Source organism: Nycticebus coucang, chromosome 16 (genome assembly GCF_027406575.1).
Source record: "Nycticebus coucang isolate mNycCou1 chromosome 16, mNycCou1.pri, whole genome shotgun sequence".
In the NCBI taxonomy this organism is placed as follows: Eukaryota; Metazoa; Chordata; class Mammalia; order Primates; family Lorisidae; genus Nycticebus; species Nycticebus coucang.
In genome coordinates, this window is record NC_069795.1 from 78,010,722 (window position 1) to 78,067,187 (window position 56,466).

At 38.6% G+C, this 56,466-nt stretch overlaps 2 protein-coding genes across 2 annotated transcripts in view; one reads left to right on the plus strand and one right to left on the minus strand.

Moving 5' to 3' along the window:
- The first annotated feature begins 784 nt into the window (after window positions 1-784).
- On the plus strand, window positions 785-29,290 carry PPP1R2 (protein phosphatase 1 regulatory inhibitor subunit 2). The gene is made up of 6 exons (XM_053565214.1): window positions 785-1,250; window positions 16,019-16,126; window positions 19,260-19,337; window positions 20,452-20,546; window positions 26,075-26,242; window positions 28,609-29,290. The coding sequence occupies exons 1-6, from the start codon at window positions 1,129-1,131 to the stop codon at window positions 28,653-28,655; spliced, it is 618 nt and encodes a 205-aa protein (XP_053421189.1). The 5' UTR covers window positions 785-1,128; the 3' UTR covers window positions 28,656-29,290.
- Window positions 29,291-51,804: 22,514 nt separating this feature from the next.
- LOC128567468 (coiled-coil domain-containing protein 169-like) overlaps window positions 51,805-56,466 on the minus strand; it is a 6,224-nt gene continuing 1,562 nt past the window's right edge. Inside the window, exons 2-3 of the mRNA XM_053564637.1 lie at window positions 52,484-52,666; window positions 51,805-52,232 (exon numbers count right to left, since the gene is read on the minus strand). Of these exons, the coding sequence (XP_053420612.1) occupies window positions 51,805-52,232; window positions 52,484-52,666 (611 nt within the window). The remainder of the gene's footprint in view (window positions 52,233-52,483; window positions 52,667-56,466) is intronic.

The following is a 56,466-nucleotide window of genomic DNA, read 5'->3' on the forward strand; positions in this document are numbered from 1 at the left end:
CCAGGTGAGGAGTGAGTTGTAGACAGGACACGGGAGGAGGAGGAGAGAAAGTGTATAGGGCCATAAAGTATCACAGGTGGTTCTAAACATCAGAAATGTACTGTCTGGGTTCTGGAGGCTTGAAGTCCCTGAGCACAGCACAGCTGGTGTGTTCCCTCCCGGGGATCTCTCCTGCCTCTGGGAGCCCAGGTGTTGGAGGAGGGGGGGTGTTCGTTGTCTTGCAGATGCATCGCCCCATCTTCCATCTCACGTGACTTTCTCCCTGTTGGTCTTCACATGCTGTGGATGGGCTTTGTGGCTGTGATGGTCACTTCCTCTATCAGCTTTTCCAGGGGCAAAAAGAAGTTACACTATCCCAACACAGACAGACATTCTATGATTTCATAGAAGTCAATATTCTGTGATTTCATAATCACTCCAATGCTGACATTCCATGATTTTATCATAAGGAGTTAAGTTTTCTTAGGCTGGTTAAATGAAAAGAGGAGACGTTGTTTCTCTGAAAATCAGCTAACATCTTCGGGGAGGGGCGTCACCTCGGAGCCTCAGTTTGCTTATCTATAAAATAGAAATAGCAATACGGCTTCACAAAGTGGAGGGAGTGAAGGTGCCTGAGAGAGGTATAAGCCTGCACAGAAGCAAACCCGCAACGCATCTCAAGGGTCTCCGAAAAGCTCCTAGACTTCCTCTCCCGCGCCTGGGAGGGGCGAGCACAGCGACCGAGCCGGAGGGGGCGGGGCGAGGAGGTTAGCTTTGTTCTCCCCCCGCCCAGCCCCGCCCCGCCCAGCCCCCACACTAGATATCGCGAGAGGGCGGGCCGGGTTGGCTTTGGCGTCGGCGTCTCTCCCGCGCTGTGGCGCTAGGCCGGTGTTTCTCCGCGAGTCACGGAGAAAGTGCTTGCAGCAAGGGCGCGCGAAGGGCCGCCAGCCGCGCGGCGTTGCCTCTGGCGTCGGGGTCGTTGTGTCGTGACAACGACGCCGGTAGCCGTTTCCGAGACAGCAAGTGCGGTCGCTTTAGCCCCAGGCGGGCTCCGCGGCTGCCTGGCGGGTGTCTACGACCGCCCGACGCTTCTCTTCGCGGACCCCACGCCAAGCAGCGACCCTGAGCCGACAGCCCGAGCGCCCGGCAATGGCGGCCTCGACGGCCTCGCACCGGCCCATCAAGGGGATCCTGAAGAACAAGACCTCTACGACTTCCTCTGCGGTGGCGTCGGCCGAACAGCCCCGCGGGAGTGTAGACGAGGAGCTGAGGTGAGAGCTGGGAGGGACAGCCTGGGCAGCCCCTCCTTCCCGGCCAGCGGCCTCGCGCTGCCGCTGTTGCCGACCCGACCCCGACCGCGGGCCGGCTCGGCTGCGAGGATGCGGCTCCGGCGCCGCTCGGGTCTCCTCCTCCTGCTCCGACTAGCCGCGGGGTGGAGTGATGTTAAAGAAGGCAGGACCAGTGACGTTTACCGTGTTTCCTTTTTTTTAAAGTATATGTGCATCTATAACGTTTAAACAAACGTGATCTTTGAACTTCCTGTAATTGGGAACGTTGAAGAATCAAATTGAAGCTTCACAGCTCTGTTATGCTTTTATTATCTTAACCTCCTCTTGAGGTTATCTAAAATTCTTCGATATTTAAAGTGTTATTTTCTTGCCTTGGAAACCTTTTAACATTTAGGCTCAAGATAATAAGCTCCCATTAGCATTGTGCCACACTCGTAATTCCTGGTTTGTCGCTCTTTCTGTACTAAGAAAACGAAAATTTTCTAAGTCCTTCATCTCTATTTGATGGAAAGCTATCTATTTCTAATGATTTTTGCATGTGCACCTCAAGTTTTGCATGTTTCCTAGTTTTTGTGTTTAAAGACCTGTCTAAGCGGGCGGCGCCTGTGGCTCAGTCCGTAAGGCGCCGGCCCCATATACTGAGGGTGGTGGGTTCAAACCCGGCCCCAGCTGAACTGCAACAAAAAAATAGCCGGGCGTTGTGGCGGGCACCTGTAGTCCCAGCTACTCGGGAGGCTGAGGCAAGAGAATCGCTTAAGCCCAGGAGTTGGAGGTTGTGTGATGCCATGGCATTCTACAGAGGGCCATAAAGTGAGACTCTGTCTCTACAAAAAAAAAAAAAAAAAAAAAAGACCTGTTTAAGCTCAAAACAGTTCAGAGAGGATCAGCTTAATGCCCCAGTGATATTTTAGTTGCTCTTGCATACTCTTCAAGTACACATGTTACAAAGATGTTGACCTGAAGCGTTGTGTGTAATAGTAATAGTTGGAAGCAACCCAAAGTCCATTAGTAAGAACTGATGAAATATTAATTATGGTACATTTGTATAAATGGAATAATATACCAGTCTTTAAAAAAGAATGAGATAGGCACTTAGCACAGAATAAGATATCCAAGATGCAGTACTCAGTGAAAATAGCAGTGCAGTATCTGTAATATAAAATATACTGCTGGGTTACAAGTGTAAGCGGTCTTGAGTGTTATAATAAAAATGTAAGGTAGTGATTCTCAACCTTCCTAATGTCGCAGCCCTTTAAAACAGTTCCTGTAGGTCACAACCCACAGGTTGAGGACCGCTGATGTAAGGACTCGACATTCTGGAAATAAGGCTTCAGAAAAGTTATTGAAATCTGTAGTCATGTTCGTGAAATCTTAGAATAGTGGAACTAGGGCATTCCTGTATAAAAAGTCTAATTTAGGATTGTGAAAGGAGTTACTGCTTAGTAGTGATAAATTTATAGAGACTCTTGTTACCTTGAAGAAAAGGTAAGTAGGATCACAACTTAGAATCATGGCCTTGGGGTTGGAAAGGACCTTAGTTTTGTCTAGCAACTCTTCCATGCTGGTGCTCTTAGATCTTACATTCCCTCACGTGTAATTTTCCAACCTCTATTTGGGATAAGCAGCTGTAAGGAGCTGGGGGGTTCGAGAGGTTTCATGGTTGTGGGTCATGGAATTAGAAAAGAGAATCTCACCAGAACATATTCTGTAGCAGGAAGACCAAGATAATAAAAGGTAAATAAATTAACTATAGAAGGCCGTAGTGTAACTGCAGGTTTTTCAGCAGCAGGAATAATGCCACACTGGCATTGTTAAGCTATTCTCCAGAGTGAGCTGTTTTTTGTCCAGATACCAGGTAGCTTAAACTTTTTCCCTGTCTTTCTGTGCTTGATTTCTATTTATTCTCAACTTTGATCTGCTATAATGGCCCCATTCTATGGGTTGGCTTCTATCTCTCTGTAATTGGCTGGGTTTACATTCAGGTCTTTTCTGCAACAACAGCCACACTACCTCAACTATAGGGCTGCTTCTACTGGAGGACATGCTGGCAAGGCAGATTCACTTAAAAAGGACTTATGCAAGGTAGGTAACTGAGTTGGCTAGTTAGAGGGCTATATCTTCAGAGGAAGCTATCAAGCACTACTTCATTGAGGCTCATGATGTTTAGTTTCAAGTCATAAAAGGGATGGGCTTTCTCTTGATCATTGTTAATACGAATGTAAAGCAAAGACACTAATGCTGTTAGGAATACTGTATTGTTTTCATCTGTTTTCTATTGCTTATAACAGAATACCTGAAACTGGGTGATTTATAAGAAACAACAAAATTTACTTCTTACAGTTCTAGAGGCTGGGAAAACCAAGGTCAAGGAAGTATGTCTGGTGAGTGTCTCTTTTTTGGCAGGGACTTTTATAGAGTCCCAAGGCAGCAAAGGGCATCACACAGTAAGAGGGATGAGCATAATAGGTCAGGTTTCTCCCTCTCTTATAAAGCCACCAGTTCCACTCTTATGACTCATTAATCCATAGATGGATAATCTATTCATGAGAGCAAAGCCCTCGTGACCCAATCACCTTTTAAATGCTCCACCTTTCAGCACTGCCACATTGGGGATCAAGTTTCAACATGAGTTTCACAGGGGACAAACATTCAAACCAGAAAAAAAAAAACACATAGAGGTGGCACCAGTAGCTCAGAGGGTAGGGCGCTGGCCATATATGCTGAGGCTGGCAGTTTGAACCCAGCCTGGGCCAGCTAAAACACCAATGACAATTGCAACAACAACAACAAAAAATAGTTGGGCATTATGATGGGCGCCTGTAGTCCCAGCTATTTGGGAGGCTGAGGCAAGAGAATCGCTTAAGCCCAAGAATTTTAGGTTGCTGTGAGTTGTGATGCCACTGCACTCTACCCAGTGTGACAGCTTGAGACTGTCTCAAAAAAAATATACATTATTACTTGTGTCACAGCTCATACAAATAATAGTGAAGTTAATTATAAAGAAGATTTGAACAGAAACAGTAAAACTGGTTGGCCCACCATAGCCATGGATTTTTCATCCAAAGATTCATCCAACCATAGCTCAAAAACACTTAATAAAAATAATAATATAGCACTTTTTATAAATATGGTAATTTTTTTGGTTCATTGATACCAAATTTATTTCATTCCAACAAGAGAATTGAAAATAATAATAAAACTTAATTTTCCTTGTTATTAATTTTAAACTTTTTTTCTTAGTGGTATTAAACACCGTGTGCATTAGTCAAAGGTTGTCGAAAGAAACAGAATGGACAGATACACAGGACTATCCAGAAAGTATCCAGGCGTATGCATCTCTGTGTTTCATGATGTTTGGCTGGCTGTTTTCTGGACATGGGCAGCCCTTAAATGTAATATTTTTTAAAAATATAGTATAACAGCTATTTCCATAACATTTACATTGTATTAGGTATTATGAATAATCTAGAGAGGAGTTAAAGAATACAGAAAGATGCGTAGGTTATATGTAAATACTATACCATTTTATGTAAGAGACTTGAGCACTGCATATTTTTGTATCCAAGGGGGATCCTGGAACCAATTCTCCAGAGAGATAAGGGACAACTAGCTGAACACATTTGAAATAAGCTTTTTGTAATGTGTCATTTTGATTTAATTGCAACTAGTATTCCCTCTTTTGTATAACAAAAAAAAAAACCTGAAAATAAATAGCTCTTGAAATTATATTACGCTTAGAATTCAGAACCTTACATAGGTAGTGCAGTGGTCTAACTTGAAATGTCGGAACACAGTATAAAGCAGAAGAATTTCATGTTAATGTGAAAATGACAAAGGATCTAAGTTGATTGTCATTTCAGTTAAAATGTCCTATAAAGTCCCAACAGACAATGAATTAATGAGTACTGAACCCTTCATTCCTAAGGGAAGTGTGGGGTTAGATTCCTACAAGCCTCTAATTGCAAAATTTTCATCACCCGATAAATATATAACCTTGTTTTCTGTGTGTTTCTATCAAAAGACACCTTACTTAATATACAGGGTAGCCATAAAGTTCCTAAGCAGTATAAATAGTTGTAACTATTTAAATTGCCCATGAACTTTATGGCCATTCTGTATATTGTTGGTTTGTTAACACTGAATCTTGTGGCCAATAGCACTATGACTCCTACATGAAGGAAGTTTATCTAATAAGTATTTTCTCCATAAGACACATCACAGTCTTCTTGCACTTGGGGACACTAGATAGCACTTCACACTTCAGGGAGCTTTACATGTGAATTCATCAACAAAAATTCAAAATAGACATTGAAAAGGACACCTTTTTATGATATGTGAGCTGAAACAAGAAGGCAGAACCACCTGTTTGACCTGAGCCAGAAACATGATGCCTCAACTGGGAATAAGTGCAGGTTTTCCCCTGCACTGCAGATGTCTGTGAGTGATAGGTAATGTGCCTCAAATTTTGGTTTGAGGATTACCAATTTTAGCAAGTAGGTGAACTTGCTGATAGTGAGGATGAGCCCTATCTTCTGTCGGTGCTTTTTCATGTAAAACATAGTGGGATAGTACCAAGGAATTTTTTTAAGGTAAAAAATTCAGACACACTTCATTTATGTATATACTACTATCCTTAGGTAATTCTCAAGACGCGGTATACTTCTAAAGTAAGGTTCTGTATAGCTATAGTCTATTTTTTAAATCCAGTTCTTGTGAGAACTAATCAACCATCATTATGGGGAAGTTTGGTTTTTAAATGACTCAGTTCTGTTATTTTCGTATTCTTGTACTTTGTATTAGTGGTTTCTTCAGGTATCACTATTTGAGAGTTAGTTAAATTAAAACTGTATGGAATTCATAAATCCACATTGTAATTAGGTATAGACAAATCTCAGTACCTTGCAATACGCTATTAAACTAGTTTCAACACCAGTATCATCTCCTGTGATTGTGGAATTCTCATTCTTCTTTCAGGACCCTTTCAATGTAGTACACAACTTATGAAGGTCTAATGTAACAGACAAGAGTACATAAGTGTATTTCATTGAAAACAAGACACTGTTGATTCTAAGATGTACCACCAGGAAAAAAAAAACACTGCCAATTATGATTATAAGATGCCATCCATTTTAATATACAGTAGAACCTCCGTAGTTGGCCACCTCCCTACATTGACTACCACCTAACGTTGACCTAATTTTTATAGACCAATATGCACCACATATGCTCAATGGAAATTCCTCTCTTTCAGAGATCTAAAAATGTGCATTTGGAATTATTGACAATATATTAAATGTCATTAAAGCCTACCTGTGGGAAGTATTATAGCTTAGTGGTAAATCTGGAGCCAGACTGCCTGGGTTCAGATCCTGTCTGCCACTTATTAGCAAACTTTATTAGCTGTGATTTTTCTATGAGTTTTATTCATTATATTTGTGCCTGGCTACTTTTTCTATTTTTAATAGAGATATGGTGTTGCCTGCCTGTCGTCTTAGCTTCTAGGGAGGCTGAGGCAAGAGCATCTCTTGAGCCCAAGAGTTTGAGGTCACTGTGAACTATGATGACACCATGGCACGCTATCCAGGGTGAGGAAGTGAGACATCTGTTTACATGGCAGATCTGCTGTGATGGTGAAGGCACCTGCTGGTTTCAGTTTTCCCCCTTCCTCTTCGGTGACTAGTTTTCTTAAAGCCTAAATCTGGTCCTTAAAAAGACACCACTTCTCACTTTCACTTTGTTAGCTCATACAGTGCCATCTTAAAGACCTACTCCTACTTGTTACTTGTAACTGGCTCATTTGATAATTTGGCTGTGCTTGAAGTGGGAAGCAGAATTTTGCCTCAAGGTGTTTAAATTGCACATTTCAATAAGTGGTTCTTTAAATGAAGATTCAATTTACATAGATTAACAAAATATAAGACTTTGAAACCTGACATTACTCAACAAAGTAACATTTAACAATGAAAGCAATTACAAGCAAGCAAAAAGTAACTTTTGGAAGTGAACTATTTTCCTCAGTGAGCCTTTGACCATAATATTCCGCTTCCCTTTATAGGCAGAAAAAGACAAAGTTACAGTGTGCCTGTATCTTAAATTGTTACCAGTGGAAATTGTTAATCTAAATGCAATTTTATTCAAATCAAATTTGCCTACATATTGTCTAAGACTACTATGAAATTTCAATTGAACAGTGCCCCTACGTGTGTCTGTAGAGATACTCACCCCGGGAAGGTCAAACAGTTCTTGTTGGTACTGGGATTAAACTCAGATTCAGTCCTTCTGTGCTATTCCACAACTAATGTTCATTCTACCAAAACTTAAGAAATGCCAATTTTCACATCCATTGTCTTCTGGTAACTTCTGCTTTACTTTCTACCTAAAAATTCCTAGCAACTTTTTGGTACCCGTTGTTTTATACCCTTATTTAAATGTTTATTATTGCAAGATATTGTTATCCTTCATGAATCTGAGTGATTCTGTAAGATTTCTTTTTCTCTTAGTGTTACGTTGAGCAAATTTTGAGGCTTCTATTTACAGTGGGAAGTAAACTAAACCCTAAAAGGACTGGGAAAAACTGGGGTTCTGTGTACTGTGGTTTTTGTATATAAATCTAAAGAACTCATTTATGGGAAGGTTTGCAATAGATAGACAAAGGATATAAATGTCATTCAGACAAGAAAAGTATAATAAGCATTTTTCATATTTTTTATTAAGTAATGAACAAAAAACCCACACAAAACAGCTTTTAAATACTATTTTATATCTGCTGAGGTGGAAAACACACACAAATACCCTATCTTAACATGTTTTGGTAATTATTTGGGCCATTACAAATTGTCCTCTTTAAAAAACAAAGGCCATGTGGCAACATGGAGTGAACTATTAAAGTTCTTAATAAATTTAATATATGTATATTTTTAAGAGGTTCTTGCTCTGATGCCTAGGCTGGAGAGCAGTGGCATGGTCATAGCTCACTGCAGACTTGTATTTCTGAGCTGCGATGATCTTCCACCTCAGGCTCCTGGGTAACTAGGATTACAAGTATACACTACCATGCCTGGCTAATTTTTTAAAAGCCCAGGCTGTTTCCAAATTCCTGAACTCAAGTGATCCTCCTACCTTGGTTTCCGAAAGCACTAGGATTTTTTTAGAGTGCCAGGGTCAATTTCATAGCTCACAGCAACCTCAAACTCTTGGGTTCAGTTCAAGCACTCCTCTTGCCTCAGCCTCCCAAGTAGCTGGGACTACACCCGGGTATTTTTGGGGATGGGGGTGGGGGGTATCTCACTCTGGCTGGTCTCAGACTCCTGAGGTCAAGCAATTGACCTACCTTGGTCTCCCAGAGTGCTGGGATTACAGGTGTGAGCCACCACACTGGGCCCTGAAGCACTAGGATTCTGCTAGTACTTTCTACCTAAAAATTCCTAGTAACTTTTTGGTATCCATTGTTTTATACCCTTATTAAAATGCTTATTATTGCAAGATACTGTTTTCTTTCTTGAATCTGAGTGATTCTGTAAGATTTCTTTTTCTCTTATAGTACATTTTGATTCACACTTGTACTAGCAGAGTTATCATATTTTATTCTTAATTTTAAGAAAATATAATTTCGATTTGTGTTCTGTAGTTCTTTTTCCTTTATTATTATCTTGCAAAAAAGATTTACAAATATGCAACCAGTCATTAATGTGTTTATTTTTAAAATATTTTATTGCAATACACATATGTAAAAATATTAAATGTATAGTGTAAGAAAATATTACAAAGCAAATAACCACATAGCCATCATCTTTGTCAGGGAGTATTTCTGTCACCTCAGAAATGTGGCTTACCCTTGCCAATCAGTGTCCTCCTTCCCCCTAATAGAAACTACTATCCTGATTTGTGGTAATCCCTGCAGCATGCATCCCTATACACTTTAGTTTTGCCTGCTTATGAACTTTATGTAAATGGAGATGTGTTAGTTTTCTTTTACAATATTTTTAATTGGAAATGTTTATTGGGGGGACATTTATTTAGATGAGTATAATGGATCTTCCTTTGATTATTAATTGGATTGTGTTCACAAAATTAATCTACTCTTAAAACTCAAATCTGTTTTTTTCATTACCTACTAATGAGAAGCTTCTTTATCATTTCTGCTATACATCTTTAGAAGTATTTCTCTTTTCACTGTGCATTTCCTTACATTGAATATGGCCATGATCACACCTATGGTGCATCTTACAAGGGTACATGTGAAATTTACTAAATGTAGAATACAAATGTCTTAGCACAATAATTAAGAAAATGTCGTGAAGGCTATGTTAACCTATTTGATGAAAATATTTCAAATTGTATATAAAACCAGCACATTGTACCCCATGATTGCATTAATGTACACAGCTATGATTTAATTTTAAAATAAAATTTTTAAAGCTGGAAAAAAAAGAATATGGCCATAAGAAGACCTAGTAATTTACTTTCTAAGTTTATAGAAATTTTTAAGTAATAGAACTGAGACAAAATAAAATTTCTGAAACTATAGTTTTAGACAAACGGAAATGCTTTTTAGAAATAGTCTGTGGCATATCTTAAATATTTCAAAATCATTTAAATGTTGAGTCTTACAGGGCAAAGGTGGAAGGCATTCAGTACAAAAGCAATTTAAACTTTTCAGAATGCCATGTCTGAACTGAATCCCTACAGTGCTAAGTGAGATCTTGTTTCATATTCTTCACCCAAACCTTTTGATTTTAAAATCATAAAAGGCTAGTCCAAAGGTAGTGAGTTATCTCAATTGATTGTTCATAGTCACAGATTGAATGTCTTGTTCTACTCTTTCTCCCTTCTCACTACTGCATTTGACTAGTAAAGTTTTTTTTAATTAAAAGTAAATAAAACAATTTAAAAATAAAAGTAAAAAAATAAATAAAATCATAAAAACTCTTTATATTTGTGTAGCGCTTTTATAATTTGGTTTCACAGACATTTCAGTTGATTCAACAGCCCTAAATCATAAGAAGGATTGTTATTAAATTCCATTTTATAATTTCTTATTTTTTTTTTTTTCAGTACACAGCACACTTAGAGTTAGTTTTATTACTGTTCTTGGTGTTACATTTATTGCAATCACTAACTTACACACTGTAATGTTTAAAGGTCGTGTGCCAGCACCCCTTAATTTGTGTTATGGGCTCTATTTCCTCTGAGTCCTGCACGTTTTTTTTTTTATTTTCTCTATACATACACATGTGTTTATTTGGTTTCCACTTTCTGCCTTCACAAAATTAGAAAGGCTTAAAATTTAATAACAATAACAATGTTTAAGATAAGGACTAGAAACAAAAACCTCGTAAAGAACAAAGATAAATACATTTAGAAAAGAAATCAGATTGCTGCAATGAAATATTAAGCAATAATAATAATGCAAAAAAAGTAACATTCACATTGTCAGATTAGAGTATGTCCATCATAGAATGCTTTGACTCTGAGGTTCGGTATGGAGTAATCAGTTAACTTATTTTTTTTCCAAAAGTCTCAGAAAATAGACAACTAATATTTATAAATAAAAATAAAAGATAATTTCGGTGGTGCCTATGGCTCAAAGGAGTAGGGTGCTGGCCACATATGCTGGAGGTGGCAGGTTCAAACCCAGCCCCAGCCAAAAACTGCAAAAAAAAAAAAAAAGATAATTTCAAAAAATAGATCATGCCAATTTTATAGACAATAGAAAAAGAAGAAATACTTCAAAATCAATCTACTTCATCTGGATACACCTGATATTAAAATTAGAAAAAATACATTATTATAAAGAGAAATTACAAACATATTTCACTTATAAATGAGGATGCAGTATCCTAAACAACATATTAACAAGGTGAATTAAAAATTAATGTTTAAGTAATAGACTTTGGTCAAAATTAAATCCAATTTATGTGAGAATTATTCACTATTTTCTTTTCTTTTTGTTTTTTTTTTTCCTTTTACTTTCCCTCACCCCCTCCCTCCTTCTCTCTCTGTCTGTTCTCCACTTCCCCCATGCCCCACTGTGTCATTAATTGTCATCATATCAAAGTTCAATACATAGGATTCATGCTTCTCCATTCCTGTGATGCTTCACCAAGAATAATGTGTTCCATCTCCATCCAGGTTAATAGAAATGCTGCAAAATCTCCATTTTTTTTAATGGCTGAATAGTATTCCATGATATACATATACCACAGCTTGCCAGTCCATTGGTAGTGTATAGTTGGCCCTTGAATAACACAGAGGTTGGGGGCACTGACACCCCACTCCCATACCCAGAAGTCAAAAATCCACTACAACTTTTGGCTCCCCAGGACTTTACTAATAGCCTACTGTTGATTGGAAACTTCACTTACAACATAAATAGTTCATTAACACATATTTTGTATGGTATATGTATTATAAACTGTATTCTTACATAAAGTAAGCTAGAGAAAATAAATCATAAAGCAGAGAAAGTGTTTACTATTCATTAAATGGAAGTGGATCATCCTAAAGGTCTTCATCCTTGTCTTCACATTGAGTAAGCTGAGGAGGGGTTAGTCTTGCTGGCTCAGGGATGATAGAAGAGATGGCTGGAGAAGCAAACATACAGGGTGTAACTTCATGGAAATGCATCATTATTTCTGCATGACTTTTGTGTTTTCATTTTCTCTAAAAGTTTTTCTATATGGTACCAGTCCATCTTCCATCATTTGCTTTTGTTTTAGTGCCTATACCATAGAAGGGGCTATGTTGTCAGAGAAAGCAAAAGCAGTCTTGAATACAGAAACCTGCCAGATTGTTTAATGTCAATTTGATTTTTGGTGCTGCTGCTTCTGCATCTTCTTCCCCATTGTCTGGCACTGGCTGGGAATCTCCAACAAGTTATATGTTAATTCCTCTGGCATGATGGCTGTTAGCTCTTGAATTTCTCCAAGATCCATATCATGAAGCTCTTCACCTCTCCAGCCCCCCCTCACTTTCTTTTTTTTTTTTTTTTGCCACAGTCCATTTTATGATTTCCTTGATTGGCTCTGTCATAAATCTGTGAAGTCATGCATGACATGTGGACAGTTTTCTCCAGCAGTAATTTGTTGTTTGGGGATTGTTCTCTTTCATAGCTTTTTCTACAACAATGTCATCTTCAGTGGTGTAATCCTTCCAGACTCTCATGATGTTCTCTCTGCTGGGATTCTCTTCCATAGCACTAACAATTCTTTCCATAGAATAATATATATAATGAGCCATAAAGAGCGTTATGACTGTCTGACTTAGAGGCGAAATTAGAGGGGTTGTGTTTGGAGGCAGGTAGACTACTTTGATGCCTTTAGTGATGAACTCACGGGGTTCTTGGCGGCCAGATACTTGATATCAAAGAACTTTAAAAGGGAACCATTTACTGGCAAGGTACTAATTCCTGACTTCAGAGACAAAGCATTGTTGGAACCAATCCAGAGAAAGAGTTCTTGTCCAGGCCTTCTTGTTATACAATCAGAATACTGGCACCTGTTCTCTTTTCACTTCAAGGCTCAGGAGCTAGCAGCTTTATAGACAGTCCTGATCATAAAGCCTACTACAGTTGCAGAAAACTGTAGAATTAACTAACCTGTCCCTTCCTACCTTAAATACTGGTGCTCACTTCTCTTCCTTACTCCTTAATAAATATGCTTTATTTATTAATGACATTTCTCTCCCAGAATGGAGCACTTTTGTGTGCATTAAAAACCTGTTGAGATAGGTATTCATCTCAATGATTTTCTTTTTTTTAGAGAGAGTCTCATTTTGTCACCCTTGGTAGAGTGCGGTGTCATCAAAGCTCACAGCAACCTCAAACTCGTCTCAAGTGATGGTCTCGCCTTAGCCTCCAGAGCAGCTGTGACTACAGGCGCCTGCCACAGTGCTCAGCTATTTTTAGAGACAGGATCTGGTTCTTGCTCAGGCTGGTCTCAAATCTGTGAGCTCAGGTAATCCACGTGCCTTGGCCTCCCAGAGTGCTAGGAATACAGGCATGAGCTCCTACTCCTGGCCTCAAGTGATTTTCTTAATGGCATCTGGGAACCTGTCTGCTGCCTCTGAGTCAGCAGAAGCTACGTTTTTTTAAGCCAAACCTATTTCAAAATTATCAAAGCATTCTGTGCTGGCATAAATTTTTCAGCTTTAGTTCCTTAATCTTCCTTTGCTTTAAGTTACCAGATAATCACTTTTTCCTCAAATCATTGGAATCTATAGCTCTGCCTTTCTTGTAGCAGACCTGCACTCACATAAAAGCTTCATTTTCAACACAAAATAGGTATTTCTCTAAATGGAAGGTTTTTGTGCCTGCTGGCCTGTTGGTGTAGTTGTATCAACATCTTCATGAATCCCTTTTTTTCAATGGTCCTTACACTGGAAATCAATATTGTTCAAAGCAAAGTTTGTTTAGTCAGTCAAATCAAATGACTTTTTTCAAATGCTAATCACATTTTAATTTGATTAGTTGAAAATTCAGATGAATTGAGTGGACATCCATATGAGTTCCATTCTGAAGGAACAACAAAGCATTTCTTTAAACAAGAAGTGTTGTTTCTCTGCTTAAAAATAATGACTTCTATATCTTATTTTGTAACTTCTTATAAGCTTTTAAGATTTTGAGTATTTCATGGTGAAAAGACTTTAGGCAACTTCTGACATTGTTTTTTTTAGAGGGGATAGGAGTTGTAGTGTCAGTCACCTGTGGATGTCTGTCTGGGCCTACCTTGCCTCTTGAGAAAATGAAGGGTAGGTAAGATTTATAAAGAATATGTAGTCTGGAGTGTTCAGTTTGCAGTGGAGTATTATTCTTTATAAAAGGAAATGCAAACACATGCTACAACATGTGGTTCAACAAGGGTCAGCATGGGTGAACCTTGAAGACATTATGCTAAGTGAAATAAGCCAAATTACAGAAAGAGAAATACCGTATGATTTCACTTATGTTAGGTACATAGAGTAGTCTAATTCATAGAAACAGGAAGTAGAATCTCCGGACGTTGGGTGGTTGCTTGGATTTGGTGGGTAGAGGGAAGAAGGGGAGTTAGAGTTTAATAGATAACAGAGTTTCAGTTGGGAAAGATGAAAAAGTTCTGGAGATGGATGATGGTGATGGTTGCACAGCAGTGGGAATGTGTTTAATGCCACTGAATTGTATCCCTCTTTTTTTTTTTTTTTTTCAGTTTTTGGCCGGGGCTGGGTTTGAACCCGCCACCTCTTGCATAAGGGGCCGATGCCCTACCTCTTTGAGCCACAGGTGCTGCCCCCGAATTGTACACTTAAAAATGGTTTAAGTGCTTGCTTCAGCAGCACTATACCAAAAGAATTTGGAAAAGGTTAGCAAAAAAAAAATTTTAAATGGTATACTTTATGTTATGTATATTTTACCACAATGAAAGAAGAAGGGGAAAAATGGCCTGTTCTGAAGTGGGGACACTGGGTACTTTAAGGAAGAAAGCAAGAGAACATAAAATCAAACGTAGCTTCCAGGAATGAGCATGTATAATTTTTATACTCACCAAACCATTTTGAAAGCATGGAGAAAGGAACATGATAGTAACATGGAAGTACGTCATTTTTTAAGGGCATATTAGGATCTGGGAAATTGAAGATACCTACAGTAAAACCTGACCAAACCAAATGCAAAAAGGTTGATTTGAATCAGTGGAACATTTATATTGATTCTTTTCAAAGCAATTTGATTTTCAAGTACATAACAAAGTCACAAACTGCACATGTAACAAAATAATGTTGGCTTGTAGAGAGCTCTTTGAAGTCCTTTTTAATGAATAGATAATTGGTAATCAGATGTTTAATTATTTAACACTTAAGTAGTTGTGTGTATACTTTGTTGAATGGATTTTAATTGATATTCCTAAATTACTTATGAAGCGTTTCTATTTTCGAGTAAATCTGAGTATACCATTTCTTGGTTTTTCTAGATCCAAAAATCAGTTTTTATTTTACTTGCAGTCCAATTATTTAGTGTTATCTGAGTTTAACGAAACTTTCTCTGTAGTTTTATCTTCTGAATATTTATGTTCTGCATGTTATGGATATCTCTGAAGAAATTGTGCCAAGGAAATATTTCTGTTATTTATTTTTATCCTTCCTATACACTTATCCTGTATTTTGCGTGTTTTCTTTGTTTTGTTTTTTGGCTGGGGCTGGGTTTGAACCCGCCACCTCTGGTATATGGGGCTGGCGCCCTACTCCTTTGAGCCACAGGTGCCGCCTGTTTTTGTTTTGTTTTGTTTTGTTTTTTAATCAGTTGCCAGTATTATGATCAGAAATTCTTAATTCTGCAGACATCAGGGAATGTGTAGATTTTGATTATAGTTATTCTATAGACTGTATGAAGACTAAGCATGCCAAAGAATGTAATAGTATTTTGAAGGCCTGCGGTAGATTCTGAATACTATGTGTTTAACATGTGGGTACTAAATGTTATATAAAATATTTACCAACATTTTATTGTAATTACTTAATGGCTTTTACTCTGAGTCAATTTCTGTTCCAAGGAAGTATATATGAAAATAGAGGTTAATAGGGCGGTGCCTGTGGCTCAAAGGAGTAGGGTGCCAGCCCCATATACTGGAGGTGGTGGGTTCAAACCCAGCCCCAGCCAAAAACTGCAAAAAAAAAAAAAGTTAATAAATAGAAGTTGAAATACGAGATTTGAGTGTGAATTTTAAATGTGCAGGTTTATCTTTTACTGCATTGGGAAAAACATTTTTTCTTTTTAATTTTAGTAAAAAATCCCAGAAGTGGGATGAAATGAACATCCTGGCAACATATCATCCAGCAGACAAAGACTATGGGTTAATGAAAATAGATGAACCAAGCACTCCCTACCACAGGTAATGTTACATGGACATCATTCCTGTTGTGACTTGTTTCCATTTTGCATTTGATACGAGCTTCTGGATGAGAGCTATTTTGAGTTTGTGTTTTATTTTATATTTGTTACTGGAGCAGTAGTCAGTAACCTAACTGCATTTTTTTTTTTTAGTAATAGTATAAATAATATGTAACTTAAAATTATAGAATCCATTTCATACATTATAATTGTATTAGTAAACATTTATTTATTGTACTTCAGTGGTCACTAGCTACTAATAATGCACAGAGATTTGTGAGTTTTGCCTTCGTTAAAAGGAAGATAGGAATTGGGCTCATTTGTTTCCCAAGTAGAAATTAGGGGCTTACTCCCTCTCTTTGCAAAAAATGATAACTGCATGGATGATAACTTTTTTAACTCATCATTAGTATTAATTCATGTTCTTATTTTTGAACTTATGTAATATTGTATTTCAGATAATTACATTGTCATTTTTTTTTTGGCAGTTTCACATCTCAGAATTTTTTTTTTTTATTTTTTTTAGAGATGGAGTTTCACTTTGTTGCCCTTGGTAGAGTGCAGTAGCATCACAGCTCACAGCAACCTCCAGCTCTTGGGCTTAGGCGATTCTCTTGCCTTAGTCTCCCAAGTAGCTGGGACTACAGGCGCCCACCACAATACCTGGCTATTTTTTGGTGCGGTTTGGCCGGGGCCAGGTTTAAACCCACCACCCTCAGTATATGGAGCCTGCACTCTGCTCACTGAGTCACAGGCGCTGCCCAACACATCTCAGAATTTTTTTAAATGAATTGTGAAATGACATTGTATAGCAAAAACCAGTATAAAGACAAGAACAGTGCACCAGTAAGCATTATAAGAAGTTGGAGATTCTAACTAAGTAGAAATACCTAATTAAGATTAGTCCATAGCTTGTGTTGAATAAAGATTTCCAGGTCTAAAATATTTTGTCATTGAAATAAGACATCAATCCAGAAGGTACCATTAAAATAGGGTTAAGAAGTACTGTATTTTAAATCAATGGATGAAAACTTCGGAAGATAATTTGAGATAACATGATACTAACAAAAACAGTAAAAATAAGAATATATATGAAGATGTTAAAGATTGTGACAAGGGTAGAAAGAAATAAATCAAATAGGAGGTACAGATACTATAACCCAATACTAATGAATTTTTAGTTAAGAAATAGACTTTATTGGCTGGGCAAGGTGGCTCACGCCTGTAATCCTAGCACTATGGGAGGTCCGAGGCAGGTCGCAATTGCCTGCTGTTAGGAGTTCCAGACCAGCCTGAGCTAGAGCAAGACCCCATCTTTACTAAAAACAGAAAAACTAGCTAGGTGTTTTGGCAAGTGCCTGTAGTCCCAGCTACTTGGGAAGCTGAGGCAGAAAGATTGCTTGAGCCTAGGAATTTGAGCCATGGCACTCTACCCAGTGAAACTCTGTCTCAAACAACAAACAAATAATAAAAGTTAAAAAAAAAAAAAGACTTTATGAAGAAACTTATATTCTTGTTTTCTCCTAATTATAAGTACATACTTTGAAACATGTCTTTCTTTCTGTTCTTCCTTTTCTTTCTTGCCTTTCTCTCTCTCTCTTTTTTTTTTTAAGAGACAATTCTCCATATGTTGGCCATGCTAGAGTACCATGGCTATTCATAGGCACAGTGATGGTGTACCACAGCCCTCAAACCCCTGAGCTAAAACGATCCTCCCACCTCAGCCTCCTGAGTAGCTAGAGCTATGGCCATATGCCCCTGTACCCAGCTTCTAAAATATTTCTTAAAACCTTTTCTGCACCACAGTCTAAAGTCAGGGATTTGTTCCTTTTCAATGAATGTAGTGGCCATCCCTCACTTACTTCCATTCCTCACTTGCTTGTGGCAGTTGGCATGATTTTAAAAAATAGTTGTGGCCCTATTTTTTGACTGTTTATATTTAAAATATAATATCAATGGTAGATATTTACTGGAAAGTTATTTTGTCCTTAAGAAATTGAGACTGTATGTACAGATATAATTGCTCAGCTTTTATCAATTCCTTTCATGGCTTTTTTTTTTTTTTTATTTGACAGTATCTGTTGCCCAGTCTAGAGTGCAATGGCATCATCATAGCTCACTATAACCTTGAATTCCTGGGCTCAAGCAATCCTCCTACCTCAGGCTCCTGAGTAACTGGGCCTATAGACTTGCACCACCAAGTCCAGCTAATTTTTATATTTTTTTATAGAGACAGTGTCTCACTACTGCTCAGGCTGGTCTTGAGCTCCTGCCCTCAGCTTCCCAAAATGCAAAGATTACAGATGTGAGTCGCCACACCCCACCAGAAGATGCTTTTTATAGATAGGTCATATTTTACTACTTAATCTCATACTATAATTATACAAAAAGGTATTCTTTTTATATGCAAATACAAGCATACAATTCATCTATAAATTTTATAACATAAATAGAATTTCCTATAGGACAATTCCATAAATTGACAATTGTTTATTTTACCCTACTCAATTAAATCCAACAATGTAGATGAGTTTATTTCAACTTCCCTTGGAAAAAAGAGCGTAATCTAAACTATTTTTTTCAGATGATCAAATTTTCCATATAGTTGTCCCTTAATGTCCATGGGGAATTGGTTCCAAAACCTTGGAAATTCACAGACACTAAAATCCCTGATACAGAAAGACTTTGTATTTGCATATAACCTATGCATATCCCCCATGAATACTTTAAGTCATCTCTATATTACTTATAATAATACAATGTAAATGCTGTGTAAATAGTTGTTATACTCTATTGTTTGGAATAGTGACACGAAAAAAGTCTGTCCATGTTCAGTACAGCTGCAGTTTTTATTTTCAATTTTTAGTCCATGGAGAATTCATGGATATGGAAGACAGATTATCGTTATGGTTATATATTTTTTAATCAGTTGGAGTCTTTTCTTGGTTGGTACTATGCTTTTAAATATTTGTATTGAATAGAAACTATTTAAAGTTAAACCTCAAAGATGATGACAGAGCTATAAATATATTGATGTTTTAAAATAAGGTTGATAGAATTATATTTTTCTACCTGGTTCTTCTTGTTGAAAGATTACATCTCATGTATTAATTACAATGTGCTTCTCATCCTAGTATGATAGGTGATGATGAAGATGCGCATAGTGATCCAGAGACCACTGAACCTGTGACACCAGATATCTTAGCTAAGAAGTAAGTACTGATGACTAGAAAGCATTTTCACTTGTGCTGTTTTTAGCTGTACAGAGTAAAAGCCATTTTACATTGCATTACTCATATAAGTATAAATAAGCAAAAGGCTAGATTTTTCATAGCAACTTTTTCCAATCTTATTTCTTGATTATGGTCAAGGTATGCAGGTAGCAGGAAGATTAGGGTATCTGAACCTGGGATACTAAAGTATGTCTTCCCTGAGGTTTTTTTTTTTTTTTTTGCAGTTTTTGGTCAGGGCTGGGTTTGAACCCACCACCTCCGGTATATGGGGCCAGTGTCCTACTCCTTGAGCCACAGGCACCGCCCTTCCCTGTGGGTTTTTTAAAATGCCCTGCCATGGCTCAGCACCCGTTGCTCAGTAGTTAGTGCACTGGCCACATACACTGAGGCAGGCAGGTTCGAACCTGGCCTGGGCCTTCGAAACAATGATAACTGCAACAAAAAAATAGCTGGGCATTGTGGTGGGTACCTGTAGTCCCGGCTACTTGGGAGGCTGCGGCAAGAGAATCACTTAAGCCCAAGAGTTTGAGTTTGCTGTGAGCTGTGATGCCACAGCACTCTATCTACCACGGGTGACAGAGTGAGACTCTGTCCCAAAAAAATAAATACATAAATAAATAAAAATAAAATGCCCTGCCACTTGTGTTTTTTTGTTTGTTTTCTTTTGGTGTTTTTTTGGTTGCAGTTGTCATTGAGGTTTAGTTGGCCAGGGCTGGGTTCGAACCCGCCACCCTCAGTGTATGTGGCTAGTGCCATAATCACTGTGCTGTGGATGCCGAGCCAGCCACTTGTGTTTTAAAGATAGAAGTTGGGGTGGGGGGGAGAAGATAGGAGTGAGAAAGGCAAAAATTAGTAAATTCATGAAATAAAAGCTTTCTTCCTTTGCTGTTATTGATTTTAGCACCCGTTCTGCTATTCTTGTTGCTTATTGATTTCTACATCCATTTCTATTTTTTTGCTTTTTATTTTCCTCATCAGGTTAGCATATTAATGATGTTTAAATGTTTACTTATGAGGCTTAAAAGTTGAATAAGACTCTTAAATAATACAAGAATAACAAGTGTTAATTTATTTGTAAATGGTTGTTGAATAGATTAGCTGCTGCTGAAGGCGCCGAGCTGAAGTATCGGGTTCGGGAACAAGAAAGCAGTGGAGAGGAGGATAGTGACCTGTCACCTGAAGAGCAAGGTAGTTTGTTTCCTCTATTGCTTACAGCATGATGATGATAATTTTTGGTAAAATAAGTCCATTATTTAGAAGATTAGCATATGGTTTTCTTTTTGGGAAAGTGTAGGATAGGAAAATAGAAAGCAATGTTTTCATAATTCAGGTGCTACTTGTATGCTTTCTATTCTGTTAAGTATGTTAAATGGTATGCATCATCTTTAAATATAACTCAACTAGATTTAGCTTTTGGTTGTTGGTTACATCTACAACCCTGACCCCCATATTATGTAGGGGTAGGCAAACAAGACTCAGGCAAAGAGTCAAGGGTTTGACTCAGACATAAGACCAGGGGGGAATGTTATGCCCCAACTCCATCTTGCTGGGGGCTTTCAACACCCCCCTTTAAGACAGGAAGCTCAGCTGAAAGAGTTTTGTAATAACTGCAAAACCCCAACTTCCCCTTGTAAAAATTCCCCTTACAGGTGTTGGCTCTTGTCAAACTCGCCTTGCATTAAGGACTCCCCTCCCCTACTGAAAGCCCCTTACAAAAGGTTTCCACCCCCTGCTTCTAGGGGTCAAGAGACTTTGAGGCGTGAGCCCACTCTTGGCCTGGCTGATCAATAAAGGACCCTTGCTTAATTTGGACTCAGTGTGCTGGTGTTTCTCTCTTCCACTAGGTTCAGGTATGACAAGGCAATAGTAAGACCTTGTCTAAAAATAAATAAATAAAAGTAGTTGTAACTATTCCTTTCATTGTACTTTTTAGTGCCTAGTACAGAATAGATGCTTAGTATATACTTAGTAAATCCGTGCTTTTAACTGTGCACAGTGGGTCACACTTACAATCCCAGCAACTCAGGAGGCTGAAAGGCAGAAGGATCACTTTAGCCTAAGAGTTTCAGGCTGCAGGCTAGAATTGTGCCACTGCACTCCAGCCTAGGCAGCAGAGTGAGACTCTATCTCTTTTAAAAATAGTTAATGCTTTTAGAGTCACAGATGGGTGGTCTTTAAGCTGTGAGAGCTAATTTCCTAGTTGCTTGTGCTCTTTGTGTTGTTAAGGCAGTGAACCTCGTGAACCAAGATGGTCAAACACAGAGTAACAGTCTTTATTAGGTCCTATCAAACTAAAAGAGCAATAGTGTCATGGGAAGGTGATCAAGACAGCCTTCCTAACAGGGATGGAAGAGGCCCTTGTAGCCCATTTAGCACAAAACACAGTTAAGGCATTGCTGCCTACCAGTGATTTCTGTTTTCACAAGTAACAGCGATTACCTATAAAGGTGGGGAGAAAAGGAATGTATTTTATCTTGTTGCTTTTTATACTTTTTGAACTATGAGAATGTATAATCTTCTCAAGAATTTAAAAATTTTGTATATGTTCAACTCTCTGTAAGTAAAAACCAACCCTTTGTATGGGAGGAAAGATGCAAGAAAAACATACACAGTCACAAAAAAGAACATGGAGTGGAAGTATACTTGAAGCAGGTAGTGTGGGGACTACCTGCACTGTAAAGACATTGAGAAACTTTAAAACTATACTAAAACTCCAAATATTTTCCAGTTAACTGTCAGGATCTTTGTCATGTGTCACTGCTAAGATATAATTTACTACTCTTTCCTTCCATCTTTAGAATAGAGCCTGTTCAACAGAACTGTTATGGTCTGAACCTGTTATTTGTATTAAGAGAAACATTTGGCATGTAGCATAGTCTCAGGTTGTATCTCTTCTACTCTCAGGGACTTGACTTTTCCAAAAATATGCCCCCAAGAAGTCCTTGAAAAGTATTTCATGTACACATTTGTTTTTGTTTGTTTCCTCATTACCCTCCAGAAACATATGATCTGTTGAGAATAGGGAATTTATTATTAATGGGTATTGGTATTTCTCAGTAAGGTACTGTTCCTCAAGTTGTAGTTTCATGAGCTAGCTGGCAGGGGGAGCTGTTTGGTTATAATTAATTTCGCTTCCACTGGTAGAGTTACTGAATTACATAGGCATTCTTTACTTTACAGTTACCTGTCTGAAAAATTGTCATTTCTGGACAGCAGAGAGTCTTAGAAAAAAAATTCTTGTAACTTATAGCTTAACAATTAAGATTAATTGACTGTGGGATCACACAAACCTAATTATGCTCTGGGTATGCCGCTCAACTAATTTGCTTGATTTCTCTGAGCCTCAGTTTCCTCGTTTCTAAATTGGAAGTTATAATAATTTTATAACTTATTTTAGAATTGTTGGTGACTGTTAAATGAGATGAAGCATTTAAAGTATTTAGCACTGATCCTGGTATATTTTTAGTACTTGGTAAACATTAACTTTTAGTAATTTAAAATAATTAGGGTAGTCTCCATAAAAAGTAAAAGTAGGTACAAAAGAATAATTCACTTGTCTAGTTCCTGTGGATAGTTTACCATTATTAGATCTGAGCCTGAAATCTAAATGTTCTTGTACTCTTTGCATTATGTTGCTCTGCCTTATAAGGATTACAAATAAAGTGAATATAAATAAAGAAGATTGAGAACATTTATCTAGCAGCTTTCTATGAAATGAACACTGTGCATATTTTAAGTGATACTATTGGTTATTCCAAAATTAGATATATTTATAACAATCAAAACTAAGCTCAACATATTAGAATTAGAAATAATTTTAGTATTATTTCTACATAATAATACTACTACTAATAATAGTCTACAGAAATATAATTCACAAAAGAGAAAAACTGTAGTATCAATTCCTAAGAATAAGAATGTGAAAACAACATCATAGCACCTGTATTTCCTTTCAGATCAACAGATCTTAAAAAGAATGACAATTCAGGCGGCACCTGTGGCTCAAGGGGTAGGGCGCCGGTCCCATATGCCGGAGGTGGTGGGTTCAAACCCAGCCTGGCCAAAAAAAAAAAAAAAACTTCACTAATTGCAATAAAAAAGAATGACAATTCTCTTTTAGTGTGAATGTGGAAAAATAGATTACTTATGCAGTAACATTGTTAGGTATGAAAATTGGTGATTCTGGAGGGTAGTTTCTTGAAATTTTTTTTTTTTTTTTTTTTTTGTAGAGACAGAGTCTCACTGTACCGCCCTCGGGTAGAGTGCCGTGGCGTCACACGGCTCACAGCAACCTCTAACTCTTGGGCTTACGCGATTCTCTTGCCTCAGCCTCCCGAGCAGCTGGGACTACAGGCGCCCACCACAATGCCCGGCTATTTTTTGGTTTCAGTTTGGCCGGGGCTGGGTTTGAACCCACCACCCTCGGCATATGGGGCTGGCACCCTACTCACTGAGCCACAGGCGCCACCATTCTTGAAATATTTTTGTCCAAGTCCTCAATATACATCTACACATAATTATAAAAGTATACATTCCAACTTATTATTTATTCATAAATATTGGTTGTTACTTATGGAATGGTAGTGAGAACTTAAACAACTCTGGTTTATGTTTTAAAAATTGAATAATTGCACAAAAAACATATGTAACACCATTTAAAACATTGAAAATACACACAGAAAAGGGAAGATCAGAAATCTTTGCGAATAGGGAATTAGATTATAACTCCATACCCTGTAGCCATTAAAAAATCTGCTATTTATGTGGGAGAATGTTTACTTTAAGTTCATATACTTTACTGTCTGAACTGGGTCATTATACCCCGGTTTCTTTTCAGCTCATAATAGGCTTTTCCCTTTTAAGCTGTCATTTTTATAGTTGTGTGAAGCAACAGGCATAAACTGAAACTGCCTGGGCAAACTGGATATATGATCATCCTAATAATACAGAAGTGGAAAGAAAAACAGCCAGTACACAATATACAAACAGTTTTAGAAAAACATCTTATAGTTATAAAATATTGTTAATGCTAGTTTCTGAGGGAAGTAAGAGTGATTTTCTTTTAAATTTCTATTGTGAACATATGTTACTTTGTAATGAAAATAGGTATTGCCTTAGGAAATTTACCTACTGTAGTGGAGACAAGTACAACCGTTATTTTTTGTTATTTTTTAGTATTGCTCTTATAGCATTTGAATACTTGGAAGACATCACTAAAAAATTGAGTCATGAGGATTTGATCTTTTTACTGGTCCCCCCCTGCCCTCCAATTTCATGTCTCCTCCAAGAATGAAAAATAATTATAAAGATATCTTGGGCGGCGCCTGTGGCTCAGTCGGTAGTCAGTAAGGCGCCGGCCCCATATACCGAGCCTGGCGGGTTCAATCCCGGCCCCAGCCGAACTGCAACAAAAAAATAGCCGGGCGTTGTGGCGGGCGCCTGTAGTCCCAGCTACTCGGGAGGCTGAGGCAGGAGAATCACTTAAGCCCAGGAGTTGGAGGTTGCTGTGAGCTGTGTTGATGCCATGGCACTCTACCGAAGGCCATAAAGTGAAACTCTGTCTCCACAAAAAAAAAAAAACTATAAAGATATCTGGTAAGATTGTGGTTATTTGAACCAAATATTTTATAGGGTGATCCTGTAGATGTCAGTCTCTCCCTATTCAAATAGAGGATGAAGAGTGGTTGATGAGTAGTGACTTGAACTTTAAAAAAAAAAAAAAATCAGTGTAGATGATAAAAACTTGAGAGAATTAGAGGACATTAAGAAAGTACTTTGAATCGCCTTATTGAGAGATGTCTGCTTTTGTGACATTAAGATATTTTAAAGAAACTTTAATAAATCAATAGTGAATGAATTTTAATGCTCTTCATTGACAAAATAAACCACTGGCAATTTTATATTGACCCTTCATTATTCATTCTTTTGATTTACTGGTCGAAGAAATTTTAAAATCCTGTAATTATTTATTCATAAACAGTTGCTTTTTAAAGGGCTGTCTATTAAATGCAATCAGTTGTATTGAATTGCTGCCAGCTTTGTTTCCGTGGTGTAGACTATAAGTGAGAGAATAATCTGGAATCTCTTCACCATTCCTTTATAAAAAGTTTTTCTTAAAAAGTTACTCTAAGAATGAGGTTATGTTTTTAGCCAACAATGTTTTAAATCATTGCAGTTTCTTAACAGGTAATAAGGACTTTTTCTTAATTATAAAAGTAGAAAATATGAAAACGTTCAAACTATCCCATAGTTCCTTGACCCAGAATTAACCATTGTTAATTGTTGAGTCTTACTTCCTGTGCGTGGGTATGTGTACAGGCTTTGTACATGATACATACAGTATATGGTACTGTTGCTTCCTTTATTTTTTTTCCCATTCAACTCTTTCTAGATAATTTTCCCATAGCTTTCAATTTTCTTCACAAATATAACTTCTAATGGCTCTATCTTATTCCTTTGAGATATACTTAAAGCATTTAAAACAGAGGTTAACAAGCTTTTCCTGTAAAGCGCCAGATGGTAAATAATTTAGATTTTATAGGCCCAGTGATCTCTGTTGCAAACTCCTCTACTCTGCCAGTGAGCACAAAAGCAGCCTTAAGAAAGGCAAAAAACACATAAGTATGATTATGTTTCAGTAAAACTTTATTTGTAAAACAAGCATGGATCAATTCTTGAGATAAAACTTACTAAACTGGCTTTTTTGTATCTTATAGAAAAAAAGCGACAATTTGAAATGAAAAGGAAGCTTCACTACAATGAAGGACTGAATATTAAATTAGCTAGACAGTTAATTTCAAAAGACCTACATGATGATGAGGAAGATGACGAAATGTTAGAGACTGCAGATGGAGAAAGCATGAATACGGAAGAATCAAGTCAAGGTTAGATGTTTTGAAAATACCACTGAAACTTTTGTGATCCTCTATATCTAAAATAATATACTTTATTTTGCCTTAAACTTGTGAAAAACTTAAGAAAATTTTGCTGAGATTCATTTTATTATTATGAAATATGTTTTCACAATGTCAATCCCAGTGGCCAATTTCAGAATAATAAAGTTTTTTATGCCCAAATTTGATTTAAGACCATATGTTTCATTATATGGCTTTTTTTGTTTGTTTGTTTGTTTTAGTGACAGTCTCTCACTTTATCACCCTTGGTAGAGAGCTTGGCGTCACAGCTCACAGCAACCTCTAACTCCTAGGCTTAGGCAATTCTCTTGCCTCAGCTTCCCGAGTAGCTAGGACTATAGGCACCCACCAGAATGCCTGGCTATTTTTTTTTTTGTTGTTGCAGTTTGGTCAGGGCTAGGTTAGAACGTGCCCTACTCACTGAGCCGCAGGCGCCGTCCCATTATATGGCTTTTTGAAATGGTTTTCTTGGCTGGATGTTTGTCTTCAGATTAAGCTATATATTTTTTTAATGTTTCAAGTCAGGTTATATTTCATTTGTAATGACAATCTAAATTAAAGGTTAAAACCTTTTTAAAAAATATAATGTGGAAGATATGTTTTGACATCCCTCTAGATAAAAGGATGTCATGTCTTTCCAATGTTGATTCTTTTCACTATTGGATTGACAAATAATTGGATTGATTTTTTTTTTTTTTTAAGTCTTGGAGAACCAGCCTCTATAGCCTAGCAACTCTTGGCTAGGTCAAGATCAATCATAAGAAATAGATTTTATTTATTTATTTTTGGTAAACTGTTACTCTGGTGTTGAATGAAGGTGAAGGTGAATGAAGATGAATCTCCTGTACTACTAATGAAGTGAGGTTTTTGCCCATTATTTATTCTTTGTACTTGCATTACTGGTGCTTTCCTTTGTGATGTCTAGTATGGTTAAGTCTCAGGAAGGAAGGTAAACAATTACTATAATACTGTTCTGGTGAGCATAGTTTGAAATATGTATCAATAGTTCCATGATATACCCTGATGAGTCACTGTCTTGTTGTATCAGGATTACAGTATTTTTATTACTCTATGTTGTGCTTTAGCCTTAGTCTGTTTCATACTGGATTTCATTTCCATTGTATGCACCATACTCTATTTAGCTTATATTTAACTTGAATAAACTTCATCTTAAGTAGTAATTCTTACACGTCTCTCTTCCTTTTTTTAAATTTGTTATTTTTAGATTATCTATCTCCTAATTGCCATGGGGTCTTTGTTTCTCATTTTCCCTATATCTTGATAGTTTTTTGTTGTAGTCAAATAAATATATCTTAGTTATAACTTCTCATAAATTTTGACTCCATTTTCAGTATCAACTCTTAAGTGACTGTACTAAGGTGCTAGGAATATCCCTCATTTGCCACTAGAAATTTGTATCAACACCACTGTGCCAAAGATTAAATAAAGGGGCTTTTTTTAAAAAAACATAGATTTTTGAAAAATAACTCTGGCATTTTGTCCATCTTTGGTTAAGACATTAAATTTTACACATTTAGTACATAAATTATATTTTTTGTAAGATTTAGGGAAATAAGTTCATTACTTTATTTGTCCCTTACCCATTGGGGGCTCTTAAACACATCTTACCAGCTTTTAAAATCTCTAGGCCAGGTACAATGGCTTATGCCTGTAATACCAGCACTTGGGAGGCTGAGCTCACAGGTTCGAGACCAACCTGAGTCAGAGTGAGACCCTGTCTCTAAAAAATAGCCAGGCATTGTGGCGGGCACCTGGAGTCCCAGCTACTTGGGAGACTGAGGCAAAAAAATTGCTTAAGCCCAAGAGTTTGAGCTGTGACACCATGGCACTCTACTGAGGGCCACAAAGTGAGATTCTGTCTTTCAAATAAATAAATAAAATAAATAAATAATAAATAAAAATCTCCAGGTTGCTTTTTTGAGCATTGGCAATCTCCTCCTTCCTCTATTCCCACCTGTTTTATTGGAGAAACATGGCATGTTTAGACCTTGAGGTAATATTTTATAGTTTTGAAGTAATAAATATAAATCTTTATAACTTCAAGATACTTGAGTTGTAATAAACTTAACTTTCCTCTTGTGATTTATTCAGTCTGAAACTTGTTTGTCCTATCACTGAATAGACACTTCTGTTCTGTTCTGTAGAATATTTTAGTCTTTACAGTATCAGTCTTACTCAGCCTACATGAAATATGCCTTATTTGTTTTCGATATTTTTGTATTTGTTTATCATCTATGCCATTGTAAGGAAACTTTAGCCAATGTTGGCAATATGCAACAAATTATGTTGACTTTGTTTTTCTTTTGTCTTTGCAGGATCTACTACAAGCGACCAACAGCAAAACAAATCACAAAGTTCATAGAAAATATTTGTTTAATACTGTAATTGTTTGTTAGACCCTGTTAGTATAATGCACTACTCTTGTTCTCCACAATTCATGACTTAAGTACCAAAATGCATACCAGTTATTGTATATTGCCAAGAATTAAATGATAACCATAGACTGAATAGACTGAAAATGCCTAATTGCTACATATATTCTTGTGCCTAGTACTTCACCACAAATACAGTGTAACATCATCAGTCCAAAATTGTATTACTTTTGTAAGAACACTGGTTAATTTTATAAGATATATAGCTTTTTATGCTTTAGAGTTAAACAGTATTTTGGGGGGGGACTAATTTATTTTCATCACTTCTAGATATGGTAGCTCTTATAAAAAATTTCTTGGGTTTTGTTTCGTTTTTAATCAGAAGCCCATTGGAACAACAGGATTTATAGGCTGATAAATGTTCAGGCTGGGAAGTATTTTATCATCTGTCTTCAACTTGATTTATCTGTTTAATTGAAAAGAATTATAAGAGTTGACTGTTGCATTTTCTGACCCTACTACCTTAAAAATCCCTATTGAGTTTCTTTGTGTTTGCAAGGAAAACATTGAACTTTTTCTCATCACAACTACCTTTTTTTCACAAATAAATTATCAGGTTAAACTTGCACTAACGTCTGCTCTGATTGTTTTTTGGGGGTTTTTTTGGTACATCGGGCAGACTCCAGATCAGTTTTTTTTTAATAAATATAGTTGTAATGTAGCTATCCAAGCGCTCCCTGTATGTACCTGGCTTAACCTCCTGCTTTTGTTTTCTATTCCTTTCCACAGATACGCACATAAAATTCTTTACCTCTTAAAGGATCATAAAGATTGTCATGACATGAGGAACTCTCTTTCTGTCACATATATTCTATCATTTGCTGCAATAATGAAATTCTTAATTTGACCATCAATGCCTATTAGTTCTTCTAAAATGTGAAGAAAATAGATTGAGTAGCAGTAGTACTGTAGATAGGAAACACAGTTCAGTTGCGGAATTTCTATACCTCTCATTTATAGCTTGCTAATAAAATTGTTATTGGTTTGACTTCAATATACTTTAGAAAACAACTAACTGAGGTTTTTTGCATGATGAGAGAATTATGTGTAACCAGTAATGATTGTTTACAGAAGTAAGCCTGAACATTTTTTAATTTAAAAACTTTAGTGTCTGCTTTAAAAGAATACAATAATGTTATATTATGACAAATGTACTTTATTCTTCTAACACAGTAAGAATTATTTGGATTTTTTTCCTGGAATGAAGTGCAGGAAAGTCCTGTGTATTTTGGTTAAGTGACGGTTTCGTTTCTAGTCAATTATTTGTATCTGAAATTTTTGTTGGTACCAAAAGAATCTGTTATATGAACAGACTTTTAAAAGAAGTTGTGTGTATTATATAATAGGAAAAGGCTTTTATTGAATAGTTTATCTTCCACTTGTAAGTTTATGGAAGTATTAGTATGTCTAAATAAAAAGTAGGAGAATTCTTTGCTGTTAGAAGAATGTGCTTATTATTTTGAATGGTTTTTCTTTTAATGGGATCTAATCAAAGTACCTCTGAACTACAGGTGCAGTATTCTAACTAAACATTTTGTCTAGTAATACCACTGATTTATAAACAGTGTTTATATCTGTATTCGGAGTTTAGAATAATGGGTTATTTTATCTATTTAAACCTGCTTGGGAGGGATGAGGGGATCAAGTGTGGTACGTGTGTGCACATATGTTTATGTACCCAGACCTTTGTTTTGGGTTTTCTCATTTTGATATCTTTAAAAGTATCCACATACTCTTTATTCATAGAAGTAGCTGTTGTACAGTGAAGGAAAGGTAAGACTTTTTAGCAACTGATTCTTTTGCTGATAGTTTTCTACAAACTATTTCTTTCTTTTTTTTTTTTAGAGACAGAGTCTCACTTTGTCGCCCTCAGTAGAGTGCTGTGGCGTCACAGCTCACAGCAACCTCCAGCTCTTTGGCTTAGGCGATTCTCTTGCTTCAGCCTCCTGAGTAGCTGGGACTATAGGCAGCCACCACAACGCCCAGCTATTTTCATTTTTTTATTATTTTTTGTTATTATTGTTGTAGTCTGGCTAGGGCCAGGTTTGAACCTATCACCCTCGGTATGTAGGGCCAGCACCCTACAAACTATTTCTTGAAGCTTAAATCACAAACAGACTCTCATTTCTGGTTTCAGAAAGTAGACAGTTGTCTTAGAGGAGTAAGACATGCCAAATAGTACGTTCAGAGGGTTTTAGATAGTCAAATGCAACCAAGTAAAAATATTTTCATCTAGTCCTGGGTTTCTAATTGACGTGATATTAAACTCAAAAAAATGGACTTTTTGAGTTAAGTTAGATTTTCCTTTGGAGAAAGTTGTCTGTGAATGTTCTGTTCTAGCCAATGTAAATATAATTTCAGCTTTTTACTGCTGAACTATTGTGTCATTTCATCTGTTCATTCGTCAGTCTAAAATTCTGCAGAGATGACTCTTTAAAATCTGAGACATAATAGTATAAATGCATTGTTAAAATAAGAGTTATCTAGACTTTCATTTTATTAACATTTTTCTCTTTAAATTAGTATACACTATACATATTGTAATAAAAACAGTAATATGACAAATGGCCTGTGTGTGGATTTTATTTTCTTGCTCCTCAGCTATCTCAAGACTATAACCAATTGACCAGGTATTCTGGATACCAGGAGTGGATCTTGGATGATGTTGCGGCAGGGTAGTTAGTTTAGTAGAAATGATAACAAGAGCCAGCATTTATTGAGAGCCTATTATTTGCTTTGACCAGCATTGTGCTAGGTTCCTTACATGTAATCCTGAAAACAACCACACAAAGCAGGCATTCTTATCTGTACTTTGTGAGGAAAATGCTCATGGCCAAGTTATTTTCAGTTTTACATACATGCTAAATGAGAGGATCAAGCCTAGAACTAACTAAATTTTCTGGTCTTTGTTTTTTGGGGTGTAGAAAATTCATTTTAGAAATTGCATGTTACAAATAAACTTTTTGGAGTATTTGGCCAGGTGGAGTGGCTCATGCCTATAATCCTAGCACTCTGATAGGCTAAGGCAGGAGGATCCCTTGAGTTCAGGAGTTCTAGACCAGCTTGAGTAAGAGTGAGACCCTGTCTCTACCAAAAATAGAAAAATTAGCTGGGCATCATGGTGGATGCTTATAGTCCCAGCTACTTGGAAGGCTGAGGAAGGAAGATCATTTGAACCCAGGAATTTGAGGTTGCTGTAAGCTAGGCTGGTACCATGGCACTCTAGCCTGGGCAACAGAATGAGACTCTGTCTCCAAAAAAGAAAAAACAACTTTTTGGAGTATTAGTAAATACCTTATGCTTTAGGAGTAACATTTTTCAGGGCTTTTGTATGAGTTATTTTTTTTAATCTGAAAAATCAAAACTTTTTTTGCAGTTTGTGTGCCGTTTAGGAAAAGTGTCTCTCAAAAGCACAAATAGTGGTATCAGATACCACGAAAAGTATGCATGGACCGTTTTGTTATTAATCAGTTTTCACCTGTGTTTGTGTATATAATTTGATACCCAAGATTATTCTTAGTCTTCCAATGTACAACATAGGAAAAAAAAAAAGATTGAACACCTTGCTTATACTTTCTTCTCCCCACTGGGAAACATGTAGTAATACACATCATCATATTAAAAGGTCTGAGAAGTCCTGGTTAGAGGAGCTTATTTAAAACTTAGTGCAACATTTTTTTCAAACGTTTCACCGTAACCCCCACCATGTCCATCAAATAACATCTCAAGTAGAGCATGAGGATAGGGTTTTCTAATACGTGAAAGTTGAACTTCTTCCTAAAAAGGGAAGAGAATGGTAGCAATGACTACACAGTATTTACAAATCATGTATAATATTCCAAACGTAAAACTTTAATTTTTGAAAACTTATGGAAGGAACTAAAATCTGTGTCTAAGACAGATGAGGTTGTAGTTGTGGTTGGTTACGAGCTGCGGTGGTTTAATACTGATTAAATATTGAGCAAGTTTAAACTTGCTCCATGAGCGGTTTTCCCAAACGTCTTATACTGGCCATCACCTTTTGCATAGCTAGTTGCCGAGAGCCAACCGGCTGCGCATTAGGAAGACGGAAGAGCAGACAAGCGTCTCTGGTCTGTGGCTCACACCCCTAAGCTTTGGTTAGTTGCCCCAGCAATGTGTTTTTGCTTTTTGGTTCCCATACTTTTAAATTTGGATTTGACTCATCTAGTTTTTTTATCTGAGGAATTATTTGGGGGAGGTAATGCTGAGAGTAGAAAAGTGAGGGTGGATTTGGCAGGTATTTAGTCATGATTTTATCTCAACTGCCCAACCTGAAATTTTGGGGGGTGTAAACGTGCCAAGTGTTCTGCACTTCAGTTCTATTGCCAATGGGAATTGTAAGAAGAGATTGGAAGAGAACTACTATTTGTTGTTCCTCTTTGTCCAATTTTTTTTTTTTGATCGATGACAGGTTTGACTAGAAATAGAGGATTGTGCAGTCTCTGATGTTTTGTATCTTAATACTTCACTGTGTAGGCAAAGGAGATTGTAGTAGGTTTGCAATATGCCTTGTTCTAATAAAATAATTCAATCTGAAAAAGTGTTACCAATAATAGAGCTTATGAGCATAAGAAGTCTAATCATTTAGTGAAGCTCCCTGGTCTCGGAAATATCCCTTATGTAAGCAATTAAGACAGAATACTATATTTTCTTTTCATCTTCTATGGGAAAGAAAGACTCCCAATTGAAAAATAAGCACTTTCTCTATTGTAGGGCTAAATTAGAAAATATGAACATAAAATTCTTTCCTTGCTTTTTTTTTTTTTTTGGAGACAGAGTCTCACTTTGTTGCCCTGGGTAGAGGGCCATGGTGTCTCATGTCTGGGAGGCAGAGGCAGAGGCAGATGGATTGTGGATTGCTTGAGCTCAGAAGTTCAAGACCAGCCTGAGCAAAGGTGACATCTCCTCTCTAAAAAAAAACTAGCCAGGTTTTGTGGCAGGTGCCTGAGGCAAGAACCCAAGAGTTTGAGGTTGCCTTCCAGACGTGAGCCACAGGCACCCAGCCTCTTTCCCTACCGTTAAAGATTGTTAGGCTTAGATGTGCGTACAGAGCACCATAAGAGCACTCTTTGGGGAAACAAGGAAGAAGTACGCTTACGCTCACCCTCTCCAGCCATTCTGAGGCTTTTCTGATAGATGAAACTGAGAGGAATGTGCTAATTATAATTAGCAAGACATTGCTGCTTGGCAGAATTTTATATGAATTCCCTTAAAACCGAATTAAGATCTAATACCTACCACAAAATTGTTACTAAGCAAAATTGTTCCCACAAAAATCAGAAATGTCAAATGATTTTCTTAATACCAAAGCATAATACAAATGGTGAATTTTAGAAGTTGGCGCATATTTGTAGATTGTTGCCAATTAAGCTGCTGTTTTAATAGTCCCTAAATCAGTTTATTAAGGGACAAGGGGTTATAGAAGAAAGAGCTGATTCAGAACCACAACATGGAGTTGCACTCTAGCTTGAAACTATCTCAGGAAGTGTGCTGTGGTTCAGTGCTAACTCTGAAAAGTGAATTGGTCCTCAATTTCCCAAGTAGGAGTGTCTGAGATTTTCACAATAAATCACAAAGTATATAAATCCAATCTAAAGGGATCTAATAAAAGCAACCCTGAGGTGAAAGGTGTGTGTGTGTGGGGGGGGGGGGGGTTCAGATTACAAAGTGAATTGAACCCAGACTAGTATACTCTTATGATACAAAGCTTTAAGCATTATTCTTTAGGCCTAGAGTTATCTGGAATTTTATGAATTGGATGAAGAGACACTGATCTGTGTAACATCAAATGGGAAAGATGTTTTTTTTTTTTTTTGAGAACATTATTAAACATTTATTCTGCACCAAATATCTGCCCTGGAATTTTGCTGGCCAATCAACATAAAAAGGTAAGTAAAGGATGATTCTTAGAACAAAGGTATACAATTGCTGTGATAAAAAATAAACATCTTACACATATCACAAACACCATGTCTGAAATTGAGCTCTTTATTTTTCCTCCAAACTAGTCTTTTTTTTAGTACTTTTAAATATTTTTTAGTACTTTTAAATTTCGGATTAATATGAGGATACAAGCTGCCACATACACCAAGGCTGGCGGGTTCAAACCCAGCCCAGGCCTGCTAAACAACGACAACTGTAACCAAAAAATAACTGGGCGTTGTGGTGGGTACCTGTAGTCCTAGCTACTTGGGCGGCTGAGGCGAGAGAATCGCTTAAGCCCAAGAGTTTGAGGTTGCTGTGAGCTGTGAAGCCACCATACTCTACCAAGGGTAACAAGTGAGACTTTGTCTCAAAAAAACAAAACAAAACATGAGGATACAAATGTTTAGGTTACACTGTTTTCATTTCTAAGGTAAAGTTCCATTTGTAATTGGATCCTTCACCCAGGGTCGTGCTGAATACCATCACATTATGCACATTAGGTGAGATCCAATCACTCTCCAAATTCATCTTTTTTTTTTTTTTTTTTGCAGTTTTTTTGGCTGGGGCTGGGTTTGAACCCACCACCTCTGGCATATGGGGCTGGTGCCCTACTCCTTTGAGCCACAGGCTGCCCAAAACATATAATTTTTATTTGTTAATTAAATTAAAACGAAAAGGCACATTTTAGGCCAGGCATGGTGGCTCACACCTGGAACCCTAGCACTCTGGGAGGCCAAGGCGGGTGAATTGTCTGAGCTCACAGGTTTGAGACCAGCCTGAGCAAGAGTGAGACTCCATCTCTAAAAATAGACAGGCGTTGTGGTGGGCGCCTATAGTCCCAGCTACTTGGGAGGGACTCAGCGTCTGAGGCAAGAGAATCACTTGAGCCCAAGAGTTTGAGGTTGCTGTGAGCTAAATGCCATAGCACTCTACCCAGGGTGACAAAAGAGTCTGTCTCAAAAAAAAGGCACATTTTACTCTTCTTTTAGATATCTTCTAGATTCACTATGTAAATGCAAGTGAGTAAAAATGTGATAATATTTCAAATATTTTAAATGATGAAAAGATCCATTTACTGGATTTACCTATAGTCAGAGGGTGTGGATAGACCCATTTGGAATGCATCTTGAACATTTCAGATCCTCTAAATGTAGCACATGAATTAATTCATTTAATCCCCCCAACAATAGAGCTAACATGACAAAGACTTCACTCTGTTGAGGGTCAACTAGATCATTAGTGTCCTTGGTGAGAATTACTTCACTGGCTTTGAGGGTGGAAGCCACATTGCAGGGGGCTGAGGAATGAGTGGAAGATTTGGAGATGGATAGTGCATGTGTAGGCAGCTTGTTCAAGAAGTTTAGGCCGGGCACAATGGCTCACACCTGAAATCCTGGCACTTCGGGAGGCCAAGCTGGGAAGATCACCCAAGGCCAGGCTTTTCATACAACCCTGAGCAACAAAACAAGATCCCATCTCTATATCTCTATAAAAAAAATAGAAAAATTAGCTGGGTGTGGTGGTACAAGCCTCTGGTCCAGCTATTTGGGAAGTTGAGGCAGGAAGATCTCTTGAGCCCTGGGATTTGAGGTTGTAGTGAGTTATGATGATGCCACTATACTCCAGCTTGGGCAGCAATGGAGACCCTGTCTCGGAAAAAAAAAAAGAAAAGAAAAGAAAAAAATGGTTATACAAGCAAAGATGAAAATTGAATGAACAAGGTAGGGCAAGGATTTGTATGCTTATAATTATATATTAGAAATTATTTATTATAGACTTAGGAAATGGGAAGAGAAGGTTCATCTCTTGTATATAAGGTACAAGGGTGGACATTACAAGATAATTTTTAAAAATTAATCATTAGCAATAACAGTTTGGAAAAAGACCTATAAAAGTACCTAATTAATCATCCTTCCTGTTCTTGGAAGAAGCTACTTCTTTAGCTGTGCATATTAAACCATATATGGAACATTTTTAAAGTATCTCATTATGGCATCTTCTCAGCCTGTTTTTTCTTAATGCAATGCCTACAACACATTATTGCTTTCTATAGTGTGGGTTTATGAGGTCTACATTAATATTTTCCTTTATTTTCATGTCATTTGCCTTCAGAAGATCATCTATTTTTAAACCATTAATTAGTCTCTAAGCAGATGGCACAGCTAAAATCTCTTTCAGAGTCAGAGACTTTGGTATTAAGTTAGAACTCTAAACTTTAGGGTTCTTTGTTAACACATCTTATTAACAAAAGTTATTGCATCCAAATATTAGTTATTATTCAAATTAAAATATCTACTGATGGCCAAAAAAAGGCTGTTGAAAAAAATATTTTAAATTACCACCCCTTCTTTTTCGTTCAGTGAAATTTTGGACAGTAAAATGGCAGGCCTTACCAAAAGGGGATATTCCAACGCCCCATAATAAACCACTTGTGCACACAGCTAGACAGCTCAGAGCTAATTTTGGAACTCAGCAGTCAAAGCAAAATTTTTCAAAAAGATAGCTGAGAAAAAGCAGGTCTTAAGTTTACAGTCCTTTGTTTAGACTCAATGTGTGCAAAACTAGACTCAACTCCTCACCAAAACAGGCCATAATTGTGATGGAGTATTTTCCTGTCACCCATGCTGTGCACAAAGTCATCTTTTATGTTCCCCTTGCCATCACCCCCACAACTTATGTCACTAAACTGTCAATATTAATGTCTTTTCTAGCTTCTCTGTAACTATTCCCGTTCTGATCCTTTATTACCTTCCCCCAATTAGTCTCATTTTTTTCAGTCCCTCCTCTGTCACCCTGGCTAATCTATACCCATCCTGTTCCTGAGTGATATCCATTTATTTATTTACTTATGTATTTATTTGAGACAAAGCTTCACTTTGTTACCCTCAGTAGAGTGCTGTTGCATCATAGCTCATAGCAACCCAACTCTTGCGCTGAAGCAATCCATTTGCCTCAGCCTCCCAAGTAGCTGGGACTATAAGTGCCTGGCACTATACCCAGCTAGTTATTCTTTTTTATTTTGTTAAGCAAGCTGGGGCAGGGTTTGAACCTGCCATCCCTGGTACACAGGGCCAGTGCTCTAATCACTGAGTACAGGTGCCCAGCTCTAGCTATTTTTTTTCTATTTTTAGTAGAGAGCTATTTTTAGCTAGTCTGAAGCTCCTGAGCTCTTGAAAGCTAGTCTGAAACTCCTGAGCTCAAGTAATCCACCTGCCTCACCTCAAGTGCTAGGATTACAGGGGTAATTATGCTCAACTTGATAATTTTTAAAACAAATGTAATCATATGGCTGGGCATGATGGTTCATGCCTGTAATCTCAGCACTCTAGGAGGCCGGGGCAGGCGGTTCACCTGAGCTCACAAGTTCGAGACCAGCCTGAGCTGGAGCAAGACCCATCTCTAAAAATAGCTGGATGTTGTGGCAGGCACCTGTAGTCCCAGCTACTTGGGAGGCTGAGGCAAAAGAATCACTTGAGCCCAGGAGTCTGAGGTTGCTGTGAGCTATGACACCACAGCACTCTACTGAGGGTGACAAAAGTGAGACTCTGTCTCAGGAAACAAAACAAAAAATAAAAAACCACAAATGTAATCCATATATGAAAATATTCCTGGTTTTAAAAGCCCAGGCTCCCTGTATGTCACAGGATAAAGTCTAAACTCCTTTTTCCCTGCGGTGCTTCGTGCTCAGGTCCTGGCCCTCCTTCTCGTGCATATTTCTTTCTCCCTTCTGTATGTCCCCCGGGGTTTAGGTGAAGCGCAGCTGTTTTTTTCCCTCTAACACAGCACTTGGCTTTCTTACTTTTTCTTTTCTCTCACCAGCAACTCTCCAACATTCTGGTCCTTTCAGTCTTTTAATTCAAATTCTACCTCCAACATTAAGCTTTTTAAATGTGGTTTTTCCCTTCGAGTCTATTACATTGCACTCACTTCTGCGTCACGTTCTGCCCTGCGTCATGATTCTTTGTATACCTGTCTTCTCTTCACCTGAACTAACCACAGCTTTCTTATGTTTTCTATCATGTAGGAATGTACATGACGAATGTTTAATTATTCTTGAGTCTTGGGGTACATTAACTGGTGAAGCATTAATATGTGATTCCAGTCTGTACTGATGGAGCCCTGTTGTCAACCTATGTATCTGGATGTGAGGAGGCCAAGAAGAAAGATTACATAGACTGCAGTGCCTTGGACATTTTTCTCCATGGGATGTAAAAAAATATTCCAGCTACATTGCTCTTCCTTTCTTTTTAGATCTGGGCACCAAGCAATTTTGTTGGATTGCTAAAGTATACAAGGTTGTAAGATACATGTAGATTCTAACAGATCAGATTTGGCTACCCCGGAAACTTCTGTCCAGTTTACTTTGAATTGAGTTTACCCACCATGTTACAGAGTCTTACAATGTTCAAAGGCGATAGAGACATGTGCTACATTAGTGATACTTGGTCCTTGCTCAAGGAGAACCGAGGCTGGGCTCAGTGGCTCACCCCTGTAATCCTAGCACTCTGGGAGTCCCAGGCCGGTAGATTGCCTAAGCTCAGGAGTTCAAGACCAGCCTGAGCAAGAATGAAACTCCGTCTCTATTAAAAATAGAAAAACTAGTCAGGTATAGTGGTGGGCACGTATTCCCAGCTACTTGGGAGGCTGAGGCAAGAGGATTCCCTGAGCCCAAGAGTTGGAGGTTGCTATAAACTATGATGCCACGGCACTCTACCAGGGCAGTGAAGTGAAACACTGTCTCAAAAAAGGAGAATTGCGGTAGGTTTGGTTTGAACAGCTAGCTGTCTGTTTCCAAATGCTGGTTAGCAGGGAAACACAATGGTATTTTATTTTTCAGGGACACTGTGGGTCCATGGAGATGAAAACGTTAATTTGAGCAGATGTGTCTTTTACACAGGAAAAGGTGTCAGAACACTGTGCCATCACCAAAAATAATTCCTTGAAAACATTGCATGCCTGAATTTAGAAAGGTTAAAAATAAAATAAAAATGTTTTTACATATTTTTCAAATGCTGGTGAAGTATGCTTTATATGAGGACTGTTTCAGGGTACTTATTCATTATTATCAGGATAGTTTCTTGCATAAACCAAATGACAAAAATCCCTGCCAAGTTTTCATAAATTCCCAGGGATTTTTCACCTGCGTCTTTCCTTTCAAGCTATTTATTGATATGGGAAGGTTTGTTTAACCACATGTTGTTATCCACAGGCATCTTAATTCAGTTTTGAAGAGAATTTTGGGCTTCTATTCCAAGAGAACAAATTCAGAAAGGTAGGTGACTAGGTCGCTGGTTGGCAGCTGGGTTTTGAATAGCTTTGCTCTTAATCTGTTTTGCTTTAATTACTCTAATAATTGCATTAGTCTAATTTTCTTCTTACATTCAAATAGCAACAGACGATTTTACTAAATACTGTGAAAATAAGGGAGAACTTATGAAAATATGAAACAGAGTGAGTTTGTGGCTGTGGAATCACACTACAGTGTTAAAAACAGAAGATGCCTTTTTATTGTACAAAGTGGGCAAAGTAGCATGACCATGCTGCTACCTATACTAGGTTTTACTGGGACTGAAACAATTTTGCCTGAAAATTAGCAAATACACTTGGCATTTTGTATCTGTGTGTTACACATCCATAGATTCAACCAACCTCAGGAAAAGTATTTGAAAAATAAATTGCGTCTACTGAACATTCACAGACTTTTTTGTTCCTTGTCATTATTCCCTAAACAATATATTATAATAACTATTTAATAGTATTATATCATATTAGTTATCATAAGTAATTTAGAGATGATTTAAAGTATATGAGAGGATGTGTGTGGTTTATATGCAAATATAGCATTGTGAAATTTAATTTAATTTAATTTAATTTTTATTTATTTATTCATTTTTTTGAGACAGGCTCACTTTGTCGCTCTTGTAGAGTGCTGTGCTGGCACAGCTCACAGCAACCTCAAACTCTTGGGCTTAAGCGATTCTCTTGCCTCAGCCTCCCAAGTAGCTGGGACTACAGGTGTCGCCCACAACACCTGGTTATTTTTAGAGACGGGATCTCACTCTGGTATTTTCTTTTCTTTTATTTCATTTTGACAGAATCTTCATCTGTCACCCTGGGTAGAGTGCTGTTGCGTCATAGCTCACAGCAACCTCAAACTCCTGAGCTCATGTTGCCTCAGCCTGCCGTGTAGCATGCACCATTATGCCCCATTCGTTTTTATATTTTTAGTAGAGACAGGGTCTTGCTCTTGCTCAGGCTGGAAATTTTATATGAGAGACTTGAGCACCCACAAATTTTTGTGTCTAAGGAAGCTCCCAGAACCAATCACTCCCCCAGAGATGCTGAGGAACAGCTGTACAATAAAAGCTCATTTCCAAGGTGCTTCCAAGAGGCATTAGTGCACAGGAGATGCTAGCCCAGGGCCTGTGCTCTTGTGTGTCCAACACTGCCACACAAGTCCATGTTAAGGCTTCTTTCACCAACTATTTGTGTTGTCCTTTGTGTCCTTTTGTTTCCATTATCTGCTTACCACATGCATAATAAAACCCAAGTTCTCTACGATGGGCTGCAAGGCTGTGCATGATCTGGCCCTGCCTGAAGCTCCAGCATCATCCACCACTCTTCCCCCTTGCTCACTCCTTCCTTTTTTCAAATATCTCAAGGTCATTCCCCCCTCAGGAACTTAAAATATTCTGCTCCCTCTGCCTGGATTGTCCTTCCCCAAGGTTAGTGTCTCACTTGCTCTCTCGTTGTATTATTTAAGTTTCTGTCCAATGTTGCCTCTTCCTTGATCTATAACCCCCACCCTGTTTTATTTTTCCTTTATTCTTTCTTTCTTTTTTTTTTTTTTAGACAGAGAGATACAGTCTCACTATGTTATCCAGGCTGGTCTCAAACTCCTGGGCTCAAGCAATCCTCCCATCTCAGCCTCCTAAGTGGCGGAGATTATAGACAATAGCCACCACACCTGGCTTGTTTTATTTTTCTTTGTAGCGTTTCTCCCTCTCGAAATTGTCTATTTATTCGTTCTTGTTCTTGCCAGTCTTCTCTTCACTGGAATGAAAGTTCCATGGGGGGCGAGGACTTAGGCTGTTTTGTTCCTGGCATGACTCTGGTGCCTAGACAGTGCTGGACACATGGTAGATGCTATGTATTTATGGAATGAATAGATTTACTTTCTCCCAGAGTCTATGAGGGAAGTAAGGCAGAAATAGTATCCCTTTATAACTGAGCAGGTCTCAAAAAAATAAAATAAATACCTCAAGGGTATTGGCTATTAAGTGGTTGGGAGTGAAGTGAGACTAAAACCTCTCCCTCCTCACTCTCAAGTCCAGGCGTTTTTCACTGCACCATCAGGGTCTGTCTGACGTCATCTGTTTTTCTCTGCTTTGCCTCCAGTGTGGTTCTAAAACATTTCTGAAATTACTGCCTGCTTCCCTCATGACGGGAACCAAACCACAGCTAAGATTGGCTATATAGTTTGAGAATTCTTTTGTTTTTTCCTAACATGACTTCTGTATGGCTAAAACTTTGAAGTATTGACAAATCTATTTCCTTTTCTCCATCCTCCATTCCATACACAATCAAGACATTTAGCTAAATCCAAATGTTTGTTTAATTTGAGTAAATTAACTCATTTACTCAATACAGAGTTAAATCCTGGCTCTTCCATTTACTGATCTAAGACATTTCATCTCTCTGGGCCTTGGTTGCCTCATTCAGTGAGTGGGGATAATAATAGTATTTACCTCATAAGGCTGATTAAATAAGATTATGTAAAGTGCCTGACACAGAACAATGGCTCAGTAAGTAGTAGCTATGAACTGTATCACTGTGTTCTGTGTACTCATAGACACGAGGACACAGCAATTAACAAACCTGAGTTGGGGGCTTCTGCAGAACTCTCTAATAGAGAAGGTAGTTAAATAAGTACAATACATGTCAAGAATATAAGAGGGTGAGGGGTCAGCCTTGGAGCTATTCTTGACCCCTCTTCTCTCACACCCACCTCCAATCCATCAGCAAAATGTGTTGGCTCTATCTTTACAAAAACTTCAGAATGTGGTCACTTGTTACTGCTAGCACCCCGGTCCAGGCTTTGGGCAACTCTCACCTGGATTACTCCTATAGTCTCCTGACTGGCCTTTCCCCCCGTTTCCACCTTGTCCCCGATGGTTTATTCCCCCACAGAACAGCCAAGGGTGGTCCTAATGTTAAGTCAGGGGCTGATATGGTGGCTCATGCCTGTAACCCTTGCACTCTGGGACACCAAGGTGGGTAGATTGGCTAAGCTCACGAGTTCGAGTCCTGCCTGAGCAAGAGTGAGACCCCTGTCTTTAAAAATAGCCAGGCATGTTGTAGGCACCTGTAGTCCCAGCTACATGGGAGGCTGAGGCAAGAGAATTGCTTGAGTAAAGAGTTAGAGGTTGCTGTGAGCTATGATGCCATGGCACTCTACTGAGGGTGACAAACTAAGACTCTGTCTCAAAAAAAAAATTAAAAATAAAATATTAAGTCTGGTTTGAGTCAAGTAATGGTGGCTCGTGCCTGTAATCCCAGCACTTTGGGAAGCCAAGGCAGGAGGATCACTGGAGCAGAGTTTGAGACCAGATGGAGCAAGAGCAAGATACTGTCTCTACTAAAAAGCAAAACAGAAAAATTAGCCAGGTGGGGCTGGACATGGTGGCTCAAACCTGTAAACTATGAGGGTTACAGAGTGGGACTCGTTGAAAAGAAAGAAAAGAAAAGAAAAGAAAGAAGGAAGGAAGGAAGAAAGAAAAGAAAGAAAAGAAAAGAAAAGAAAAGAAAAATTAGCTAAGTGTTGTGAGGCTCCTGTAGTCCCAGCTACTGGGGAGGCTGCAGCAGAAGGACCACTTGAACCCACTGCTTGAACCCAGGAGTTTGAGGTTGCTGTGAGCTAGGCTGACACCATGGCACTCTAGCCTGAGCAACAGAGGGAGACTCTGTCTCAGAAAAAAAAAAAATCATAATAATAAATAAAATGTAAGTCAGATCATATCACTTGCTGTAGGAAAAGTAAGACCTCCACTCCTAACATCAAAGATGTCCTTGTCCTAATCCCTAGAGCCTATGAATACATTATCTCATATGGTCAAAGAACTTTTCAGATGTGATTAAGGACTTGGAGATGGGGAGATAATTCTGGATTTTCCAGGTAGGCTCACTCTAATGACATAAATTCTTTTTTTTTTTTTTTTTCTTTTTGAAACAGAAACTGTCACCCTGGATAGAATGTTGTGGCATCATAGCTCACAGCAACCTCCAACTCTTGGGCTCAAGAGATCCCATCGCCTTAGTCTCCTGAGTAGCTGGGATTATAGGCATGAGCCAGCGTGCTGGGCTGTGACAAATTCTTTTTTTTTTTTTTTATTGAGACAAAGTCTCACTTTGTTGCCCTCGGTAGAATGCTGTAGCCTCACAGCAACCTCAAACTCTTGGGCTCAAGCAATCCTCTTGTCTCAGTCTCCCAAGTAGCTGGGACTACAGGTGCCCACTGTAACGCCCAGCTATTTTTAGAGACAAGGTCACAGGCTGGTCTCAAACCTGTGAGTTCAGGCAATCCACCCACCTCGACCTCCCAGAGTGCTGGGATTACAGACATAAGCCACTGTGCCCAGCCTCTGACATGAATTCTTAAAAGTGGATACCCACCTGCCAGGGTCCCTGGACACCACGCCTACATTCCCTCGGGCTGTGTCAGTGAATAAAGTATTATATCTTTTTTTTTAAAAAAAGTGGATACTCTTTCCTGAGAATGGTCAGAGTGAAATGAGACTACAGAAGAATGGTCAGAGATGAAATGTTGCTGGCTTAGAGGATGGAGGAAGGAGCCCTAGAAGCTGGAAAAAGCCTCCAGAAGGAATGCAGCCCTGCCAACATATTGATTTTATCCCGGCGAGATAACTTCTGACCTCCAGAGCTGTAAGACAATAAATTTGTATTGCTTTAAGCCATTAAATGTGTGGCAATTTGTTACAGCAGGAATAGAGAATTAACACATCACTCTCCTGCTCAGACCACTCCAGAGCTCCCCAGCTCACCAGGGTAAAAGACAAATGTGCCCTGTGAGGCCCTGAGCCATCTGTGCCCCGGTTCCTTGCTGACTCCTCTTTCTCCTGGTTCCCCTGCGCACTCTGCTTCAGCCACACTGGCCTCCTTGCAGTTCGTGGAATGTTCCAAACACTCCTGCCATTCAGTGTCTTTTCACGGGCTGTTCTCTCTTTCTGGATGTTTCCTCCGCCAGAAATCCCCATGGCTGTCCCGTATTTCCTTCGGTGTCTGCTGGGATGCCATCTCCTCCATGAGGCCACCTCCAACCTCCCAATATAAAATTGGCTCAAGCCCCTTGTCCTGCGGTGCACCCAGTCCACCTAATCCTGCTTTATTTTCCTCATTAGCACTTATCATCACCTGACATATTTAATTGTTTATTCTCTCTCCACCCCCTCCCCCTACTCTGGAAAATATGGAAAATGTGAGCTCGTGAGGGCAGGGACTTTGTCTCCTTGGCTAATACATCTCCTTGCGTGGGGTAAGTGCTCATCAATAATTTATTAAATAAATTGACCAGATGAAAGACAGAGGGAGGGGAAACAAAGGCGAGAGTGCTATGGGAAGACAGAGAGGACATCTCAGGTCGTATAGGAAAATGAGGGAAGACCTAAGGTAAAGCCTAAAGGGGAGAAAGCAAATAAATCAAGAGGTGACACCTTTTATACCTAGAGAACAGCAGTGTGTGGTCACGTACATGGCCAGAAGGCCAGAGCATACAGGGGCAGCACGCAGAGGCTTGGAACTATCTTAAGCAGTGGGACTCACTGTTAATTGCTGAGAGGAATTCTGGCCAAGAGTGCTAACTCTAGAGCTAGACCGGTGCCTGAGTTCAAATTCTGCCGCTGCCTCTCACTAGCTGTGTGTCTTTGGGCCAGTTACTTGTCATCTCTGTAAGACGAGTAGGGTTAACGTGAGGAATAAGTGAGTGAAACGTAAGTATTAGAAGGCCTGCTGCCCTATGAGCATGGCGTGAATGGTAGCTATTAGTATATGAGTAGCAACTGGGATGCTTGAGTTCTATGGAAAGGATTTCCTTGATAGGACTTGTATTCTAAGAGGCTTGCTCTGGGCCAGGCGCTGTGGCTCATGCCTGCAATCCTAGCACTCTGGGAGGCTCAGGTGGGTGAATTGCTTGAGCGCAAGAGTTCAAGACCAGCCTGAGCAAGAATGAGACCCTGTCTCTTCAAAAATAGAACAACTAGTCAGGTATAGCAGTGGGCGCCTATAGTCCTAGCTACTCAGGAGGCTGAGGCAAGAGGATTGCTTGAGCCCTAGAGTTTGAGGTTGCTGTGAGCTATGATGATGCCATGGCACTCTACTCAGGGTAAGAGAGTAAAATTCTGTGTCAAAAAAAATAAATATGTATATAAAACCAGCACATTGTACCTCATGATTGCATTATTATGCCCAGCTATGATTTAATAAAATAAACAAATAAAAATAATAAGTAAAGATAAAAGGCTTTATATGGCTATAGTGTAGAGAATGATGAGCAGGAAAATAATCATCTTCTGAAAATGACTTGACAAGAACTATGTGACCTTTTTTTTTTTTTTTTTTTGCAGTTTTTTGTTCGGGGCTGGGTTTGAACCGGCCACCTCCGGCATCTGGGGCCGGCGCCCTACCTTTTTGAGCCACAGACGCCTCCGAATGACCATTTTTTATTAAGAGTGATGATTATTCTTTTGAGAAATGTTTAGTACATAGGGAATACATACAGAGGGCCTCTAAAAAGTGTATACACATTTTGAGAAAGGAAAAACTATTAAAATGGTAATACTCAATATACAAGTTTGAGCAATCAAGTTAGAGAACTCATCATAGACAAAACGTTGCCTGCCTCTTCGCTGAATACCACTATGGTCTCCTTTGAGGTACTCTCCTTGGGAAGCACCGATGCCAGAACCTCGTCCGACCTTCAAAGTACTTTTTCTAGGATGACTTCACGAACTTGATTGTCAAACCTCATACGACGACAGCTCTGATGGACATTCAAGAAAAAGAGTTCCAAAATTGCTTTGAAGGGTGGATTAGGCATTGGTGTCGATGCGTAGTTTAGCAAGGAAGGGGAGTACTTGGAAAGTGACTAGAGGGATATTCAGCGATGAGATGTGCCGCATTTTTTCTAGAATGAATTTGAGAACTCAGTTGTCCATGTATACCAATAACATCTGTTATCTTGTATCTCTTGTAATTGCAGAAGTCAAATGTGACTCAAGTATTCCAATTTTAATACAGTTTCTCCTTTCTTAAACTGTGCATATAGTTTGGAGGCACCCTCTATATTTGGGACAATCTGAATCTATGCTCTCTCTGGTTTCAAAAAAAAAAAAAAAACTAAATTTTCTTTTTTTTTTTTTTGGTAGAGACAGAGTTTCACTTTATGGCCCTCGGTAGAGTGCCGTGGCCTCACACAGCTCACAGCAACCTCCAACTCCTGGGCTTAAGCAATTCTCTTGCCTCAGCCTCCCGAGTAGCTGGGACTACCGGCGCCCGCCACAACGCCCGGCTATTTAACTAAATTTTTTTTAACTAAAAGTTTTTTAACTAAAACACTTTTTTTTCTTTTTTTTAACCACATAGTTAAAAGTGACTTATATGGTTCAACATGGAATGGTACAGGAGTTTTTACTTATGAATATGGTGCTTTGAAAGCTGCAGGTTTAGTGGGTCACTGACCAAGTTAATGGGTCAAAGAGCTTTAAAAAAATAAAAATAGAAAACAGAGCAGAGCATTTGAAAATGATAAGTAATGTATCATGACATTTTTGTTTCATTTACACATATATATATATATTTATCCTCACACACTCACTGGTCACCAGGTAAAATGTACTTCTGAGCAAGGACCTGGTTTCACAAGTTTGAATAACACGACTTGAGGGGACCTGCTCTAATTCTTGTTCTGTGAGCTAGCTGTGTCACCAGGGTTGCGTCCTTTCCAGACCTGCTGACGTTCTTATGGCTCTGTGCAATTATGACTCTAAATGTAGGAAAGCCTCCCTGTTTGGGTGTGTGGTGAATGACTTGCTATGACCTATAGTGAGTTAAGAGGCAAAACCCATCCATTCCTCAAGGGACAGCCCCTGAGGAAGCAGTTGGCAAAGCATGAGCCATAGCACAACAGCTGCGGGAGGCTGATTCCAGATCCCAGAGTACCTTGTGTTTGCAAGTTCAGGAGTGGGAGGAAGGATGGGGAGGTGTGAATTGCTTATCTCCATAGTGCCACCCACCTCTGCTGCCTTCGAGACAGTCCCATCAACAAGCTGCCAACAGCTCAATGGCAATGCCCCTGCCTACCCTGGCCTACCTTTCAGCTGGCTGTTATGAATCAGCTGAGGAGGAAAGTAAAGGCAAAGGATTTGAGGTCTCCACAAGCCTGGTGGTCATCTCTACTGAGCTGCTTTGTCAGATGGTTGCCTGGCAGGTCAGCTGCTCCATGGGTGGAGGGAAGGGTTGACTCTGCCTAATTGCACTCATGAAGCAATTAGCTAATGCCAGCGCTTCTACACACTCCCTCTGTCAGTGGCAGCATGCTGTTGGCACTAGCCCACCTATTAGTTTTGCTCTAAAAAAATCTGATTCTCCAAGAAAAGTTAAGAGTGCCAGGAGATAGAACTGTGGAAAACCAGAGCAGTGGTAGCTGGGACCAGGACAGTCATACAATTCTGTGTTTTGAATTCAGCTATGCTCTGATCAGTCACGCAAAAATCCCAAGGCACTCCCAGAACTGCACTGGCGGCACAAAGGCTCAAGGGTGGGGCAGGTAACTCCTTGCACTTCTGGACTCTGCCATTTCTCTAAGAGCGTATTCTTCACCCTGACTATTTTTCCTGACTTGAAACATCGTCCTTCCTGTTGCATTCTCAGAACACGCACACCTGGTATTGTGAATGTGTAGTTTTGGACTGGTAACATTTTGGCAACCATTTGTTTTGTGCTTCACCCCCCCAAAGAAAGTCACAATTGAATATAAACTTATACAAGACTATTGGTAATGTCAGCATCAGAATGTTTTAGAAGTGTGTTAAAAATCTGGTGATTTTTAAAAGACTTCTTATGAAAGTCACAATAGTGGCTGGGCACAGTGGTTCATGCTTGTAATCCTAGTCTCTGTGAAGCCTATGTGGGTGAATTGCTGGAGCTCAGGAGTTCAATACCAGCCTGAGCAAGAGTTAGACTCAGTCTCTAAAAATAGCTGGGCATTGTGGCAGGCTCCTGTAATCCTAGCACTCTGGGAGGCTGAGTCAGGTGGATTGCCTCAGCTCACAAGTTCCAGACCGGCCTGAGCAAGAGCCAGACCTCGTTTCCAAAAGTAGCTGGGCATTGTGGTGGGTGCCTGTAGTCATAGTTACTCGGGAGGCTGAGGCAAGAGGATCACTTGAGCCCAAGAGTTGGAAGTTGCTGTAAGCTATGACACCCCAGCACTCAACTAAGGACAACTCTTAAAGTGATACTCTGCCCCAACACCCCCCCCAAAGAAAGTCACAATTGAATATAAACTTATACTATAATGTAGGACAGTATGTTCAAAAGGACTAATAAGTACACTTTTTAAAAACAACAATAACAAGCTACCTTGTCAGTATGCAAGATTAAGGATTGAGACGTCGATAAACCATATTTAGCGATAGTTTGGGGGGAGCTAGCATCTTATCTTTCATAGTAAGGAACACATTTGGCTCTATTCCTATTGTTGATAAAATTAAAGAAATGCTTTACTAGCCAAGGAAGTCAACAGCCTGGTTTTATTTATCAGTACCAATTTCATCACATGAAGGAAGAAGAGGAGGAAGACAAATTTACTTCTTTTGCCTTATATAATACTTCCCTAGCTCCTCCACCAAGAATCTAGAGGCAATTAAAGGGAAAAGATAGACATCCAAAAGAAAAGCAGTAAATGTTCATGCTGGAGGTGGGGGGTGCCCTTAGGCAGTTAAGGAGAGAAGCATGAAGTCCAAGACCAGGCACCCCCGGCATCATCAGCAGAGGTGGGAGAGGGACCTACCCTCTACCCTTCACGGCACACCCCTTTATACCACAAGCATGCACATGGGTTTTGTTGTTGTTTTTTTTTGAGACAGTGTCTCACTCTGTCGCTCTGGGTAGAATGCTTTTTTTTCCCCCGAGGCAACAAAAGGTTATTTATTCAAAATCAGAAGCTTAGAAGTATCAAGATTAATATTAGAACACAGAACTCAGAGTCACTCATTTCAGTTCTTCATACTATCATCCCACCAACTTTATATTATCCCATCACTCTGTTTAACAGAGGTCGTTCCTGACATCTGAAATGTATCCCAACGTAGTTCCTGTAGAACTAACACTTCAGTATGATACAGTCCCTGTGCTAAGGTGCTCAATATTCCATAACAGTGAATTGAGATAACTTAAGTTTTTAAATTTTTATTTCTGAGACAGAGTCTTGCTCTGTCACCCTGGGTAGGGTGCAGTAAGGTCATGATAGCTCACTGCAACCTCAAACTCCTGGTCTCAAGAGATCCTTCTGCCTCAACCTCCCAAGTAGCTAGGACTACAGGTGGCTGCCACAGTGCCCGGCTACTTTTTCTATTTTTAGTAGAGATAAGGTCTCACATTTGCTCAGGCTTTGTCTCAAACTCCTAAACTCAAGCAATCCTCTTGCTTTGGTCTCCTAGAGTGTTTGGATTACAGGCATGAGCCACCATGCCTGGCCTAAATTAACTTTAAATGTTCCTTAGTCCAGTTCCCACTCTACATGAAAGAAACAAACTTGTTTCATTGATAATTATTATTAATTTTCTTATGATGCTAAGATGGTATAAGGCATAAAAATTTAATATTTGTCCAGTAATATGAGTCAAGGTACCTAATTACCTGTAGTTAGCTTAAAACAGAAGAAATTATTTCCCATTAGTTAAAATGTAGAAATTTACTTTACATTTCTCTACATTACATTTTAAAGTCATCTAAAAGACTTTTTTGGCTATATGAAATTTATGTGTTCTTCCCTAAAGAAAGCAAACATCTAGCAAGGTAATTATAGAAATGCATTTGGTCGTCATTTCTGATGATACTGAATAGAACTTAGGTTTAGAGCCAGATATAATGTAAAAATACCATTAGCCAGAAACTAGATTACCTCTGAGTGATTTCTGCAAACATAAAGTCCAATAATTTTACTTGTTAACATGGGTAAGTTCTTTGTATGTTCCAGACCTAGGAAAGATTTTAAAAAATCACCTAAATGGCAAAAACAGTCTAAACATGATTAGGAGAATTCCATAAATTTTACAAATGTCTAAAAAGCACCCTTCTCTTATCTTCATTCTATCTCCACTTCTGGACTTGAGTATTAGAACCCTTGGAAAGTTTGATCCAAAGATCTAGTACATCACCACAAATTAATATGCATCATGAAATGACTTAAGTCACCATGTACTACATGAGAGGAACTTGTGATTAAATAAGTATTTGTTTTCTAGAATGGTAAGAAACCCTAGAAATTGTGTGGTTTGCCTCAGTCATTTTATAGGTATAAGAAATAAAGATGAGGTGAAGGGACTTGCCCTAGATGTCCAAAGTTCAGGGCAGAGTGGGGACTCTAAACAGCTTATTCATGAATGAGGATTGTTTCCATAATTCAAATCAAAATTTAAAACGCATTTGATTTATGTCTTTCTTTAAACATAGGGTGTAAAAAACTGAGCATGCTATAGCTTAAAATAGCAAAAAGTTTTTATGAACTCACGTTTTTAGCTAACAGCCCACTAAAAACCATAGCAATGTTACTATCAGAGCACAGCATGGATATATTATTAAAAGCAAGCATAATGATGTGAACCTTCAGGTCACCCAGGATATTTTTAAAATCACAAGCAGTTCTATTAGATATTTTCGGGTCACTAGGGAAAATTACATGCAGTCAAAGGAAAAAACTTCTGGAAAAGCATCTAAAAATAAGCTTGGCTTTTCTTTCTTATCTATTTCATTCCTTGAAAACTGTGTTGATCATTAATTTCAAAAGATGGATATTATAGACGAAAAAAAGGAAGAAATAGAAATCCACCAGTTCTGAAATCATGGATGGAGTTTTGGAAGATGGTTTGATTTTGTCATCTTTTCTACTGGCTCTTTCTTGCCATTTGCCATCTTCTGATCGACTGGATTATGCCTTCCCGTCTTCACTAGATTCTCTTTCATTCTAGGCAGTTGATCCTTCTGTTGCCTTGTAGAAACCTGATGTGAGCCAGAGACCTGAGACATTTCATTTAGGAAGGGACGATGTTCGTTGTTGGTCTTGTGGTAAGCCTTTGATTCTTGTTCCAGCCTAAGTGCGTAGTCTTTCACTTGATTTTCAAGACTCCTTTTTTCTTTTTTGAGCTGTTTAAGCAATGTATTTAAGGATTCCACTGTCATTTGTTCATAGACACGAATAGAAGATAGTCTATCTGAAGGATTTCCACAGATTTTTGCCATTTTCTCTTTGAGAGAAACAATTTGCTTTTCTTTTTTTTTTTGTAGAGACAGAGTCTCACTTTATGGCCCTCGGTAGAGTGCCGTGGCCTCACACAGCTCACAGCAACCTCCAACTCCTGGGCTTCAGCGATTCTCTTGCCTCAGCCTCCCAAGCTGGGACTACAGGCGCCCGCCACAACGCCCAGCTATTTTTTGGTTGCAGTTTGGCCGGGGCCGGGTTTGAACCTGCCACCCTCGATATATGGGGCCCGTGCCTTACCGACTGAGCCACAGGCGCCACCCCCAATTTGCTTTTCTACTTGTTCGTTCAATTCAAGTTGTTTCTCATAATGGGTCTTCCATTCACCACCTTCACTGTCATTATTCAGTTTGGCTTCCATTTCTGCTATCTTGTGTGTCATTTCAAGCCTGGAGAGTTGTACTTCATCCAGGGAGAAGTGACAGAGCGAGATCGCCTCCAATCCTGTGCATCGGTTTCCCCTGGCTAGTGGCTCACTCAGGCAGCAGACACAGGGCCTAGAATGCTTTGTAGCTCACAGCAACCTCAAACTCTTGGGCTCAAGTAATCCTCCCACCTCAGCTTCCCAAATAGCTGGGACTACAGGTGCCTGCAACAATGCCCAGTCCTACTTAAAAGTTTTAAAATCATAAACAGCTAGGACACCCGCCACATACACTGGGGTTGGCAGGTTCAAACTTGGCCTGGGCCTGCCAAAAAACAATGACAACTACAACAAAAAAATAGCAGGGTATTGTGGCGGGCCACCTATAGTCCCAGCTACTTGGGAGGCTGAGGCAAGAGAATCGTTTAAGCCCAAGAGTTTGATGTTGCTGTGAGCTGCGATGCCACAGCACTCTACCGAGGGCGACATAGTGAGATTCTGTCTCAAAAAAAAAAAAAAAAAAAAAAAATCATAAACAATAGCAAAAATAAAGCCTTGATTCATTCTCTTCATTTTCATCTTTGGAAATATTAAAATTTTTTTCAAATAGTATAAGTAAAGAAAATAAGGTATGTGTTTTGATGCTTACTAAAAGGAAACACCAAGGTGTTCTTATGATATTGGGAGATATCTAAGGATATACTAAGGACAACAAAGTGATACTCTGTCCCAACCCCCACAAAAGAAAGTCACAATTGTAATATAAATTTGTACTATAATGTAGGACAGTATGTTCATGTGGGTGTGAGGACCCACATGCTGACATGTAAGCACTTTCAAAGTCACAAATATAGCATGAAAGTGAGGCTTCCTCAGAAGGGCAGGTTCACTGGCTAACAGGTAACAGGAATCGAAATTAAGCTGTATCATTTCCTCTTGGAACTCAAGAAAATGTCTTTCCTGACAAACTGGTATGAGCTCTTTCCTTAGTCAATTAAAACAGTATCTCAGTACATTTAAATTTTTCCTTTGTCTGAAAACAAAAAACAAGCCTAGGTTCTTGTCATCACTTTTTACCCTCTTCTCATAGACATTTTTTTAACCTTTCATTTTTAACTGTTACTTTATTTTTTTTTAATTCAGGAGATACACTGGATATAATCTCTTATAATAAAGTAAATAAAGTTTAAAACTCTTTAGGGTTCACAATTCTTGGAATCATGGGTCGGCAAATTATTTTCAAACGCATTTTTTTGGTCTGATTATAAAAGTAATCTACATGCTTACCAAAAAGAGGAGAGACAGCATGAAAGAATAAAGCAAAATTAATAATCGCTACTAACACTGGATTTATTTTCTACTCATTTTTGTTTTTGGAATAACATATACTATCTGGTCTTCTACTGTATGGATATACTATAATTTTATTTAACCAATCTATTAGTAAAAATTTAGGCTATATCCTTTTTTCTCTAGAAACATTACAGTGAACACGAAAATACATCTATTATTTATGCTATGCTTTTCTGAGGACAAATTCAAAAGATACATGTATATAAAAATTTAACGCATATTGCTAAATTGTCCTTCAGAAAAGTTTCATATTGCTACCAATAGTGTGTAAGACTCTCTGTCTGCACAATTCACTGATACTTAATTTTTCCTTGTTTATACATATTTCCTGTTTCTTTTTTGAAGGTAATTTATCTTCTCACAAACCAGGGCTTTCAGAACTGTGTAGCAGAGCAGGCCATGCCTTTTTAGAAAAAAGTGTTTCCTTACGTGTTGTGTGTGTCAGAGGGAAGGCTATAGGGCTTGGATTTGCCCACTTCTCTTAACAAGAAGAAAAGCTCCTGTCTGGCAGGGATCGTAGTCATTTATTAAATATTAAATATTAATTGGAACTAATTATTTGCCAGGCCCTGTGCCTCGTGATCAGGATATAGTGGTGAGCAAAATGGTCAGAACCTGCTCTTCAGGGATTACTATATTCTAATAATTATTTCTAAGGCATTAGTCTTGTCTATCTTTACCACGTGATGGGGAAGAAAAGGTGCCTCTTTCTAACTTCTGTGTGTTTGATTTCTGAATTCAATGATTTCTGTTCATTTGCATTTCTCCCACTTTTTAATATGATGCCTGTTGGTCTTGTCCATCTTTTTTTTTTTATTTGCAAGGGTTAAATGCATTAATCCACTGCCACTGTGGCAGACACCAGTCCCCCTCTTTTTCCTTGCTAACAGAGCCTGGCTTTTGTTCAGGCATTGAGTGACCATGGTAAGTGCAGTTGGACTCAGTGCCTGGAGTTTTATGAGAAACCGGAAACAGTGCTCTGAGCCCTGGCACTGGCACTGAATCCTTGTGTGAGCCCGTAAGTGCACAGGGCCTCTACTTCTCTTGCTGGGCCTGCATTTCCTCACCTGAGGGAATAAAGGCACTAGACAATGTTTTTAGGTTCCCTCTAGCTCAGGTGGTCTATGGTATTAGGAATTTAAGAGTACAGAAACATTATTCTTAGTAAAGCATCACTAGAATGGAGAAACAAGAATCCTATACACTTAATTCTGATAAGAGGACAATTAAGGTCCTCATACACAGGAGGGGGTGGGGGATGGGAAAGAGGCAAGAGCTGAGAAAGGGAAAGAGGGAAGGGGTTGGAGGGACAAGGGGTATGGTACACCTTTTGGGGGCAGGATGCAATTATAAGAGGGTCCTTCTATAACAAAAGCAATCAGTGTAATCTGGTCCTGTGTACCCTCAATGTATGCCCAACAATAAAAAAGAAAAAAGAAAAAAAGGGTATAGAAACAAATCCAACAATATTTATGGAATGTTTGCAGTGCAAGGAACTATGCTAGTCATTGAGTATACAGAGAAAAATAAGACACTGCCCCTATTATTAAAGAATTCATGATCTTCTAAGAGAAATAAATGTGTAAATGAACAAAAAGTAACCTACTAGAATGGACTTTCTAGTGCATAGAACTGGAACAATTAGTTACCAAGACATTTTAAAAAGTTATCTTTCAGCCAGGCACAGTGGTTCACATCTGTAATCCTAGCACTCTGGGAGGCTGAGGCGGGTGGATTGTTTGAGCTCACAGGTTCCAGACCAGCCTGAGCCAGAGTGAGACCTCATCTCTAAAAATAGCTGGTCACTGTGGCAGGCACCTGTAGTCACAGCTACTTGGGAGACTGAGGCAAGAGAATTGCTTGAGCCCAAGAGTTTGAGGTTGCTGTGAGCTATGATGCCATGGCACTCTACCAAGGACAACAAAGTGAGACTCTGTCTCTACAAAAAAAAAAAAAAAAGTTACCTTTCTTATGCCATTCACAAAAATTTGTTCCATGTGATTTTTGAAGACATCTGAGAGGAACAAAATTTTTAGAGGGACATATGAAAAAATGTCTTCATAAATTCAGGGTATAGCAGATGGCACCCATGGCTCAGTGGGTAGGGCTCTGGCCACATACACCCGGGCTGGCGGGTATGAACTCAGCCCAGGCCAGCTAAACAGCAATGACAACTGCACCAAAAAAACAGCCGGGCATTGTGGCAGGTGCCTATAGTCCAAGCTACTTGAGAGGCTGAGGCAAGAGAATTGCTTAAGCCCTAGAGTTTGAGGTTGCTGTGAGCTGTGATGCCACAGCACTCTACTGAGGGTCTGTCTCAAAAAAAAAAAAATTTCAGGGTATAAAAGAATTCCTTCACACACAAGCAGAAATTATTTAAAAATGATAGATTTGACTCTATAAAAATTAGTTCTATATCAAAAGTCATCATAAAAAAGAATATCTACAACTTGGGGAAAGAGATACATGTGACACATAGACAAAATACTGATATCTAGAACATATAAAGATGTTCTGCAAATAAAGA

Bases quoted from the DNA above. Each gene is read 5' to 3' on its own strand.
- PPP1R2 (XM_053565214.1), top strand. From the start codon at position 1,129: ATGGCGGCCTCGACGGCCTCGCACCGGCCCATCAAGGGGATCCTGAAG. The intron at 1,251-16,018 runs GTGAGAGCTGGG...TTTTAATTTTAG, and splicing joins AGTGTAGACGAGGAGCTGAG to TAAAAAATCCCAGAAGTGGG. The intron at 26,243-28,608 runs GTTAGATGTTTT...TTGTCTTTGCAG, and splicing joins TACGGAAGAATCAAGTCAAG to GATCTACTACAAGCGACCAA.